The sequence below is a fragment of the Bufo bufo genome, chromosome 6 (genome assembly GCF_905171765.1).
Source record: "Bufo bufo chromosome 6, aBufBuf1.1, whole genome shotgun sequence".
NCBI classification, from domain to species: Eukaryota; Metazoa; Chordata; class Amphibia; order Anura; family Bufonidae; genus Bufo; species Bufo bufo.
In genome coordinates this window covers 50,961,846-51,033,934 of record NC_053394.1, presented here as the reverse complement: position 1 = coordinate 51,033,934, position 72,089 = coordinate 50,961,846, and the positions used below count along the sequence as shown (strand labels likewise).

At 46.4% G+C, this 72,089-nt stretch overlaps 1 protein-coding gene across 1 annotated transcript; it reads left to right on the top strand.

The window, feature by feature from the left end:
• Positions 1-31,706: 31,706 nt before the first annotated feature.
• Positions 31,707-57,200, top strand: LOC121006108 (phospholysine phosphohistidine inorganic pyrophosphate phosphatase). Its single transcript, XM_040439034.1, has 7 exons — positions 31,707-31,876; positions 47,719-47,906; positions 48,134-48,287; positions 50,718-50,781; positions 50,859-50,951; positions 56,818-56,909; positions 56,998-57,200. Exons 1-7 carry the CDS (start codon positions 31,758-31,760, stop codon positions 57,098-57,100), a joined length of 813 nt encoding a protein of 270 aa, XP_040294968.1. The 5' UTR covers positions 31,707-31,757; the 3' UTR covers positions 57,101-57,200.
• The last annotated feature ends 14,889 nt before the right edge of the window (positions 57,201-72,089 follow it).

Below are 72,089 nucleotides of genomic sequence, written 5' to 3'. Positions count from 1 at the left end.
AAGCTCCTGCTAGGGGGATTTCCCACACAGGCTGTGTGTGAGGCTGGCTGTGATTCGTCAAAACTCCTGCCCAGCAACAATAGTTTAACTCTATGCTTTATGTTGTTTCTGCTGTGTCATTGAGCTTACCTCACATTCATATAATGAATCTTAAAAGCATACTATCTTTTCTGTTTTATGACATCCAAACATGAAGTCACTGTAAATAACTCTGCTTTTGTCTTTAACACACAAACATAGGAACTGTATTAAGGTTATTGGCAGTTCTAGCTGTATAAACATATAAGTTATGTTAGCAACCTAGGACAGGTCTTAACTGGCCAGCTACAAGCCATATTGCATATTGCTCACCTGAAATGGCGAACCCTACAGTGCTGTTAAGAAGTCCCACCTGTGGTTCTTCAGCATGTTTCCGAAGACTGGATTAAACGTTTAACCATGTTCTTCCGGAAGAATGGTGGGCACCGCGAACACGAAACGTAAAACACTTTAGGAAACTTCTAAACAAGTAATGATAAGTGAAAACTGACATTTCCAGTGTGTTTTTGAGTATATTCTAGCCAAGGCAGATATATCACATGACACCCTTCCTATTGGAACAACCTGAGCTAAATTCAATATGGCGGATTTCAAAATGGTGGGCAGAAACGTTTCTTCCACCAAATAATACAGACTCCCTCCCAATTAACCCCTTAATTACCTGACAATTTTACATTTTTGAATTTTTTTACTTCCAGCCTTCCTAAAGCTATAACTGTTTTTAATATTCCTTTCACATGGCTGTATGAGGGCTTGTTTTTTGCAGGACAAGTTGTACTTTTTAATGGCACCATTTACGGTTGCATACAATGTAGTGGGAAGCAGCAAAATAATTCCAAATGGTGTGGAATAAAAAAAAACAAAAAACATTTTTACAGCGTTTCCTAGGAAGCTCTCTTACATTTAGAAACGGCGGTGGATATGCCGAAGTTATATAGAGTCCGGCGCCTCTACATAACTTCGGCGGATCCACCATCAGCTTTTAAAACGCCGGTCTTAATAAATGTGCCACTAAGTTCCTATGGAGCCCTGTCACAGGCAGACTCTCCATAGGAACTAATGTGCTGCAGCCCCTTGTCACCCAGGAGGACAGAGGCTGCCGCACACTGCATGGGGTTTATCTGATCCTCACTAGGGGAAGCCAGTGCACGACCGGGAGCATGCGCATTTTACCACAGCATCTGAGGGTTTAAATGTACCGTGCTGCCCATAATTATTCATACCCCAGGCAAATTTTGACTTAAAGAGGACCTTTCACTAGAATAAAACATCTAAACTAACTATACAGACATGGAGAGCGGCGCCCAGGGATCTTCCTGCACTTACTGTTATACCTGGGCGCCGCTCCGTTCTCCCGTTATAGCCTCTGGTATTTTCATAGTTAGGCTCCACCCAGGGGAACCTGCCGGCGTCTCATTCTCCCATGCTGTAGCGCTGGCCAATCGCAGCGCTCAGCTCATAGCCTGAGAGGCTTTTTTTTCTCTCAGGCTATGAGCTGAGCGCTGCAATTGGCCAGCGCTACAGCATGGGAGAAGGAGACCCCAGCAGGTTCCCCTGGGTGGAGCCTAACTATGAAGATACCGGAGGCTATAACGGGAGAACGGAGCGGCGCCCGGGGATAACAGTAAGTGCAGAGAGATCCCTGGGCGCCGCTCTCCATGTCTGTATAGTTAGTTTAGATGTTTTATTCTAGTGAAAGGTCCTCTTTAAAGTTACTTTTATTCAACCAGCAAGTAATTTTTTGACGGGAAATGACATCGGTGTCTCCCAAAAGATAATAAGACGATGTACAAGAGGCATTATTGTGGAAAAAAACATTTCTCAGCTTTTATTTACATTTGAGCAAAAAGTGTCCAGCCCAAAATTATTCATACACTTCTCAATAATCAATAGAAAAGCCTTTATTGGCTATTACAGCAATCAAACGCTTCCTATAATTGCAGACCAGCTTTTTGTAGGTCTCCACAGGTATTTTTGCCCATTCATCTGTAGCAATGAGCTCCAAATCTTTCAGGTAGGAGGGTCTTCTTGCCATGACCCTGATCTTTAGCTCCCTCCACAGATTCTCAATTGGATTCAAGTCTGGACTCTGTCTGGGCTGCTCCAAAACTTTAATGTTGCTGTCCGCTAACCATTTCTTCACCACTTTTGCTGGGTGTTTTAGGTCATTGTCATGATGAAATGTCCACTGGTGCCCAAGGCCAATTTTCTCTGCAGACTGCCTGATGTTGTCGTTGAGAATGTACTGTTCATTTCTCATGGTGCCGTTTACTGTGATTAGGTTCCCTGGTCCATTGGCTGAAAAACACCCCCAAAGCATTAGGTTCCCACCACAATGTTTGACAGTGTGGATGGTGTTCTTTGGGTTGAAGGCTTCTCCTTTTTTACGACAAATAAAGGAAACATCATTGTTACCAAACAATTCAATTTTTGTTTCATCTGACCATAACACAGAAGACCAGAAGTCTTCTTCTTTGTCCAGATGAGCTTTTGCAAATGCCAAGCGAGCTTTTGTGTGCCTTATCTGGAGAAGTGGCGTCCTCCTTGGTCTGCATTGTGCAGTGTCCGTTGGATTGTGTGCCTTGAGATATTGCCACCAGCAGAGCCCAGATTCACCAGGATGGCCTTGGTGGTGATCCTTGGATTCTCTTTCATCTCTCTAACTATCCTCCTGGCCAGCACAGGTGTCACTTTTGGCTTCCGACCACGTCCTCTGAGATTTTCCACAGTGCAGAACATCTTGTATTTTTTGCTCAAATGTAAATAAAAGCTGAGAAATGTTTTTTTTTTCCACAATAATGACTCTTGTACATCGTCTTATTATCTTTTGGGAGACACCTATGTCATTTCCCATCAAAAATTACTTGCTGGTTGAATAAAAGTAACTTTAAGTAAAAATTTGCCAGGGGTATGAATAATTATGGGCAGCACTGTATGTAATTGACGTTATCGTCAAATCCATACATTATCCAACCCCGCCACTCGACTGAGACTGCCCTTACCAAAGTCACCAATGACCTACTAACAGCCAAAACCAAAAAACATTACTCAGTCCTCCTTCTCCTTGACCTGTCCATCTCATAGAGTCCCATGGCTTTCAGTATCACTCTTATGCTGACGAAACACAAATCTACCTCTCTGGTCCAGACATCACCACTTTATTATCCAGAATCCCACAATGTCTATCTGCTATATCATCCTTCTTCTCCTCTCGCTTTCTAAAACTTAACATGGATAAAACAGAATTCATCATCTTTCCCCTATCTTGCTCAACTTCCCCAACAGACCTATCCATCACGATCAATGGCTGCACACTCTCCCCGGTCAACCAAGTCCACTGCCTTGGAGTGATCTTGGATTCTGCCCTCTCCTTCCGAACCCTTTCCACCTCCAACTCAAAAACATCTCCCGCATCCGCGCTTCCCTCAACTTTGAGTCTGTGAAAATGCTTGTACATGCCCTCATCATCTCTCGCCTAGACTACTGCAACACTCTCCTCTGTGGCCTTCTATCTAGCACTCTCGCACTTCTCCAATCTATCCTCAACTCTGCTTCCCGACTAATCTCTCACCCTGTTACTCCTCTGCCTCTCCCCTCTGCCAATCCCTTCACTGACTCTCCATTGCCCAGCAAATTCACTTCAAAGTACTAACAAATACATACAAGGCCGTCCACAACCTGTCCGCTCCCTACATCTCTGAGCTACTTTCCCGATACATCCCCACACGCACTCTCCGATCCTCACAAGACCTCCTTCTCTACTCTTATCACCTCTTCCCACAATCGCCTCCAAGATTTCTCCCGCGCACCCCCCACACTCTGGATCTCGCTACCCCAACATATCAGACTCTCACCGACAGTGGAATCCTTCAAAAGAAAAAAGAAAACCCACCTCTTCAGACAAGCCTACAACCAGTGACCCTGCTGCCTCTATACAGCCATGACCAGCTTCACCCGCACCTACTGTGTCCTTCTCCCATACCATGTAGATTGTAAGCCCTCACGGGCAGGGCCCTCTCTCCTTCTGTACCAGTTTGTAACTCGTCTTGTTTATGCTTAGTGCGAATGTCTGTATTATGTATTTATACCCCTTATCATATATACAGCGCTATGGAATGAATGGCGCTTGAATAATAAATAATAATAATAATTATTATCCCTGGGTGCCTGTTGTTTAAAACAGCAGGCAGCCTGTAGCTATGGCGCTCGCGAGCAGGCACCATATTTAAAGTCTCGACTGCCGATGTATATAGTCGTACAGCGGTCGGGAACAGGTTAATACTTTCAAACAATGGAAGTCAATTTTCTACAAATTTACACCAGTTAGGCCTCATGCACACGAACGTATTTTGTTTCCTTGTCCGTTCCATTTTTTTTTGCTGATAGGATGCGGACCCATTCATTTTAATGGGTCCGAAAAAAATGCGGACAGCACACCCTGTGCTGTCCGCTTTAGTATGTCCGTTCCGTAGCCCCGCAAAAAAAATAGTGCATGTCCTTTTTTTTTCTAGTTTGCGGACAAGGATAGGCATTATTACAATGGATCCGCAAAAATAACGGATGCCATACGGACATCATCCGTTTGGATAAGGTCTTGTGCATGAGGCCTTAGAAGTGTGTCCAGACTTTTGCCTCACCTTGTAGTCAGGGTCCCACCAGAGGAAATTATTCTCAGGGCTCAACCGTCGTATCCTCAATAAAGTCTAATAGGTTTTCATTCGAACAAATAGACCATAGTGGCAAGTGATTGGCTTCAAAAGCAGCTCCAAATTATTATATTTTCCTGGACCTTTGGGGCCCATAATGTTATCAGCGCCTGGGCCCATCGGGGGATCCTCTGGTGCTCTGGTGGGTCAGTCTAACGTTGCCTGTAGTATTATGAAAATAATAATTTTTAAAACAGCGATAATATCAATTTTAAAAACAAAATAGGGCTACATGCACATGGCTCCGTGTCCGTGCTGCGGACCGCAAATTGCGGAGCGCAATGCATGGGCACAGACTGTGGGGCAGCCACATGCGGATCGCGGACCCATTCACTTGAAAAAGTAGTGCATTCGCTACTTTTCTGCAGTGCGGAGGCAAGGCCAGAAACACCACGGAAGCACTCCATATTGCTTCCGTGGGGTTCCGATCCGCATCTCCGTGATTGCGGACCCATTTAAGTGAATGGGTCCACGATCCGTGATGCGGAATGCACACGGCCGGTGCCCGTGTATTGCGGACCTGCTGTATGCGGGCCGCAATACGGCCACGGGGGGCACACGGTCGTGTGCATGTAGCCTAATAATGTCGAAGGATTGTCAGAGCTTCTCAATCAAGGTAGAACCAGGGGGCATAAAACGTTACCACAATGTCCCGTTATCTCAGCAGCCCTCCATATCCTCCTTTTGTGTTAGCAGGATGTGATCTTTTAAAATATTTTGAAAAATATATTATTATTCTCTGATTATTTCCTGATCCTTTGTGTATATAACGTGTTTTCGGTTGTTATCGGCTCTTTTATATATTGCTATTTGCATGTTTTTACTATTTATATAGTGCAACAATTTCCATACCGTTACATGGCAAGCATACAAACCAAAACAATACATAGTTGCTAACAGTCCGGAATTTCCAGGAACTGTCCCTAATTTTCACAGACAGTCCTGGCAAACTTGGTGTGTCCTGGGCCAAAAATGGTGGAGTTTATTGGTGGGGTGTAAGTCATGCCCATAAGTAGGCAGTTCCAGGAGGGTTTGGGCATTGCCGGTGAGGGATTACATGTCCCAAATTTACCAACTACAAAGTTGTTAAAAGAGTTGGCCCATTAAGAGAAATTATCCCCTATGCACAGAATAAGTGATGAGCGGCTGATCATTGGGGGTCCAACTGCTTGGGCCCCTGTCGATCAGGAGCTTCCCATTTGAATGGAGCGGCAGACACGTATGCATGACCGGATCAAAGGCAAATGGGCGGCACTGTGCTCCGGTAGGGGTCCAGGTGCACGGTCAGTAGGTAGATTCCCCAGATACTTGTAGTAAGAAGACCAGCACTCCGTAATTCCAATAATGAGAAGGATTTTCTTTATTCGTCACCCATATGTGACGCGCGTTTCGACACTACTCTGTGTCTTTGTCAAAGTACAGGTGATAAGAGCTGTTATCACCTGTACTTTGACAAAGACACAGAGTAGTGTCGAAACGCGCGTCACATATGGGTGACGAATAAAGAAAATCCTTCTCATTATTGGAATTACGGAGTGCTGGTCTTCTTACTACACGTATGCATGACCATCAGTCTGTTGAACTCTAAATGGAGCTGCAGTGTGCATGCTTGACCACCACTCCTTCCAAACAGGGGAGAAAGGGCCCCCATTCTCGTGATTGGTGGAACCAAAGCAGTTGGACCTCCACCTATCAGACACTTATCCCTATCCTGTAGATAGTGAATAAGTTGTACCCTGGGAGCATTTTGGGCAGACCCCCAGGTTGATCGCAGGTCACGTGGCCGCTGCAGCCAATGACTGGCTTGCAGCGGTGACATGTTTTCTCAAGTGTGTCACATGACCCAGTGACATAATGCATGGGGGACACGTAAATGCTGTGGCCAGTCATTGGTTGCAGTGGTCATGTGACTAACCGGATGTTGACATGGGGGGACTGGAAATCTGGAGTGGCGGCAGGACAGCGAAGGAGCCAGAGCCCAGTAGCAGGGATCAGGTAAGTACGCTTCCTCCCACAGGTCTGGCCTCGCTGGGGGTCTACCCTAAAGGCCCCCAGTGCTGAACAACTCCTTTAAGTATGATATTGATGAGTCCACCATATAACAGCCACCAACAGCACCCAACAGATCCCTCTGACTTATAATCTAGTCTATTAGGATCCGCCATGGTGCATGCCAGGCTATTCTTCTTGCCAAATATGATGGAGCTTCTAATGAAAGTGTGAACAGACCCTAAAAAATACAAAAAACAGTATTGTGCAGACATAAAAAAATAACCTTTACAAGATTAGATTAGGTCAGTGTTGGTGACTCTACTAGACACGGCTTCTGTCGGAAGACGGTAAGTGTCCCCGTGTGCTGTATAATGAAATGTGATAGATCTCCTGAGCTCTTCCCTCAGGAAGAAGAAGGAGCGGTGAGATGCTCGCCCTTCATTCTGCATGCTTGGGTGAGATGGCCGTCTGGACACATTTGAGCTTGGAAGTTTATGGACTTGAAAGTTAATGCCCCACAATCTGCTGCCTGCGGGTGACATTGTCGTCTGCCTAAAGGAGAATGTTTCCTGTGCTTCTTCCTGACTAAACAAGGAGAGATTTTATTCAGTATTAAGACGTTTTAAGGGATATTATAAACAAAGATGGAGGAGATTTAGTAAGAATTTATTTATAATGAGTGTTTATGAGCTGTCAGGAATTCAGAGATAAGGGCTACAGATCAAGACATCAGAGCACCAACCAGGCTGCTTACTGTGAAACTGAAAGTAAGATACTTTGCAGCTAGGCTGAAATTTAAAGGAAATCGGTCACCAGATACATCATTATGAATCCGATTCCAACATACATGCAAGACCGCCTAGCGGTCTCCATCTCTGTATAGCATGTGCGGCGAATGAGCTGCAGCAAGACTTCAGGGCCAGACGTAAGTGCGTTTTCGCTGCCTGGAAATGCCAGTGGTGGAGACACGGTAGGGAAAGGAAAGAAGGGAAGCCTTAAGTACAATGAGGTGCAACGGAACCGCCCTTGTTGCATCCAGCGACTAATTAGTATAAAATGAAAATGCTGATTTCTACATAATGGGGCCAATATTGAAATATGACCAAGACAATTACAAAGTACTGATGAGCACACATCTCGCATGTAAGTTGGATTTATAATGTTGTATTTGGTGACAGACTCCTTTTAAAAAAAACTATAAAAATTATTCTTTTTTGTCCAAAACGAGTAAAAAACAATCTTAAAAAAAAATTGCGCCTGAAGGTGTTCATAGCCTTTAAAGCTCTCCATGTCCATAGGTATAAAGATGGTGGCAGTCACAGGGTTTAACTACATGACCAGGGTCACTGCAAAAAAAGACATCTGCAGCTAAAGCTACTTCATCCAAAAGTAATCCAGAGGGAGAAGATTAGAAGGTCCAGAATCTACAAGGCTGTGCATTGGAGTCACACAGTAATGTATTGTGCTCGTTTATGGCAAAAATAGACTTTGCTGCTGTGAGAGGGGACAATGCTAACGCACCCTTCCGCTCTCTGAGATGGTTTGACCAACTGTAACTTAATTCTGCACTGCTCAGTCCAGGAATTACAGAAACATCTACGAAGAACCTCATTTCCAGCCTAAGGATCTGCAGAGGGACTTTAGAAAGATAGAGAGAAGGAGCACCACAACCCCCATTATTGCTAATGTCCATACATTGTTATTGGGGAGGAACCGCATTGTGATTTGTTTGGACCTGTGCCTTGATACTGCTGGATGTACTACTACTCCTATCGTGCACTTTAGTAAATAAAGACTTATTTACTTACTATGATTGACCTGATTATTGACTCCCCCCCCCCCCCCGCATACGTTGGCCACTGCGCATTACAACATATTACAAACTTTAATGCAAGAAAGAAAACGTAGCTTTTAAAGGACTATTGCAGCTTTTAGATACTGATGACCTATCCTCCAGATAGATCATCAAACTCAGATAAATGGTGGGTACAACACCCAGCAACCCCACTGATCACCTGTTTTCAGCTGCCGCCAGCACTGGACGCTAAATAATGGATGGAGTCGGAAACAGAAGGCGCCATGTACTGTGTAGTGGCCATGCTGGGGTACTGCAGCTCAGCACCCATTCACCGGCTGGTGTACCCATTCAGGCTAGGGCTACACGGTGACACTGGTAGCGCCACAGCTGTCACAGCCAGGATCGCAGAGTTAAGGTGATCCCATACAAATGAATGGGATCGCCTTGGCAGTCGCAAGAAAACCCAACCGTGTTGAATTTCTTGCAACTGCGGCGGCAATCCCATTAATCTCTATGGAATCACCATAACTCTGCGGCGGCAATCCCATTAATCTCTATGGAATCACCTCTACTAGCTGCGACCAGTGTAGCCTTAGCCTTAGCAACAGAGCTTCAATAGATACTTTTATCATTTAATGTACAACCTTGCACACAAGTTTTAGGCTTTAATATTAATAAATGTATATTTACAAATGTCAACATTTTCAGAATTAATTTTGAAAATAAAAATCAAGTCCAACAACCTCTTAAATATGTAATAGTCTTCTTCTCGCTTACTGCTCTGTGGCCCTGAAATGGCTCGTCTCCTAGGCTAACACCATTTATGATGCAACTCTACTGTATCTCCATGAAAGCTGAAAAAGATCGTCCTTCTCACACGACAAGAGAGCAAATTACTTATCAAGTCTGATGGAAGATATGGGTCGATCGTCAATACAAATATATTTCAGTGTCTCTTAGAGGTATGATAGAAGCAGTCCATTCACTTGGCAGCCCCAAAGTATGAAACTAGAACTTCCAACATGACCACTAAGGCACAGCGGTTGGCAGTTGTAGCATCAGAAGAGCTTTAGGATCCACTTGGAAGAAGAGGACGATGGTTGGGTGGGCTTATACCTTATACTTCTGGTATCATCAGCGGGCAGGGCCATAGAAAGATGCCATGCGACCGAATTTACAAGCTGGGGGAAATGGGCATGCTAGCGTAAGTGGTAGACTGGTAGAGGAAGGAGAGAAGAAAAGTCTTGGGAATGGAGGCAAATGGTGACTTGTACTGGGATTGATGTGAGGAAGCTGTGCTGGGCAGGGTAGGATGAGAATGAGGGGATAAACTGTTGCCAGGACTCCTTGGACAAGTGCCACATCCTCTCCCTTCTGAAATTCCTGGTGGTTGCTGCTTTCTTCCACTTAGTTCTCCTGTTCTGGAACCAGATCTTGACTTGGGTCTCCGTTAGGTGAAGAGTCAATGCCAGACTCAACCTCTCGCACACTGACAAGTAGCGGTCTACTGCGGGGAAGCGACTCTCCAAAGCCACCAGCTGTTCATAGCTGAATGCAGTACGGGCCCGCCGGGGCTTAGGACTGGCCACAGGAGGTCTGAGGTCTCTCTGAGCCTCGCAACCTTCTGACTTTTCTTCTTCTGATTCCTTGTTCCTGTGTGCAGATGTTCCAGCTTCCATCTCTTGGTCGAGGTATAAGATCTTCAGAGGAGTCCACATCTGTGATTTCATAGAAAAGGGGACAATCATAAGTACATAAAAGTGAAACTTACAGGAGCACAAAGGTGAAGAATTATGCAAAAATGTGATAAGTTGTATCTGCAATTTTAAACATATGACATGTAGAACAGTGTAACGTATAGGCACTCATCCAAAACCTATTTTGCTCCGTGTATACCATTCCATCTGTAACCTGTGGCTGGTAAAGTCCCAGCATGTTTTAAAGCCATGAGGAGACACCCAGGTCACAAGACAGAAAGGAGACCCCTGCCATAGCAAACCATTTGATGCATATTCACAGGTGCACCGCCTCCTGGCAATATCCTAAGTTCTCCAACTCTGAGAACTCGCCCCCAAAGTGAATTCAATTGCATCTACTGATATGTAATAGCCATCAGTAGGTTCACATCCCCATTCTTAGAAAAATGGGGGGGGGAAAAACTACAATAAAAAAAAACTGTCATTCTGCTGAACGGGGGAAAAAAACACAGCATGCTGCACCATTTTATCCAGCATTTGTGACACAATCTGTAATGGATGCAAATATTAATGGGACTGTCTCACTTCATCAAATGCCAGAGAAAGTTATCAGAGAAAGTTAATGCAAGGCACGTACTAATGTATTGTGATTGTCCATATTGCTTCCTTTGCTGGCTGGATTCATTTTGCTATCACATTATACACTGCTCGTTTCCAGATACAAAATGGTTCATAAAAGCTGACAGTGTATCTGTTTTTAATGGCCCTTTTTTTCCGCTGTTGTGTGAATTTAGCCTTAGGTTGTATAAGGCCATGTTCACACTGTCAGTGTTTGATCAGTAGAAGGTGGCTGGGACGGGAGCTGCTGGCTATATGCATGCTCCCACTGTCCCGGCCACCAGAGAGGTCGGTGCCTTATAATGTGCAAGCACGACCACCGCTGCTGGATTGCAGAATGGTCATAACTGCTGGAAACGAGCAGTGTATAATGTGACGGAAAAATGAATCCAGCCAGCAAAGGAAGCAATATGGACATTCACAGTACATTAGTACATGGCTTGTATTCAGTGGCGTAACTAGAGTTCTATGGGCCCCAGGTCAAACTTTGGATTGGGGCCCCCCACCCCCATTACCCCGCCCCCTTTTACCTTTTTGCCCTCTCTCAATGTATATATTTCATTTTTTGCCCCCTATATATTTCATTTTGCCCCCTGAGTAATGAATGATTTTCTGCCAGACTTCCAGTGCCCGGCCCTGCCCTCATATGACCCCCCTTTCTGAATCCAGGGTTGGGTAGTTAATTATATGCCGCCACTTCCAGGTGCCCCCTCTCCCCCCAGTATGAAGCTGGTGTAGACAAACATAAAAAAATATATACTTACCTACTCTGTTCCGCTCCGTCCCATGCTCTCTGCGGCACCGCGGCACACCATCCTGTGATCCCGGGAGACCCGTGACCTCAGCGATGGGTCTCGCACTGTCACAGAATGAATTGACAGTGTTTGTGAGTCTCGTGGCGCAGCACCGGGCGGAGAGGGTATAGGCGGGCTCAGGACGGTATGGGCTTTGTGGGGGATGTGCGCAGTAGCGCAGCCAGCAAATTAAGTAGGCCCAGATGGTGACTGGCCATTAAAAGCACTTACGGGGCTGCGGGCCCCTCTCCTGCCGGGCCCGGTTGCACCCTCTGTGACCGCGATCATCACGACCCTGCTTGTATTAACTTTCTCTACTTGATAAATACTATTTGCTGAAGTGAGACATCCCCTTTAAGACTATAACTAAAATCCAGGTATTAAGTAGTGCAGTACCTAATTACAACACTAGGTGGCCACAGTACTCATGTACACAGTACTCTCATGTTGGTCTGGGAGTGTATCAGGCTCTGTTCAGTGAAAAACGGATAGTTTTGCGCACAAGTAGAATCAGTTTTGTCTGTGACCGTGTTCAGTGTTTCAGTTTTTTCCACACAAATGCATTTTTCGCACACGTGAAGAAAAACAGAAGAATTACAATCTACATCTCCTAGCAACCATCAGTAAAAACATATTGCATCTAGATGTCTACCGTTTCTCACGCAAGCCCCATTCGCTTCTATGGAGCCAGGGCTGCGAAAAAGCACAATACAGAAGGGTGCTGTGATTGTTTCCTGAACGCAGAGATGATCAGTGATAAACGAGGCCTATGTGCACAGACCCACTGAAATGAACGGGTCAGGATTCAGTCTGGATGCTGTGCGTTCACTACATTTATGTATACATGTTTCCCCCAGAGGTAAGCGGCGCCAAAGCTACCTGGCAGTCAAACAGTTAAAGCGGTTATCCGAATTCTAAAAGAGCCCCTCCGTGAATAGCGGGCGTAAAAAAATAGGACCTATTGCCCTATTTTTAGCCGTTTTCACAGCCAGACCGACCCCCATCGAAATCAATGGGCCGGTTTTTAATGGCCGTTTAGACAGTGCACCCATCTATCAGCCATTAGAACGGATGCAAAAGGGCTGTTGCAAACGGAACTGGTCTGTCGCAACCAGAAAATGGATGCAAAATGGCCATAAAAAACAGACAGCATATCCATTTTTAGCGGCCATTTTTATCTGTCAGTATTTGATCCGTATTTTACATCAGTATTTGTAGGGGCTCATGCACACAAACATATTTTTTTACCCGTGTCCACAGTTCTGCAAAAAAATAGAACATGTCCTTTTATTGGCCGCATTATGTTCAAGGATAAGACTGTTTGACTAGGGGGCGGCCATTTCGTTCTGAAAAATGCGGAATGCATACGGGCGGTATCCGTGTTTTGCGTATCCGCAATTTGTGAACCGCAAAACATCCAACGGTTAGGTGCATGAGCCCTAGGACAGATTCTTCTGGTTTTGGACCCACTCCTGGTTTTGGCTTACAAAGGGCTCAAGCACACGGCCGTTCCGTGCATTGGGGACCGCAATTTGTGGTCCCCAATGCACTGGCAACATACATGCAGATTCCGCAGACGGATCCAGACCCATTCAACTTGAATGGGTCCGTGATCCGTCCGCACCGCAAACAAATAGAAAATGTATCTGTTCTGCACCGGACCTTCCGGATTGTGGACCCATTCAAGTGAATGAGTTCACGTCCGTGATGCGGGGTGAACATGGCTGGGCAACGGTCGTGTGCATGAGCCCAAATACTGATGAAAAACACTGACCAAATACTGACAGTGACCTCAGGCTGAATTCCCATGCAGCAGATTGGTTGCAGAGACTGTCCCATTCATCTGCATGGGGCTTGCAGAAACAACCCCAGGCACATGTATTCCAGTGCAGAACTTTCCGCAACAAATCTGCCGCTTGTGAATTTACCCTAACTAGGCCTCATGCACACGTTGTGTGTTTTGCAGTATGCAAATTTCCGATCCGCAAAACACAGATGGCGTTCGTGTGCGTTCCGCAATTTGCGGAACGGCACAGACAGCCATTAGTATAACTGCCTATTCTTGTCCGTAAAAAATGGACAAGAATAGGACAGGTTATATTTTTTTGCGGACCACAGAACGGAGCAGCGGATACGGAAAGCACACGAAGTGCTGTCCGCATCTTTTGCGGCCCCATTGAAGTGAATGGGTCCGCATCCAAGCCGGATGCGGACCAAAACAACGGTCGTGTGCATGAGGCCTTAGGCAGAGTTCTGCACCAGAGCTGTGCCACGGGTTAGCGGGCAGGTTTAAGAGACTGGGGAAGATGGGGGCGGCCCGCTGTGGCTGTTGCCTGAGGGCCCACGTTAACCTACAGGTGACCTTGCATGGGTCTATGAAAACTTTATTTTTCTACTTCAGATTTTATTTCAAGTTTGACCTCATTCAACACCTGATTTTCAGACGATCCAAAGACCAAGTTCTACCAAAATCCCTACGAAAACATGGAATGGCATGCTGTGACTTGTAGTTCCACACCGTCACATGTGCATCTCCCTATATACAGTGCACACCTATTGGACGAGTGACCTGTGGCTCTGACATGTAGTAGACAGGGCGAGCACAGAGTGGCGGGTTTTATTAGCCAGGCTCATGAAGATGGAATTGCCGGCGTCCGTGCCCTGACGAAGTGACCGTCCAGTCATTAGATCGATAGTTGTCATCTCTCTAATACGGGGTCTTCTCATCAGACAGGAAGCCTGCGCTCAGAGATAGGCAGCCACCAGTAATGGGATATTGATCACTGCCAGGGACAAGCAGTCTTACAGCTAAACCTACTTGCCCCTGCTTCCCGTAGGGGCCAGAGCAATTACTGGGGCCCCACCTCTGAGTCTCAGCATGTCTTAATAATCTCCTTTTTACCCTATGCCTAGTGACGTCACCCCGGTGCAGGGGTTATTAGGGTGCTGTAGGTAACCTGATAACTGTTGCGCCAATTCTTAGCAAATAGTACATAGTGGACTAGACGTACAGGGTCCTGCATGCTTCCTATAGGCAGTATTTGGGATGCAACTTGTCCAGATGTTACCTCCTCATAAGTGCAAAACCCATTTAGCGTATCTTCACACCACGCTCGGACATAAAACAGGTATCCAAACACACCCTCTTCTATAAACGAGTCCATTACATTGACGTACAACAGGCTACACTAAGGCCCCTTTTTACACGAGCGAGTTTTCCACGCGGGTGCGATGCGTGACGTGAACGCATTGCACCCGCACTGAATCCTGACCCATTCATTTCAATGTGTCTGTGTACATGAGCGGTGATTTTCACGCATCACTTGTGCGTTGCGTGAAAATCGCAGCAAGTTCTATATTCTGCGTTTTTCACGCAGCCCTGGCCCCATAGAAGTGAATGGGGCTTCAGTGAAAAACGCATCGCATCCGCAAGCAGTACGTTTTTCACTGATGGTTGCTAAGAGATGTTGTTTGTAAACCTTCTGTTTTTTTATCACGCGCGTGAAAAACACATCAAAACGCATCGCACCCGCGCGGAAAAAACTGAGCAACTGAACGCAATCGCAGACATAACTGACTGAACTTGCTTGGGAAATGGTGCGAGTTTCCCTGAACGCATCTGGACCTAATCCGTCACGCTCGTGTGAAAGGGGCCTTAGATACATCCTGTCCATAGTGCCCACATAAATACACCTATAGATCAGGATTTATAGCCTACGAGTGCCAGCTCCTATTGATAGGGCAGAAGTTTGCAGACACAAGTCTTGACCTCAATAACCCAATCTTCTGATATTCAAATACTCATGGTTAAACCACATAATATCAAAGAGGTTCTGCAGCGATTGGAATGATTTTCCATAGTGAATCAGGTGAGTAAAACTGCTCTAAACAAAAAAAATTAACAACTAGTGACCAAAAATAATTTTGAAACAAAAATGTGAAACATTTTCTGACCACCTTCTCACGGATCAGACAGTCCCAATGATCACATTGTCCCATCACTGCTTGAAAATGCAGTGGTCAATTTGGCAACCTTTGCCTCTCCAGTTATCAAGAAACTGAAAGCAGAGGATGCTGAGACTTATAGTCCCCAAATGTTTTGAGCCTCTGGTCGTCTATTTCTTTAAAAACAAAAACAAAAATATATACATGTTTTAACTTATTAAGAAGAAAGTTATTTTTTGAAGATGGAACCTGAGAAGATCATCTTCTTCTCTAGCTTACAAAGTATACCAAATCTCACCTGTATCTTCTTCCCCCGTCTTACTCTCCTCAGAACTCTCACTTGGTTTCTTGTCCTTGGCTTGACTTAAGATGTCCACAATGGAGAAAGGCGTATGGAGATGTTTCGGAGCAGAGTTCATTTTTTCGTCCCCACTGTCACAATTTAACATTCCCATAATGTTCCTGATGATATCTGATGTGTCCTACAGGCAGAAACCAGAAAATCTCCCAACAAGCCTTCGTGCCTTGTGGATGGATGAGACAGTTCTCCTTCATCAGAATGAGCCAGGACAGGGGTAAGAGTCCGAGCAGCCCCTCAGTGTCTCCTCTGTGTGATGACTACCCTTTATGTGAGGTATGAGCCTCTGGCTTAGTGGGCATCCCATGGAGGAGGAGAAAAGCAGCCAGAAGAAACAGAGGGGAGGAGAAGACACTAAACTGGAATGACAACAAGCAACAAGACGAGGGGAGGAGAAGTCTATTTATCTTTGGTACCCAGTTCATTTATTTGTCCTCGGCGTCCTACCATTGTGCTCTTTCATAGCCAGAATTACCGCGCACTTACACTACTCCATCCTGTAATTCTGCTCTTTCATCTCCCATCTGCCCATCATCTCAATCATCTATTTAATTCCTCATCCATTTGGCCTCACGCTTCAAATTAGTATTGGTTGGTTAGTTATAATGTGAATTTCAAGGTAAAGATTAAAACAGACATTAACGGATCATTGTTCTCCGGTTACAGATTGATGTGGGTTTTAAATAATTCACAAAGAAAACAAAACAGGAGAGTAATCGCGGTCACATCGCGTAGAGACGAGATCTTCATCAGGCTTTACACTGAGGGAAACGGATGATGCTGTATGTAGCCAGTGGTGGACATGTTTTTGGAAATGTTTCTTTTCAGAATAATTGGAAACATTTTATCCATTTCACAAACGAGGTAAGGCTACTTTCACGCTTGCGTTGTTGTTTCCGGTATTGAGATCCGGCAGAGGATCTCAATGCCGAAACAAATAACTTTTCCGTTTAGTCCGTTCTGTCTGCATTCCGTTTTATAACCGGACACAAAGCCGCTGCAAGCTGCGGTTTTGTGTCCGGTCATAAAGACGGAAAAAAATGGATCCGTCACTGAAAACAATGTAAGTTGATCTGGTTTTTTTTTGGGGCCGGATCCATCACCCATTGACTTTCAATGTATTAGTGACCGATCCGTTTTTTTTAGGTTTTGATTTCACACAACCGCATCCTAACGGAACGAATGCATCCTGATGTGCAAAAGCAAAACGGATCCGTATAATTCGGTATTAGATCGTCTGCCGGATCTCAATACCGGAATTGACAACACAAGTGTTAAAGTTGCCTAAATTGTCATGCTGCTACTTGAAGCTTGTACTTTTTTATCCTTTGCTAGATATGTGCAAATAAACTAGTCAACTTTAAAGGGGTTTTTCAGGATTTAAAGGGGTATTTCCATCTCCATTGATTGCACATCGCTAGGAGAGGCCATCAACATCAGATCGGTGTGCGTCCCACCTCTGAGACCTGCCCTTATCTCCAGAACGGGGCCCCTAAAGTGAAGGAGAATGCACCGCCCATGCGTGGCTTGCTCTCCATTAACTGCTATGGGACTTCTGAAAATAGCCAAACAAGCTCTCTCGGCTAATTTTCGGAAGTGCCATAGTGGCGAATGGAGAGCAAGCATGGCCTCCATTTGCCGCTATGGGACTACCAGAAACTGCGAAGCCAGCGCTCAGGTATTTTCAGAACTTCCGTGGCTGCCTTCTACCAAAGTGGTCTCCACATCGGCTCATGGGTTGTGTTTGGCATTGCAGTTCAGTTCCATTGAAAGAAATAGGAACGAGCTGCAGTACCACACACAGCTTGTGGAAAGATGTGCACTTTTTTTGATAGGGGGGGACCCCTTTAAAAGCTATAAATACTTCAGGCAGTTTTTTAAATTGCATTTTACTTATTTTGGGCTAAAAATCATTGTCTCAATTGCTCTTGCTAAAAATTTTCAACAGTTTCTGTTCTACAGCCTTCCCTTTCAGTGACTCTGCAGATAGCTTGCCTTCTCTTTTGCAGAGACTTCATCAGGCAACTGAGGGCTGTATGTTTAGCCCTTATCTCTGAACTCCTGACAGCTCTTAAAAGGAGTCTGTCACCTACTTCAGGCTACTTTTACATCTGCACTTCGTATTCCGGTTTTGAGAATGAAATTTTAAGATATATGCAAATGACTTGCAAGTGCCCAGGGGTGTTCCTCACTGATGCAAGTGCCCATGCCCTCCGGAAACTGCCGTTGATCTCTGCTCCTATGTTTCCCTGTAAGCCAGCCCAGGGCCCTTACATGACTGACTCTGCTCATTTCACTCCCAGGCCCAGGCCTATGCCATACACCGCCCACCGTGGGCAGCTGCATCCGTGACCTGACTGCATGGCATGAATGGGCCCAGCAGTGAAGCGAGCTGGCGCGGTATTTCAGAGAGTCAGGCACCGCACACATTACAGTATCCAACTTGCAGTCCGTAGATCCGCAAAATAGGGATGTGGTCCATGTGCTGTCCTAATTTTATTTGCGGACCCATTGTTTTCAATGGGACCTTGTCAACATTTTGCGGGCATAGGTTTTGTGGTACGGACATATGTATACGGAAAGCATACGGATCTGTGCGCTTTCTGCACCGGTATGTCCGTTCCGCAAAGGGATAGAACATGTCCTATACTTGTCCTCAAAATGCATTGACTTTATTGGATCCACAAAACAAGCAGATGCAACATGGACCGCGTCTGTTTTTTGCGGCTCCGAGATTTGAGAACCGCAAAACGGAGGCGGTCGTCTGCGTGGTGCCTAAATCATGTAAGCAAAATACGTGGTACTATCCAGAACACTTTCCAAAGATCAGCTTCCTGAAAGACTACGAAGAACGCGGATTTACATCTAATATGACTCCATCGCTTCTCCCTTTCTCCGTTTTCATTACCATTTCTTATTTCATATTTCCTTCTGTCTTTATCGTCATCATCATTAATATTCTGTCCCTGTGCAGCCTTTAAATTGCTTTGATCCAGGGTGTGTATCACCCCCGACCTGTCCTGATGACTAGAGCAAGCTGAAATCAATACTCTCAGCGTGTGGCTTGGCCTGATAAGGCAGCGCTGCGCGGTTTGGCCTTCAAAGGTGCGGCCGGTTGGATGCATTATTACACACGGACATCAGCACCCAGAAACTGGCATCGCCGAGCCGGTACCTACATGAAGAATAATAATCAGCTTTCCAAAGCCTGGACTGTAAGTCAATTAAAAGCCACCTGATGTGGATATATGGTCACCTATCGTATTACATCCTTGCACCGCCTGCATAGCCAAAAGGTGGAGGCGTCTTATTTCTAGGATATTTTAAGTGAAAAATACATGTTAAAGTAGATGTTTAAAGGGAATTTTTTTATCGCTCCATTTTACTCATTTTTGTTTTATTACCATGAATAATGTAAAAAAACAAACAAAATCACCCATCATATAGTACATGAGAATCTCTTTCTATCAAACTAGGGGACGTGCACTTTCTCAGGGGGCATGTCCTTTCTGGTGGCAGTTGAAGGATGGAACTGAGCATGTGCTTCCATCCCAGGACAGAGAAATTAGAAAAAGAGCAAACAGCAGGTGGCGCTATACAGATAGATGTCATTGAATAACTCGGTAGCCATCATAAATTTTTAATTCCATGCAATTACAAAAGTATTCGGATCCAGGTGCTGGTTTGAAAAATGTAGAATGTTTTTCATGAGACAACCCCTTTTAACATTTTCAGCAGTTTTTGTCTTATCTGCGGACTGTCACTTTCTGTTGTACATTGAGTCCCGTCCCGTCGTTCTTGTATTAGTCTGGAATATGGTCATCAAAGAATAAATGGTTCTATATTATCCTGCTTGAAGGCTTTAGGGTAAGGCCACAAGTAGCAGCTGCACTGCAGCCGAAATTCACAAAGTCGCGCAATTCTACCTAGAAAAACGCACAGGCGTAACTGAGCACTGCTCACGTCAAACCACGTGCTGTCGTGGTTTTCGGCCACTGCACGGACATAATGCAGGCGTCTAATGTGACTGCAGCAGTCTATAATAGCACAGTCTGGATGACCCCATATGATGTATAAAGCTGGACACAGACATGAGATACTTATCTGCAGATCCAGATTGTTTTAGTAGCCTCTGCTGTCAGTCCCGTGTGCACTGCCACCACAGACATTGGACTGTCAGCAGATCTCGTCACATTCCCTAATTAAGCTGGATCTACTAATGTCTATGGCCGGAGTAAGGGTAGGTTCACATCACGTTTTTCCCATCCTTTTAGAGTATACAAAAAAACGTATGCCTCAGACTGATGCCATACAGTGGCATCCGTTCACCTCAGAGTTCCATTGTAAAAAAAAAACAAAAAACGTACACATTTTTTTACCGGACTGTGCAGGATACAAGAACGTGGTGGGCTGCATTTTTGTATCCTTTTTTTTTGTTGTTAACGTATACGTCAACCGGAGGCATAAAACGTGATGTGAACCCACCCTAAGATGCCTATACACATGGGATTTTGATCAGACACAATGCAAACGATTCCACCAGAAGTAATACAGGCTAGACCGATTAAAGTTGACACCCTGGGGCCCATGGAGAAGTGGCAAATGATCGCCCCCATTCGGCCGATCGTGCCATATATTTCTACTCTCAGCTAACTGCAGCAACCATGGGGGAGATGTCGGCCAGGGGGTCCCTTTAAGATGTTATGAGATTTTGTCGTGACGCCAGTTGCATTTCAGCAACGAGGGACTATAATCTCCCTTTAGGTGTTGTGGCGGTGCACGTGTCACGGTGCTCCTACCTGGATATCCTGGAACGACAGGCGCAGTCGTCCGCAGCAGTGCAACTAAGGTGAATAGTTGATGAAGGGATAGTGAAAGAAATGGAGTCCAGACTTGCATTAACATTGGAAACAGCTTTACTTGAATAAACTTGCATCAGAGGAACAATCTTCCAAATTTTATCTTGGTTACCAGCAGGCTGTGGCTTAGGTTCTGGCAGGCAAACACATTCAGCCCTGCTACATCTGTCATTTTCTCTAGCTCTGCTGTGCTTATAGGATTAAATAGAAACTTTTCCTTTCTGCTGAACTTTGCTTTCTGTAGTCTGACTCTGTCTTTATCTTGTTCTGGATCTCTATCTTTCGCTTTGTCTTTATCCAGGGAACCTTTCCTCCTGGCTTCTGAAGCTCTTAACTTTTCTCTCTCTGGTTCCAGCAGAGCTGACGATGCTCTGCTGGCCTTGGCAAGGCCCGTCCAACAGGGACGAGGGCCTGCTGCACACCTCTTCCCTTGCAGGGGGTAGACTAGACTCCTTCTGCAGGGCTGGTCCAGCAGGGATGAGGGCCTGCTGCCTTCCCCTTAGAGGGGCTAGGTTAGACTGCCTTTCACTAACTAAACTCCTCCCTCTCTAGAGAGGGCTAGAATGGACAGAAGGTTCCATTCCAGGGAAACTAGCTCTGCCAAGTTTGCCGCCATCTGCTGGTGAACCGGACACATTACAGTTTAACATAACATTTGCATAGAATTGCAAGACACATTGTGCAGGATCTGGAAATCAATACATAAGATGACATTGGGTCTAGGGCTGCAGTAAACGATTCTTTTAGTAATCGAGTATTCTATCGATTATTTTTTACGAGTAATCGAGTAATCTAATAAGAAAAAATGAATTAATAGACTCATAAGACCCCCTGCCATTAGTCCCCACCACCCTTCGTTCCCCACTGTGCGATCAGCCCGAGTGCATCAGTTCCCCCCAGTGCCATCAGCTCCGTTCTCCCCAGTGCCATCAGCTCCACTATCCCCCAGTGCCATCAGCTTTCCCCCGTGCCATCAGGTCCGTTCCCCCAGTGCCATTAGCTCGACCCCACCCCAGTGCCATTAGCTCTTCCCCACCCCAGTGCCATCAGCTCCACTCCCCCAGTGCCATCAGCTCTCCCCCACCCCAGTGCCATCAGCTCTCCCCCACCCCAGTGCCATTAGCTCTCCCCCACCCCAGTGCCATTAGCTCTTCCCCACCCCAGTGCCATTAGCTCTTCCCCACCCTAGTGCCATCAGCTCCACTTCCCCAGTGCCATCAGCTTTCCCCCACCTAGTGCCTTTAGCTCTCCCCCACCCCAGTGCCATCTGCTCTCCCTCACTCCAGTGCCAAGGTTGCCTCTTGGACTGGGAGCTACTCTAAATTTGGCGCGGCACTTCCTGGCGACCTCCGGCGTCACAGCTCCGCACCAGCAGGCGGCGGGATCCAGCCGCCAAACAGCACCCCTGCTAGAGTAGGTCCCACTCCAAGAGGCAACCCTGGCTTATGCCTTTTGATCAAATTATTGCGCTGAGAAGCGATGTTAATTTTGCTGAGAAGCAGTTATAGATCAAAGCTAAGCTTGTGGATGTGCGATCTAATTCTCTTTTTTCTTTTTTGAATCATGTATTACATAACCATATAAATCACAGAAAAAAATGCACCAAACGGATATGCCACTGACTATACTAGCTAGTCATACAAGCAGATATTAAAAGCTGAGACTTTTGCCAATATATTCCTGTCAGGAACACATCGGAGGCCATCATGCACCACGTCACGGTCTCTCATCATGGCAAAGGGTCCTACCACTACGCTAATGGTGCATGATGGGCTCCGATGTGTTTCTGACAGCTTTTAATATCTGCTTGTATGACTAGCCAGTATAGTCAGTGGCATATCCGTTTGGTGCATTTTTTTCTGTGATTTATATGATTATATTTTTATCCGCACAATGCTCCGTTTTGTGTAGGATGCCTTTGTGGTGCATGTGGACCGCGCTGGCGTCCTCCATTGTACGTATTTTTTGCTGGGGATGGTCGTTTGCTGCGGTCCACATGTGGTGGGACTGCTCCCCCAATGAGAAACACGCTACAGTGTTTGGGGTTTGAGCAGTTCCCCCATATTTGCCACTATATTTCTGTGATTTTAATACATAACCATGCATAACATTTTTGTGCATGAAATCAGATGTGTATGGCTAGCTTAAGGCTCCATTCAGACGTCCGTAGCGTGTTTTGCGGATCCACAGATCTGCAAAACACGGACAGCGGCAATGTGCGTTCCGCATTTTGTGGACCGCACATTGCCAGCACTAATAGAATATGCCTATTCTTGTCCGCAATTGCGGACAAGAATAGGACATGTTCTATTTTTTTTTATCGGGAACGGAATTGCGGACCCAGAAGTGCGGGTCTGCAATTCCGTATCCGGGCAGCACATCGTGCTGCCCCATAGAAATGAATGGGTCCGCAATTCCGTTCCGCAAAATGCGGAACGAAATTGCGGACGTGTGAATGGACCCTAAGGGGTTGTCTCATCTGGGGCTTTCAAAGCCAGATAGATGCATGTCCCACCTCTGGAACCAGGGGCGGATTAGTCATAGACTCTGTCTACTGGAAACATTTCACTGTGGTCCGATGCCCAGGCCCTCCTCTCTACCGCTGGCCGGGTACATAATGAGCTCTTAGTGGTAATTAAAGAGGTTGTCCGGGCTTTTTAATATTAATGACCTATCCTCAGGATAGGTCATCAATATCAGATTGGCGGGGGTCTGACTCCCAGCACCCCCGCCGATCAGCTGTATGAGGAGACAGCGTGCGCAGTGCGCTGCTGCTGTCCCATAGACATACAGCAGCGGACAGGAAGACAGAGGGGAGATGGCAGTTGCGCACTGCACGCGCCGTCTCCCCGTACAGTTGATCGGAAGCCGAATTTCCTCACGCTTCGTGTTAACGAATCACATTTTTTCCTAAAATGGCTGCTGCACGTGTGAGGACATGGAGAAAGGAACCCTGGGAAGGCGGAATCACCCATAATGCCATGCATGCAGCCAATCATCAGCCAGTCAGCCCTGTGATGTCACAGGCCTATAAACAGCGTCAGCATCTTAGATTCTGCCATTTACCAGTGTACTTAGTGCAGGGAGAGACGTCTGCAGGCGCTAGGGACAGTGATAAGAAAGACTTGATTGTGGTGGAAAAGCGATTTATGAGTGCAGGGAAAGGATAGGGAGGAATCGTTCCACGGCATTTATGTAGAACAGGGTTCAGTAGGGGAGGTTAAAGCCTGGGTAATAGGAACAATCCTATTACACCTTGCTATACTGACTGGGGATCTAAATTGCTATTATACAGCTCTGTAAGTGCTGTTTGATACAGCCATTAACAGGGTTTATTACAAGGAAATATGTCTACAGTACGTCTTATTTGCCCTTGTGCAGTGCAGTTATATGTTGTAAAGCCCTTTTTGCCGTGTATTAGTGGCAAAAGAAAAATATATTTGCCGTTCAGCATTGCACTTACAGTTGTGTTCAAAATTATTCAACCCCCACTGAAATTGAGTGTTTTGGCCAGTTTGACATTGATTTTGATCATTTCAGTCATCTTGTTTACAATTAAATCAAAGAGGCACTTGTAAGTCAGACAAATATAACGTAATATAATATATATTAATGCTAATATAGCATTTATAATGAAATAACCACAAATGTCTTTTCTGTGCTCACATCATTATCAGTTTTATTCAACCCCCAAGTGACATTCAATCTTAGTACTTCGTACAACATCCTTTTCCAGTTATAACAGCTTTCAAACGTGAAGCAAAGCTTGACACAAGTGTCTTGCAGCGATCTACGGGTATCTTCACCCATTCTTCATGGGCAAAAGCCTCCAGTTCAGTCACATTCTTAGGCTTGCGCGCTGCAACTGCTTTCTTTAAGTCCCACCAGAGGTTCTCAATCGGATTTAAGTCTGGTGACTGCGATGGCCACTTCAAAATGTTCCAGCCTTTAATCTGCAACCATGTTCTAGTGGACTTGGAGGTATGCTTGGGATCATTGTCCTGTTGAAAGGTCCAACGTCTCCCAAGCCTCAGGTTTGTGACGGACTGCATCACATTTTCATCCAATATCTCCTGGTACTGAAGAGAATTCATGGTACCTTGCACATGCTGAAGCTTCCCTGTATCTGTAGAAGCAAAACAGCCCCAAAGCATGATTGACCCCCCGCCATGCTTCACAGTAGGCAAGGTGTTCTTTTCTTCATAGGCCTTGTTCTTCCTCCTCCAAACATAGCGTTGATGAAACAGTTCTAATTTTGTTTCATCAGTCCACAGAACACTATCCCAAAACTTTTGTGGTTTGTCCACATGACTTTTGGCATACTGCAGTCGACTCTTCTTATTCTTTGGAGACAGCAAGGGGGTGCACCTGGGAGTTCTGGCATGGAGGCCTTCATTACGCAGTGTGCGCCTTATTGTCTGAGCTGAAACTTCAGTACCCACATCTGACAAATCTTTTTTCAGTTCCTCAGCAGTCACACGGGGACTTTTCTCCACTTTGCGCTTCAGGTAGCATCTTCTTTCTGCCACGACCAGGTAGCGTTTCAACAGTGCCCTTTGCCTTGAATTTGCGAATGATGCTTCCTATGGTGTCTCTTGGTATGTTTAACATCTTTGCAATCTTCTTATAGCCATTGCCCTTCCTGTGAAGAGAAATCACCTCTTCTCTTGTCTTCCTGGACCATTCTCTTGACTTCACCATGTTTGTAAACACACCAGTAAATGTCTAGAAGGAGCTGAGTATCACAGTCCCTTTAAATCTGCCTAATTGGTGCTTATTATGCTTGATTGCTGCTCCTTGACATCCACAGGTGTTTTCAATACCTTATCGAAAACACTTGAATGAACCTCTGTTCTTAAGAGTGGTAGTCTTTAAGGGGTTGAATAATTGTGTCAATGAAGATATCACAAAAAAAAAACATTTAATACTGTATTACAAAAACAATTGATGTCATTTTAGTTGGATTTGGTTCTTTAAAAAGTCCTTGTAAGATTTCATTTTGAACACAATTACAAATGTACACTAAATTCCCTAAAACCCTTTACAGCATTGGGGGTTGAATAATTTTGAACACAACTGTATCTGTTGAAAAGCCTTTTGTGTTGTGTAAAAGTTAAGAAAAATTAGGGTCTAATTGCCGTTCAGCGGTGCAGTGATATATTCTAAAGCCCTGTTTGCTGTGTATTAGTGGCAAAATAAAAAAATATTTGATCTAACAGTATGTCAGACAGAGGCCTAAATGTTTCTGGCACAGGCAGAGGTCGCAGCAGAATAAGGGGTCGTGGCAGCAGGAGTCGCAGCGAGAGGCCTGAGCTCTCGGTGTCATCTAGCGGTCTTGACCAGCAACCCAGCGGTTCTTGAATGGTTGACTCGGTCATCCACTTCGTCCCAAGTGACATCAGACACCTCCAGCCAAGAGTCGGTGGGTTCCTCTGACATGATGCTTAGTTGGCATGGCCCATGAGCAGGCCCTGTGCCCTAACCTGTCCTCAACCTTCCTCTGTCATTTTCAGTTCACTGACCGCAAGAAGTATTATATGCTGTAGGCTCGGCTCCACTTTTCAGCGAGGAAGCGAGGGTGGCAGCAGTGGGAGGTCGGTAACCAAACGTGCCCGGGGTAGATCACCCACTTCGAGGGAGCCTACCTGCCCGGTAAGTAGCGGTGCAGGGGTTCAGGGAGGCAGCGGCGGTAGCAGTCAGTCAGTAGTGTTGGAGGTAAAATCACTTACTTGGCGATGTGGCAGGTTCTTTTTTAAGCCGCCAGAGGAGGTGAACGTGGTGTGAGGAATTAGCTCTATCTCCAGGGTCTCAGTCACAATATTCCAGCTGACAACGGTGTTGAATGTCCAAAGAGTGCATTTATTTTGATGCCAGCACCAGCAAACACGGTACAAAATGAAAACCTTTCCGTTTCTATCTATAGAGAGCGCTGTTCACACATGGAACATAAATGCGGCTTTCTCCAGCCATACAGTCCAGCAGCTTCCGGGCTGTGACCCTTTAACACGTTCTGGGAGATTGTGGCCCAGCAGTCCTCCCGACTCTGGCCTCGTGACCCTTGTTCCCAGGCATCCCTCAAAGTTCCGACTAGCCCTGTGGCCCCTCAGCCTTACCCTGCTGAAACCACACTGGCAGAGCCTCACCAGGCCTCTGTCTGTACATTCCCCACTAACTGACACCCTGGGAGAATCTTTATCCCAGTCTGATTATCGCAGACCTCACCTGCGATCCTCTCTGGTCCAAGGGAACACCTGTGCTGGAAGGGTGTGGATTGGCAGATCCCACTTCCAATCCTATCTGCCAATCCAACTAAAATCTGTCCCAGACTACACTAACAAGAACCTTGTCTCAGTAACCTACATGCTGATGAGACTATTACCTCCCATATTTTAGCTATCCCATCCAGCTGAGGTATCTGAGTAGGATATACACCTCTTCCCGCACTGTTCACTTTATCACACTTATCACAGTGGCAATATGTAGAATCTGAGGGCAGAATGTGAAGCGTGGCCAGGGTGCCAATGTTGACACCAAGGCCCTGTATCAACATATGCTGCGTCACCATAAAGTGGCCTGGGAGAACCGTGGCTCCGATGAGGTGGTCCAGCCTGCAGCAGCAACCGCTGCATCACCCAGTGGCACGCACCCAGTTTCAAGCAGTCAAGGCTCCACCACCTCAGCCGAAGGGAGCTGTCTGTCCTTCCCATCAATTGCTGGTCCTGATGCTCCTGCTCCTCCTCGTCAGTCATTCCATCAGCAATTGATCACTGAAGCGATTGCCAAGAGACAACAGTATGCGTGCACTAATCCAACGGCGCAGAAGCTGAACGTGCTCTTGTCCAAGTTGCTGGTGCTGCAGTCCCTCCCTTTCCAAGTGGTGGACAATTCACAGAGCCCCTCCAGCATACCACATGTGCAGAGCACCTTGTTTGCCTAGGCGAACGGAGTCACACAGGGGAGGAACTGCTGCATGTCTTTCAGCAAGAAATTGAATCCTGGCTTTCTCAGCAACAACTGAAAATAGGAACCATGGTGACCGTCAACAGGAAGAACATTGTGTCGGCGCTGCATCAAGGAGGGCTGAGCCATGCGCCCTGCATGGCACACGTGTTCAATCTGGTTGTCAAATGGTTCCTGAAGTCTGCCACCCATCTGCAAGACATCCTAAAAATGGCCAACTTTGCATGCACTTCAGCCACTCGTACACCGCAAAGCACACCCTCTTTGAGCTGCAGCAGCAGAACGGCGTCCCCCAACATAGGCTGATATGCGACGTTTCCACCCTCCATATGTTGGACTGACTATACGAACAGAGAAAGGCCATCAACGATTTCCTGATGATCCAGGAGGACAAGAGTACTCCCCTGTGTAACTTCGATGTCAGCCAGTGGCAGCTCATGCGTGACACCTGCTGTTTGCTCATGCCCTTTGAGGAGCCCACGTTATTTGTCAGTCGCCAGGACTACGGGATGAACAACGTCATTCCACTGCTTCATGTCCTGGAACAGATGTAAATCTGTCTGGTCAGGGGACTGGAGACGTGGCGCCTAGATCTCAAGGCCACATGAGCCCTGTGGGGGCTGAACTGGAGGGGGAGGCGGACATTGGAGCACAAGCAATGTGTAGCGAAATGGGTGGTTTTATACAGAGGTGACAGGAGAGGAGGAGCAGGAGCAGCCAGAAGAGTTACAGGACGATGAGGAAGACGAGACAGAGGATCAGGACACACTGTGGCAGTATGCAGTGGAGATGGAGGCAGGGAGTCCCTCCGAGTCACTTGCGCAAATAGCCCGCTGCATGCTCACTTGCTTGGGTAGTGACAGCTGAATTGTCACTATTCGGCAGAGGGATGACTTCTGGCTCTCCACCTTGTTGGACCCTTGCTAGCGGTCCAAAATGGGGGCCTTTTTTATACTCGCTGAGAGGGAGGATAAACTAAACTACTATAGAGACATCCTACGTAGTCAGTTGGCCGCTGCCTATCTGCGCCATCGTCCATCTTCTCGCAGGTCTGACCGGGGGGGTCCTCTGCACTCACATTCCACTGCCATGGTTGCTGGGAAGAGGTAGGGTGGTAAGAGCAGTATCAGCTCGATCAGCAGCAGCCGGAGTCTAGAGTCGCTGATGAGCAGCTTTCTTCACCCACCTAGTGAAGAGACTACTCACCAGCAGCTAGACGTAGAGCAGAACCTGAACCACCTTGCCACACTGTGGCCTCCTGATGCTGCCGCCACCTCCATACTCTGTCAATGTGCCGCTCTGTGGCCTCCTGATGCTGCCTCCACCTCCACACTGTCATTTTGCCACTCTGTGGCCTCCTTCTGATGCTGCCGCCACCAACAGACTCTGTCATTGTGCCGCTCTGTGGTCTCCTCATGCTGCTTCCACCTCACCACTATGTCATAGGGCCACTCTGTGGACTTCTCCTTCTGTTCCCACCCTCTCCACTATTTAGCCTTTTCGGCCTGGCTGACATCCTCATTTATTTGACCTTTCTTCTGATCTGTCAGAAGGAAGGAAAAATGAGATGCACAACGGATCCTGTCTGTGTAGCAGCTGTAAGGCCTGTATGGTCGCATCAGAATTGGCTTATGATTTGGTAGCTAAAAGCAGTAGTGGGTACAAAACACAGAAGACATGCAAAGATTCCGTTCACGTGTCATCTCTGTTTTGGATCCACTCCAGTTTTTTTGGCTTTAGCAATACTGATGGATTACTGACCAAATGCTGACTGAGTGAAGGCGGATGCTCCACAGACAGGATCCGTTTTTTGTGATTTATTGTTCTGACGGATCAGAGGATGGGCAAAATAATCAGTGACGTCAACACAAACTTACTGCTGACACCCTCTCCACTCTGTCTGGGGGCTCTACTTGTATAAGCGTTTAATAGAACAGGTTCTGTAGACATCTATGTGGAATCAGCTGATGACGGTGTAAAAGGAGTGCGCTTCTTCTTGGCGCTAACATCGACCTGTAAGGCCTCCTGCACACAACTGTATTTTTTTTCCGTTCCCACTCCGTTTTTTTGCGCTCCGTTTCCGGTCCGTATGCGGAATCATTCACTTCAATGGGTCCGCAAAAACAACGGAAGGTACTCCGTATGCATTCCGTTCAAAGATAGAACATGTCCTATTATTGCCCGCAAATCACGTTCCGTGGCTCCATTCAAGTCAATGGTTCCGCAAAAAAAAAAGAATGCATACAGAATGCATCCGTATGTCTTCCGTATCCGTTCCATTTTTGCGGAACCATCTACTGAAAATTTTATGCCTATCCCAAATTTTTTTATGTATTTACTGTTTAAACATTAGGGTCCATTCACACGTCCGCAATTCTGTTCCGGATTTTGCGGAACGGAATTGCGGATCCATTCATTTTTATGGGGCCACACTACGTGCTGTCCGGATCCGCATTTCCGGATACGCACTTCCTGGTCCGGAATTCCGTTCTTTGCAGACAAAATTAGGCGTTTTCTATTATAGTGCCGGCGATGTGTGGTCCGCAAAATGAGGAACGCATATTGCTGGTGTCCGTGTTTTGCGGATCCGCAAAACACATACGGATGTGTGAATGGACCCTTATTGTATGCTTCCGTTTCCGATCTGCAAAAAACGGATCACAAACGGAAAAACGGATTGGAAACACTACTGAAACAAAAAAACTGATCCGTTTAAAACGGACCGCTAAACCATACGGTCGTGTGCAGGAGGCCTAAGGCTGAGTTCACACTTGAGTTATTTGGTCAGTTTTGGCCCCGTGACTGCCCTAATAAGTGAAGTGTGCGGTGATTCTAAGAGCGACGCCTGTCATCTGCATGTCATACTGACTCACAGTATTATTTCACTACCACAGCAGACTCCCTATGCGTGTTTCTGCAAGGCACAGTGTTCTACACCACTATAAAGGCTCTCTGCAGCCAGGAAATAGAAGTTTTTTTTAACGTAATTCGCCACGAATATATTCGGATCGAACCAAATTTTTCCCCAAAAAATTGGCGAACCGGCGAATGGTCTCACCTCCTGATGCCCCTGCTCCTAATCAGAGACATCTATTCTCAGTGGACACTTTGGCTCTTGAGATCGTAAGGGGTCCCAGCTGCCGGACCCCCAGCGATCAGACACCTATGTATGTCCACCTCCTGCCCTAGATACTATTAGGCTAGGTCTACACGACGACATTTGTCGCGCGACATTTTGTTGCACCAATGTCGCGCGACAATTTTTATAATGGCAGTCTATGGTGTCGCACTGCAACATGCGACATGCTGCGACTGCGACGCAACAGTCGCAGAAAATCCATCGAGATGGATTTTTCTGCGACTGTTGCGTCGCAGTCGCAGCATGTCGCATGTTGCAGTGCGACACCATAGACTGCCATTATAAAAATTGTCGCGCGACATTGGTGCAACAAAATGTCGCGCGACAAACGTTGCGCCCTATTTGTCGCGCGACAAATGTCGTCGTGTAGACCTAGCCTTAGGGGAACATCAGCCTCTTGCCCTAGAGCAGGGATCAGCAACCTTCGGCACTCCAGCTGTTGTGAAACTACAATTCCCAGCATGCTCCATTCATTTCTATGAGAGTTCTGAGAAGAGCAGAGCAAGTATGCATGCTGGGAGTTGTAGTTTCACAACACCTGGAGTGCCGGAGGTTGCCTATCCCTGCCCTAGACAGTAGTGATCCTAATAATTCCTTGTATGGACAGTTCTGGGGATGGGTTGTATCTATTTCTGAGTTGCAGATTTTTTTTTTTTTACTAATTTTACCTTTTGTTCTTATGCCTTCATAAATATTTCACAAAAAAAACCAACATTATAAATATTACTTATGTATTAAAAAAAAAAAAAAAGTTATTCTTCTCCAGAACTACACATCCCATGCTGCCCCGCTCCTGCCTACGTCATAGGTAGGCGTGGTCCGTCCTGCTACTTCTTTCTGGAGCAGCTGGTCATGGCTTCCTGGGCCGACGGGGTGCGGGCAGTGCTGCTGGACGTCTGCGGTGTCCTGTATGACAGCGGGGGCTCGGCAGGCGGCGCCGCCATTCCCGGCTCCATAGAGGCCGTCAACAGGTGCGGTACCGGGAGCTAGACGAGCGGGGCGTGGTTGGGAAGTGACCGGGCGGGGCTTGGGTCATGAGAAGAGGCGTGGCTTTCAGTCCTGGGCTCTGTGTGATGTAACGATCAAGTTGATGCAATGTGGTTGTTACGATCTGGTGGATTGCATGGACATACATGTAGATCCATAGCAGTAGAAGCAATTTGTGATACCTCATAGAAGAGAGTGAGGATGTGTGGTCTCCTAGTACTGTGATTGCAGGGCCCCCCATGATCACTAGAATAAGGGCCCCTTGTGGCCATATGTGCCACATTCAGAGTCTACAGGACTAAGGGCTCATGCACACCACTGTGGCTTTTGTCCGGATCGGTTGCGGACCCGTTCCCTTCAATGGGGCCACAGATGCGGAGTGCTGTCCGCATCTGTAAGTCCGTTATGCGGCTGCGCAAAAAAGATGGAACAGGCCCTTTTCTTGTCCATTTTGCGGACAAGGATGGGACATTTGTGACGGAGTGCAAAAAAATGGCGGTAGGCTCTTGTCTGATATCCATGTTTTGCGGATCTGCGAACCACAAAAATGGCAGCGGCTGTAGTGTGGACATGCCCTAATGGAAATACCTGAGCATAATACGGTTTCCACGGATCGTATGGTGTCAATACGTGGCACATAGCGGTACACGGGTCCTGTATTCTGGATCCGTACCCCGTAAATCCGTAATACATCGCTGGGCATGAGACGTAAAGGAGCCCACACGCCATCGGTAGCCGTCTGCCAACCGCCATCTCTCCTGACTCCCCTGTACACATGCATGCTCACTGCCAGCAGTGCAGAGTACAGTCACTTTTTGCAGATGAGCATGTCTGCGTTGCAGATGCTTTCAGTGAAAACTTTCGCCAGTTGGTTTTGTTTGCGATCGCGTTTAGTTCCGTTTTTATCGCGGGGGTGCAATGCGATTTATTGCGTTTTGCACGTGCGTCAGAAAAAACTATGTTTACAAACAATATCTCTTAGCAACCATCTATGAATATCGCATCCGCAAGAAAGTGCGATTTTCACGCAGCCCCATTCACTTCTATGGAGCCAGCGTTGCGGGAAAATCGCAGAATATAGAACACGCTGCGATTTTCACATAATTCAGAAATGATGCGTGAAAAAAAAAAAAAAAAAGCTCATGTGCACAGACCCATTAAAAAAGAATGGGTCAGGATTCAGTGCGAGTGCTATGCGTTCACGTCACGTTTTCGTCACATGGTAATGGATCATGTGATGAGCGCAGTGATGTCATCAAAGGTCCTATTCCTGCACACAGCAAAGATGAAGACAGAAGAGAAGCCGGGCTGCGCGAACAAGTGGATTAAGGCGAGTTCAATTATTATTATTTTTAACCCCTCCAGCGCTATTGTACTATGCATTCTGTATTCAGAATGCTATTATTTTCCCTTTATAACCATGTTATAAGGGAAAATAATAAAGATCGGGTCTCCATCCCGATCGTCTCCTAGCAACCGTGCGTGAAAATCGCACCGCATCCGCACTTGCTTGCGGATGCTTTCGATTTTCACGCAACCCCATTCACTACTATGGGGCCTGCGTTGCGTGAAAAACGCACAAAATAGAGCATGCTGCAATTTTCACGCAACGCACAAGTGATGTGTGAAAATCACCGCTCATGTGCACAGCCCCATAGAAATGAATGGGTCCGGATTCAGTGCGGGTGCAATGCGTTCAACTCGCGCATTGCACCCGCGCGGAAAACTCGCCCGTGTGAAAGGGGCCTTATAGTGTAATTTCACCTGTTCCTCCTGAGCAGGGGAGCACCCAGGAATTTTGTCTAGGGGGGGTTCCGGGGAGAAAAGAATGTGGCACGTCCATTTTTTTATAAGCCCCTCCTAAAAAGGCAACTCCCAACAAACACTGTACAGCTGAAATTATATTGTTGAGGGTGAAGGTAAGAGACTTACCCTCATCCTACATAGACGCACTGTACTCAATACTCAGGGCCCCGACATAAAGCTCCTGTACTCACACTGCCCCCCACGTAGCTCCGTGGCAGGAGCTGTTGCAGTTTGACTTCCTCCCTTTTAGTCCTAAAGGCGCCAAAAGAGGAGTGGAGGAGGAGGAGCTGTGCAAAGGTGTGTATGTCCGGGTGGAGGCCCGGCTCTACACATCATACGGAGAGGGGAGGGCCGGCTCTACACATCATACGGAGAGGGGAGGGCCGGCTCTACACATCATACGGAGAGGGGAGGGTCGGCTCTACACATCATACGGAGAGGGGAGGGTCGGCTCTACACATCATACGGAGAGGGGAGGCCCGGCTCTACACATCATACGGAGAGGGGAGGGCCGGCTCTACACATCATACGGAGAGGGGAGGGCCGGCTCTACACATCATACGGAGAGGGGAGGGCCGGCTCTACACATCATACGGAGAGGGGAGGGCCGGCTCTACACATCATACGGAGAGGGGAGGGCCGGCTCTACACATCATACGGAGAGGGGAGGGCCGGCTCTACACATCATACGCAGAGGGGAGGCCCGGCTCTACACATCATACGGAGAGGGGAGGGCCGGCTCTACACATCATACGCAGAGGGGAGGGCCGGCTCTACACATCATACGGAGAGGGGAGGGCCGGCTCTACACATCATACGGAGAGGGGAGGGCCGGCTCTACACATCATACGGAGAGGGGAGGGCCGGCTCTACACATCATACGGAGAGGGGAGGGCCGGCTCTACACATCATACGGAGAGGGGAGGGCCGGCCCTGGCTGCACTGCCTGCTTCACATTATACAATAGACAACAGCAGCCATCTCTCGTCTCTGCAGAGATTGACAAACAGACATTAGTTTCCCACTTTTTTATCATCTTCACATCTTCTGAGCACCCTTTCCTGCCACCCCCAATACTGTGCCCACTGTGTTCCCCAATACTATACTGCAGAAACAGTCCCCCTGAAAATACTAGTACCACACCCCCTTCAACAATTATTGGCACACAGTGCTCTAAAAAATAACTGTGCCCAGTAAATAGTGTCCTGGACACTAATAGTATAAACATAATGTCCCCCAAAAACATTAAAAAATAATTGTCCTAAGCTGATACTGTGCCAGGGTGCCCACCAAAGTAACAGTGCTACCCAAAATCCCACCAATAGAAATAATTCTCTCCCAGAGCACACTTAGTAGTAATAATGCCCCTATAGTGCCCATACTAGTAATCATGTTCCCCATAGCCCCCCAGTAGTAGTAAAGCTCACCATAATACCCCCTAGTAGTACTAATTCTCCCTATAATATGACAGTACATGAAATACCCCCGCTTAGTGACCTCAGTTGAGCTAATGTCCCCATAATGTATGCCAGTACAAAGTACCCCTATATAGTGCCCCAGTAAATGCCCCCATAGCGCTCCTCTCCCCCTTCCCCATAGTGCCCCCCATAATGTGCCAGCATAAAATAACCCATCTTAGTGCCCCCAGCACATGCCTCCATTGTGCTCCTCTCCCCTTCCCCATAGTGCCCCACATAATATGCCAGTAAAAAATCCCCCCTCTTAGTGCCACCAGATGCCCCCATAATATGTCAGTAAAAAAATGCCCCTTCTTAGTGCCCCCCATAATATGCCATAATGTGCCAGTAAAAAATCCCCTCTTAGTGCCACCAGATGCCCCCATAATATGCCAGTAAAAAATTACTCTTCTTAGTGCCACCAGATGCCCCTATAGTGCTTCTCTCCCCCATAGTGCCAGTAAATAATGCCCCTATAGTGCCACCAGATGCCCCTATAGTGCTGCTCTCCCCTTTAGTGCCTCACATAATGTGCCAGTAAAAAAAAGCCCCTATAGAGCCACCTGATGCCCCATAGTGCTCCACTCCCCTATAGTGCCACCTGATGCCCCATAGTGTTGCTCTCCTCTATAGTGCCTTCCATTTTTGCACTTTTGTTTTTTGGTGTGTTCTTTGGAAAATGAAAGGATAAATTTGATTGGTTGCTATGGGCAACTAAACCAGTTTTCCTTTACACTATTTTTGATAAATCTCCCCCATAGTTTGTAAAAAAAAAAAAAAAAAACTGTTAGGGCTCATGCACACAAACGTATTTTCTTTCTGTATCCATTTTTTTTTGCGGACAGTATACGGAACCATTCATTTCAATGGGTCAGCAAAAAAAAGGGGAATTTACTCGGTGTGTATAGATCGCTTTACGGACAAGGATAAGACTGTTCTATTAGGGGCCAGCTGTTCCGTTCCGTAAAATACGGAATGCACACGGACGCCATCCGTGTTTTTTGCAGACAGCAAAATACATACAGTCGTGTGCATGAGCCCTCATTTTAACATTTGCCTGCGAGTACCCTTAGAGCTGGTTCACACCTGAGCGTTTTACAGCGCGTACAAACGCGCTGTAAAACGCCCTACGCCCCAAGAAGTACAGGAGCTTCTTTGGGGCGTAGTGTCGCGCGTTCCCGTACATAGACTTCCGGGAACGCGCGACAATGGGCGTTTGCTTGTTTGCCGGCCGCGTAAGTAAACGCCCGAAATAATCGCGCATACAGAGCGCTCGTTCAGTACGCTTAGGTGTGGACCCAGCGTTAGGGCGAGTTCACACCGCAGATTTGGACAATGTCAAAATCCCCCTTTTATTCCGTTGCAGAACCCACAGCGGATTCTGCTGCATGGTGCCCTTCCCCCGTATGGCAGCACATTACAGGATTATTCTCCAGTAGAATTTATGGAGGATGCCACAATTTCTTTTTTTCTTTCAGATTCTTTATAAATCTGTGAGACAAAAAAAAATCCCTCTGTATGCGGTCCGAAACATACCGTACATAGGTACAGTATGAGTCCATAGACTTCTGTGGGAGCCGTATAGCGGCCATGCGCATGAGGTCCTAGTCCTCCATGGGGGGTAGCCCTTGTGTACCTCATTGTGTGGGTTGCATCTACGTAGTGACAAGTATACTGAATGGATGTTTTCATTGGGAAGTGTGCCCGATCAATGGAGGACAGAAGGAGATGACACTCTTATGTGAGCTCAACAAGGCCCCTGCTCGCATATGAATAGCAGGCTGGTGGACATTTACAGCGTATTCTTCGAGATTTGCACACAACTTCTGCCTGAAGGGCCTGCCATAAAATCCTGAAAGTGACAGGAGAAGTGAGCAGCTGCCGGCGGGCGTCCATGAGGTGTCCCACCAGGCACGAGGAGACACTGGCTCCGCAGAGAGTACTGATATACCTGCCATAAAGTGATCCTGCTCCATAGGAGGCCTGGAATTTATAGACCGTGATGTTTGCCTGTAAAATGTTTAGGCCTCGTTTACATTTCTGTGTCTGTTTGACGTCCATGGAAAATCTGTCCGTGTTTCATCCATGAAGCTGTCTGTGAGGATCCATGTTTGGTCAGTGGTTAAACATGGACCCTTAGACTTCAATGGGCGTGTTTGGGCCGCATCAGCTTGTCTCCGTGATTTTTTACATTGACCCACGGTGAATGAAGAACCACTGATGTGCGAACAAACACATGAAAATCAGTGGATACGTGTGCTGTCCGTGGAAAACGGAAATGTGAGCGAGTCGTAACGGGCGTTTTCATTTCAGTCTCGCAATATAATGACGCCTTGTTGTAAAGGGGTAGAAGGAGCTGTAGACGCGTAAAGGGTAAAGAAACAAACAAGCGGTCAGTGTAAATGTATTGCATTTGTAGAGTTTGATTTATATACACTGCTCAAAAAAATAAAGGGAACACTTAAACAACACAATGTAACTCCAAGTCAATCACACTTCTGTGAAATCAAACTGCCACTTAGGAAGCAACACTGAGTGACAATCAATTTCACATGCTGTTGTGCAAATGGGATAGACAACAGGTGGAAATTATAGGCAATTAGCAAGACACCCCCAATAAAGGAGTGGTTCTGCAGGTGGTAACCACAGACCACTTCTCAGTTCCTATGCTTCCTGGCTGATGTTTTGGTCACTTTTGAATGCTGGCGGTGCTTTCACTCTAGTGGTAGCATGAGACGGAGTCTACAACCCACACAAGTGGCTCAGGTAATGCAGCTTATCCAGGATGGCACATCAATGCGAGCTGTGGCAAGAAGGTTTGCTGTGTCTGTCAGCGTAGTGTCCAGAGCATGGAGGTGCTACCAGGAGACAGGCCAGTACATCAGGAGACGTGGAGGAGGCCGTAGGAGGGCAACAACCCAGCAGCAGGACCGCTACCTCCGCCTTTGTGCAAGGAGGAACAGGAGGAGCTCTGCCAGAGCCCTGCAAAATGACCTCCAGCAGGCCACAAATGTGCATGTGTCTGCTCAAACGGTCAGAAACAGACTCCATGAGGGTGATATGAGGGCCCGACATCCACAGGTGGGGGTTGTGCTTACAGCCCAACACCGTGCAGGACGTTTGGCATTTGCCAGAAAACATCAAGTTGGCAAATTAGTCACTGGCGCCCTGTGCTCTTCACAGATGAAAGCAGGTTCACACTGAGCACATGTGACAGACGTGACAGAGTCTGGAGACGCCGTGGAGAACGTTCTGCTGCCTGCAACATCCTCCAGCATGACCGGTTTGGCATTGGGTCAGTAATGGTGTGGGGTGGCATTTCTTTGGAGGGCCGCACAGCCTCAATGTGCTCGCCAGAGGTAGCCTGACTGCCATTAGGTACAGAGATGAGATCGTCAGACCCCTTGTGAGACCATATGCTGGTGCTGTTGGCCCTGGGTTCCTCCTAATGCAAGACAATGCTAGACCTCATGTGGCTGGAGTGTGTCAGCAGTTCCTGCAAGACGAAGGCATTGATGCTATGGACTGGCCCGCCCGTTCCCCAGACCTGAATCCAATTGAGCACATCTGGGACATCACGTCTCGCTCTATCCACCAACGTCACGTTGCACCAGACTGTCCAGGAGTTAGCAGATGCTTTAGTCCAGGTCTGGGAGAAGATCCCTCAGGAGACCGTCTGCCACCTCATCAGGAGCATGCACAGGCGTTGTAGGGAGGTCATACAGGCACGTGGAGGACACACACACTACTGAGCCTCATTTTGACTTGTTTTAAGGACATTACATCAAAGTTGGATCAGCCTGTAGTGTGTTTTTCCACTTTAATTTTGAGGGTGACTCCAAATCCAGACCTCCATGGGTTAAAAAAATTAGATTTCCATATTTTTTGTGTGATTTTGTTGTCAGCACATTCAACTATGTAAAGAACAAAGTATTTCAGAAGAATATTTAATTAATTCAGTTCTAGGATGTGTTATTTTTGTGTTCCCTTTATTTTTTTGAGCAGTGTATTTATTTTTTGCTTCAGCAACATGCAATGTTCCTGGTTTGGAATCATAAAAAATGTTCTATTTCCACATTGGAATCTTTTTTTCACTTTGCCGCAATTTTCTGTTACTACTCCTAGAGAAGTTCCTTTTAAGGGCATCTGTCAGCAGTTTTGTACCTCTGAAACTGGCTGACCTCTCTGCAACTGCTGCACCCTCTTCACTTTGACAGGACCAGGCGGGGTAGATGTCTTCGCACCTGTCCCTGTCAATCAAAGTGCAGAGGACGCTTCAGTGGCAGAGAGAGAAGAGCCTCCAGGTGTGATGGTAACGCCCCCGTTGCTCCTAGAGGCTCATTTGCATATATATATATATATATATATATATATATATATATATAAAAACATCATTTTTCTCAGCAGTGCGGACACATATGAACATGGGACCAACACAGATGCCTTCAGCTGCCAAGTGCACATGGAACAGGTCAGCCAGTGTCATAGGTACAAAACTGCTGACAGGTGCCCTTTAAAGAGGATTTCTGGGAGCAGTATATTGATGGACTATCCTCAGTATAGGTCATCAATATCCGATCAGTGGAGGTCCGATTTGACATTTCTGGCTCCCCATGCAAAGTTAAGTCTGATGTACCCCTGCTTAGCCCCACTCTCAGCTTAGCAATACAACCTGGGCACTTCTGCTACTGCTTTACAGCTCAGAAGGCCCCCCCCCCTCCCCCACTGGGCCCCTATGCAGCTGAACCGGCTGCACTGGTGATATGTCCGCCCCTGGTTTAGAAGTTTTCATTTGCTTTTTTCAGCCATCTGGGGCCCCCTTATCTCTGGGGCCTCAAGCATTTGCTTGGTTTGCATGGTGGCAAAGTCTGCCGATGCATGCCAGCCTGGTGCTTGCCAAACGGGCACTCTATTGGCATATGTCAGATGAATAGATATATCCAACATTTGTGCTAGTAGCTTTCCCCGCTCATACACCGAATGTAGGGCCTAACTGAAGGGTCTCCGATTTCATATAGAAATCCATAACATGTTTCATTGGAAGCCATTTTTGCAGAGGTATCGGGTCAAAATCTGCGCTGAAAAAAATCTGCATCGTGTGCACGAGAATTAGAAATTCTCATAGAATACAATGTACATGACCTACGGTGCGGATTTTCCGCATGCAAATCCCTTAGGGTAAATGCACACGGTCAGGATTGTGTGCGGATTTGGGTCATGTACATTTTAGTCTATGAGAATTTCAAATTCTCATACACACGATGCGGATTTCTTCTGTGCGGATTTTAAAATCCGCAGCATGTCAATTTATTTTATTTTTCCTGTCCAGATTTTCTCCATTCACTTCAATGGGGAGGGAAAATCCGCATGTAAATCTGCACCAATTGATGTGGATTGACCGCACGGATTTCAGTGCGAATTGTCCGCATATACCGTAAATCCTGAACATGCGAATTTAGCCTTACAGTTCACATAGGATTGTGTCCACCTCTCAGCTGAGCTCAATGTCATGTGCACAGAATGGCAGTCACAACGATATCGCCGTTTGTTCGTGAATTCAGCCAACAAAATATACTGGGGGAGATTTATCAAAACTGATGTCAAGGAAAACCGACCTCGATATTTACCGAAATAAGCATCTCAAGAAGGTAACAAACCGTCACCTGCCAGGAATGTAGTTTTCGGGTTCCTCTACCCCATATCTATTACTTACCCCAATAAACAGGATGGTTACTGATGAGTCCATTGTTTCCATGTTATAAGGGAACAGATGCCCAGATCCTGCCGGCAGCCGATTAATGATTAAATAGCGCATCGGCATGGACGCAGGTAATTGTTTCCCCAACACAGATGTTTGCTGGAAGTCGTAAAAGATCAGAAGAGGCGATTGTGTGCTGGAATTAGGATGACATTAACCTCCTGCCATTCAGTGGGTTACACCGCTTGTAATGAGCAGGAAGGCGGCCTGGAGGTAAAGAGCGCCGGCTCGGAGCTACCCGAGTGTGCGCCGCTCCTCAACACCCTCCATTTGTGCTAAATTCTCCCAAGTGAGTTTGGATTTCTGAGAAAAAGAGAGGTTTTTAGGACATGCGTACTAATGCAAATCTTACATCTTGACTTGAGGGATTTTTCGTAAGTCTTGAAAGTTTTACCTAGAAGTAAGAATATTTTTTGGGTTGTTCACCCCTGCTAACTTTTTCTTCAGATCCCCTAGCGTGGGCGGACCGCGGTGGTCATCATACTTATACTCCATCATTGCCCCTCTGGCTCCGCAGGTTCCAAGTCCCCCCCTTCCCTCCTCAATCATCATCTGTTTTGAAGCAGTGACATGACCTCCACAGCCAATGACTGGCCGCAGTGTTGACGTGTCACCCATGCAGTACGTGACCCAGTCACAGCAATGGAGCTTGGCAGCTGAAGGCATCGGTGTTTGTCCCATGTACATATGTGCCCGCATTGCTGAGAAAAGTGATGTTTAAATATATGCAAATGAGCCTCTAGGAGCAATGGGGGCGTTACCATTACACCTAGAGACTCAGCTCTTTCTGCAACTTCCGCGCCCTCTGCACTTTGACAGGACCTGGCATGATGACTTTTTCATTGCCTGTTCCTGTCAAAGTGAAGAGGGCGCGGAAGTGACTATTTTGTTGTACATATGTTTTTGTGCCGTGCCAGGGAATGACGGGGGCACACTGCAAAGGTTCAGTTTACTCCCCAGTTAAAGGGGTTGTCTGCTTTATTTATATTGATGACCTATCCTCAGGATAGGCCATCACTATCAGATAGGCGTCGGTCCGACCCTCGGCACCCCCTGCCGATCAGCTTTTTAAAGAGAAGGCCGCACTCCGTATGAGCGCTGCTTTACCTGCTCCTCGTCGCAAGCGCTGTGGTGAGCAGCAGTGATGGCCAGTTCGCAGTGTTCGCCGACGAACACATTCGATCTGCCATCTTTATTCCCAAGTCCGGCGATGCAGAGGTAAGTCCTTACCTGTGCCTGTACCGTGAGCCGCTGTGAAACACATGCGGTCACCGGGAGCAGGCAGTTCCGAGAACAGCCACTGGGGGCCTTCATCGGGCTCTTCTCAGAACTGCCTGCTCCCGGTGACCGCATGTGTTTCAGAGCGGCTCGCGGCGCAGGCACAGATAAGGACTTACCTCTGCATCGCCGGACTTGGGAATAAAGATGGCAGATCGCATGTGTTCGTTGGCGAACACTGCGAACTGGCCATCACTGGTGAGCAGTGTAATTACACCTTAACGGTCCCATAGAAGTGAATGTGACTGCTCATTGCTGCAGTGGCGACGGCGAGCAGGTAAACAACGAAGAGGAGGCAGCGCTCGCACGGAGCTTGGCCTTCTCTTCAAACCGGGGTGCCGGGTGTCGGCCGCTGCCGGAGGATAAGTCATCAATATAAATAAAGCAGAAAACCCCTTTAGGGCTCATGCACACCAGCCGTTTACGGTCCACAATACGGGCATTGAGCGCTTAAAGGGGTATTTCCATCACAGACAATGAGGATATGCTCCCATTGTCTGATGGGTACGGGTCCCACCTCTGGGATCCGCACCTACACCGAGAACAGAGCGGCGAGAGTGGTGGCTGGCCGGGCACCGCCAAGCGCTCTCCCCATACAAGTGAATGGGAGCGCACTGCGCTTGTGCGGCCACGGCTCCCATTCATTGCTATGGTGCCGATAGAAATAGCCGAGCGCTGGCCCCATAGAAATGAATGGGGGGCGGCTGCACATGCGCAGTGCGCCCTCCGCCACCTTCCCCGCTCCGTTCTCGGTGTAGGTGCGGATCCCAGAGGTGGGACCTGCACCTATCAGACAATGGGGGCTTATCCTAGCGATTGGCCCCCATTGTCTGTGATGTGAAAACCTCTTTAATGTGAATTTTGTTTCTTGAATCAAAGGGTCACTTTAAGAACATCGTCCTACCCCTGTCAGTAGGACATTGGCCATTGATCCCACAGTTATGTCTAGTTCTTCCTGACTAATCTGAGCTTTTAATAATCCCTCGACTCGTGTGGTTGACGTTTTGAGATAAATGCACTTAAAGGGTTTCTACCACCTCATTTTGACCTAATTAGCTCTCAGACATTAGCGATCTGCTAGTGTCTGCTCTACCTAACAATGCTATTCTCAGACCTGTGTGTGGATCCGTTTCACTAAAAAACTAACTTTTATTAATATGCTAATGAGCCTCTAGGTGCTATGGGGGCGCCTTTTCAGCCCCTAGAGGCTCGGTCTACTCACATTGTATGCCGCCCCGCTCGTCCCTCCAGCCCGTCCATCTCCTCTTGAATGCCATCCTCCATCTGAGCCAGCGGACGAATTCTCGCGCCTGCGCCGTGCGCGTCTGTATTCGGCACAGTGAATGTCTGACCGCTGCCTGCACATACATCTCGGTCATCGGCGCAGGCGCAGTGGAGATGTCTGTGCAGTGAGCGGTCAGACATTCACTGCGCCTGCGCAGAATACAGACGCGCAGGCGCGAGAATTCGTCCACTGGCTCAGATGGAGGATGGCATTCAAGAGGAGATGGGCGGGCTGGAGGGACGAGCGGGGCGGCATACAATGTGAGTAGACCGAGCCTCTAGGTGCTGAAAAGTCGCCCCCATAGCACCTAGAGGCTCATTAGCATATCAATAAAAGTTAGTTTTTTAGTGAAACGGATCCACACACAGGTCTGAGAATAGCATGGTTAGGTAGATCAGACACCAGCAGATCGCTAATGTCTGAGAGCTAATTAGGTCAAAATGAGGTGGTAGAAACCCTTTAAACCACGGGCAAGGTTCGGTCGTCACCATCTTCTAGTTGTCCCAGAGATCATGGTTAGGTCTCAGAACCTATACATTGATGCACTTCCATCTCTTTTCTCCAATGATTATGAGGTCACTAGATGGGTCTTGCATGTTCTGATGATGTCACTATATAGTTTTTCAGAAGCATTGTTGAAGTAAATGACGACATGTAGTAGACTGTCAGTTAAAATGTGGTGTTCAGGTGCTCATCTATGAGACCGTGACTGCCAAGTGTATGGAGATGTCTTCTTCTGCATATTCCAGGGTGGGTGGGCACTCATTGGGGGTGTTCACCGTGACAAGAGAGAACAGATGCTGCCTCGCTCCCTTCCTCCTGTCACCCTCTGCTCACTGTTCTGAGAAGGTCGCATAGTCATTTATTAGGGATAATTGGTCCCTCGTATGCTTTGCTCACCTGCATCATTACCCTCTAAGTGTGCCGCACTTCGCTGCTACATTAGTAACGTGCGCTGGGACCTCGTTATCTCTTTATCCAAATGGCCTCATTTAAAACGAGAAAAGCTCATGTTATGAAGGGCAATTACACATTAAGTGTTATGTGTTATTTTCATCTGTCTGATGGCCACAGACAAGCCATAGAGATGCGTTTAACCTCGAGCTGCCGAGGCATCGGGTGCCACAAGGGCTAAACTTCTGCAGTCGCTTCCAGGTTCTGCACTGGTGCAGCGTACACTTGCCCTCGCCACTGACATTGTCCCCATAACTTTCCCATTATTATAATATTTCCAGTCAAGATCAAGTACGTCGAATGGGGTTTTTATGGTTTTACATGGTCCGACGGGTGAATAAATAGTATTGTAATTATATCTGGGTTATTCATTATTGTGTAGAGCTCCTACTGTATTGCACTGAGCACAGGAGTGTCCTGTAGCCATAGTGCATTTATACCCATCTTTAGTCTATGAGCCTTCATTAAAGGGGTCTTCCGAGATTCCTCAGGATAGGTCACCAATATCAGATCGGCGGGGGTCCGACTCTCTCTGCACTGCCGTTTGAAGAGGCTGCGGTGCTCTGCTGAGTGACGCTGCCTCTTCCTGGGCCAGTGATGTCATGTTCATCGGTCACGTGGCCTAGGCACAGCTCAATCCCATTCAAGTGAATGGACCTGAGCTGTAATACCAAGCACAGCCACTATGGAATGTACGGCGCTGTGCCTGGTGAGGTGACAGGAGGCCGTGGCGCTCAACAGAGCACTGTGGCCTCCTCAAACAGTTGATCAGCGGGGGGTCCAGTGTTGGATGCGTGCCAATCTGATATCAAAAGCTCAGAAAACAACATTTAATCCAGTTTTTGGGAAATTATCATATAATGGGTGAAGCTAGAAAAGAACTTAAAGGACATCTGTCAGCAGTTTTGTACCTATGACGCTGGCTGACCTGTTACATGTGCACTTGGCAGCTGAAGGCGTCTGTGTTGGTCCCATGTTCATATGTGTCCGCATTGCTGAGAAAACTGGTGTTTTTAATATATGAAAAACAGTTCTGGTTTGTGATGGCTCACCTGGTAGTTGTATATGGAGTAGGTGCCCCAACCAATATAGACTCACCTAGTCTATAAGACAGAAAACAGATATAAAATATATGATGGTTGTCCACAACTCATTAGGAAGAATTCAACACTTACGAGCGTAGGTTCCTATAGTCTTAGGAATGTATGGGATAGAAGTATATGAGGTGGATAAATAGTTGTCCAGAAAGTATCAGATTTCAACGACAGGGACCAGAAAATATGATTGGATCCCTATAGTGGATATCCCAGGTATTCTTTGTGGAACACTTGATCAGTACCATTTGGGGTATATGTATCAATCTGTATATGATACAATTCATCCAACAGTTATTACAGGATTACATAAAAACTCTAAAATTACTCCTATATATATTATTAATACTTGACATTGACGTCCATAAACACTAAATATTGTGCAAAAATGTGCAGAAGATTTATGCAAAAAAATAATTAATTAAAGTTCATCCCACAGATAGTGCAGCAATCTCGGACCACAATAGGTGTAAAAATAAAATATGGGAAAAAGACTAGTGAAAAATATATATAAACTATAATCCATCCAATAAACAATTCATCCGTATTAGAACAGCCACAGTTAAAGTCGTATCAAATAAAAACTGTAGTAAACTGTAAGGATAAAAAGAAAAATTGGGATACATCCAACGGAATAGTCTATCCACAGCAGGACCGTGACATCTATTGGTAGAGATTGCTGCAATATATTTCCAGTTGTGCAACAATGTATCACTTTCAGGTGGAGTAATATGTTGCAATAGTAAGTGGCAGTAATGAACAATATATGGAGCGGTCCTTTAGTTGGCTTGTTTTATATAATGTAGTAGATACAGATTACTCACAAGTTTATACAAGAATTGGGATGTATCCAGAAAATGGTTAATCCACAGTAAGACTACTGCAACTCCTAATAGAAATAGCTATATATGTTTCCAATGTTGCAACAACGTAACAGCATGTCGCTTTCCAGATGAAATAATATGTTGCAATATGTAGGACAATATGTAGAAAAAGGCTTATGGCAGACTAGATCAATGTAGTGGTCGATCTAGGTTACTCACGATTAGATGTTTCAGATTAGTGAGGAAGTTTAAAGTCACAGGAGGTATTTTTCTCTCTTTACAATGGATGTATGCCTCAGGTTCACAATATGGGCATCGCTATGCTTGAGACGACCTGCTGATAAACTTCACTCTGTTATGTATAACAGGCTGATCATGTCGGCGTCTGTAGCCGCGGCGTCCCACGTGCTTGCAGAGGTCACGGACAAAGTGCTCCTGTGTGCCGACGTCTCCTCGTGTTTGGAGGTAGCTGCAGAGTCCAAATGCTAGCCGGGATTGTGAGATTGCAGTTAATCTCAAAGACCATATAAAAAGAGCGCTCTTTAAAAATATATAAAAACAGAAATATAAATCCGGCTGATGTATGGTGTCTGACTGGGGGTCCTCTCTCACCATACGCGTTTCGGAGACCACTGAGGAAGGAGACTGAGAGACGTCGGCTCACACAAGCACTTTGTCCGTGACCTCTGCAAGCACGTGGGACGCCGCGGCTACAGACACCGACATGATCAGCCTGTTATACATAACAGAGTGAAGTTTATCAGCAGGTCGTCTCAAGCATAGCGATGCCCATATTGTGAACCTGAGGCATACATCCATTGTAAAGAGAGAAAAATACCTCCTGTGACTTTATAAGATAAACTTCCTCACTAATCTGAAACATCTAATCGTGAGTAACCTAGATCGACCACTACATTGATCTAGTCTGCCATAAGCCTTTTTCTACATATTGTCCTACATATTGCAACATATTATTTCATCTGGAAAGCGACATGCTGTTACGTTGTTGCAACATTAGAAACATATATAGCTATTTCTATTAAGAGTTGCAGTAGTCTTACTGTGGATTAACCATTTTCTGGATACATCCCAATTCTTGTTTTACATTACAGTAAAAAATATGACGACTTATCAAATACACCAAAATCTTTTAGGGATGACCACCTAAAATTTCAGAGAAAAAATGGTCTTCTAGAAGGCTGGTCATCTCAGGGAGAAAGGTCAACATACATGAGATATAAAGGAATTGAGAACTCCATCACCAAAACATCTGCTCTAGATCAAGACTGGTCTTCTCAAAGAGGTTTGGCTGTTATGTGCTTTTACTGAATTGGATTTCATCAACCTAAGTTCCTGATCTTCTTTACCAGGATCCGGCAAGATGGTTTGAAGTTGCGATTCTGCACAAATGAGTCTCAGGCCACGAGGGCTCAGTTTGTCCGTAAACTGCAGAAGTTTGGCTTCAACATATCAGAAGACGAAGTAACGGCTCCGGGCCCCGCTGCAAGAAAACTGATGCAGGAACAGGGATTGCGCCCTCACTTACTGGTCCATGATGGTGGGTGGAGAGTGCGCCATATCAGGACTGCACAGTGATAAATAGCTCAGTAAACGCAGACGTGTGCCGCTCCTTATTATATTATCTATATTGCATGTGGTATCTTTATTTGTTGGTCTACCAGGCCGGTGGAAAATCATGACGAACCCTGACGCGTTCTCGGTAATGGAATAGTTTACCTGAACAGATCAGAGAATGATGCCTACATGTCTATCCCCTTCCTCCAGATCTGCTCCCTGAATTTGACTCCATTGATAAATCCGAACCCAACTGTGTTGTGATTGGAGACGCTGCCGAAAACTTCTCCTACCAGAACGTCAACCGAGCCTTTCAAGTGTTACTTGGCCTGGAGAAACCCGTGCTCATATCTTTAGGGAAAGGGTGAGAGCTTCAGATTTTATGTGCCCTTAGCCTTCTCTATGTTCCCTCCTTTTCTGCGTTAAAGGGGTTGTCCCATGAAGAACTCGTATTCTCTATTCACAGAATAGGGGTTAGGGGTCCGACCACTGGTGCTCCCACCAATCACGAGCATGAGGGTCCCATGTTCTCTCGTTTGAAATGGAGCAGCGGTCACACGTCTGCTACCACTCCATTCACCTTTTTTTAGCACTGCTGGAGTTAGTATGGGCCCCCCTCCCCCACCGTGAGCTCCGACAACTTATGTTTTTATGAAATCATTGTACTTGATGACATATTTTGCAAAGGATCTCTGTTAATACTGATGCACAGTGCAAGAAATGCATCAATGTCTTCCCCTGTGCAGCATGTAACACCCTGCTGATGAATCTGGCATAGATTAAAAATGGCAGGTTGAAACTTTTTGAATTATTTTTTATTATCAAGTCGGCAAATATACCCAACTTCATGTACATAGTGCAGTCTGAATGTACTATTTCCAGTGCATTGACAGATAACTGACATAACTATTGATAAAGCCTCATTCACACGTCTGTGTTCAAATCCGTGAAAAGGTGGTCAGTCATGTCTCTGTAAAGGATCTGTGTTGGGTCCGTGTGTCCGTTTTTTTGCTGTCCGTGTGTCATCCGTGTTTTACTGACACTGAACAAAATAATTGAAAAATAATTTTCAATGCATCTCTTCCTAATGATCTGTGAAATACGGATTGCATCCGTGTTGCATCCATGGTTTTCACGGACCCATAGACTTTAATGGACGTGATGGATACGTGAACATGGACAAAATAGAGCATGCTTCCGTGCTAAAAGCACTGACCCATGGACCGTGCTAAAATCACTGATGTCTGAATACACACATTAAAATAAATGGGGGCGTGTGCTGTCCATGGAGAACACTGACGTGTGAATGAGGCTTAAATCCCCCCTATACACTTGCACACTCGGCAAAGTGTGTTGTCAAATGCGGGATGATACTAAGCTTCTGACGGCGGTTTATCCCTCTTGAGAACCAAAGGATTGGGTTTGAAATTGAACATGCTCAATCCTTTGTTTTTCCTTCATGCCTTTACATAGCAGATTACAAAACTGACTGCCCGCGGCTACCCCTAGACACTTAAGCCTCTTTCACACGGGCGTTGCTGGAAAATGTGCGGGTGCGTTCCGGGAACACCCGCGATTTTTTTCCGCGTGAGTGCAAAACATTGTAATGCGTTTTGCACTCGCGTGAGAAAAATCACGCGTGTTTGGTACCCAAACCTGAAATTCTAGAAGTTCGGGCTTGGGATCGGTGTTCTGTAAATAGTATTATTTTCCCTTATAACATGGTTATAAGGGAAAATAATAGCATTCTGAATACAGAATGCATACTAAAATGGCGCTGGAGGGGTTAAAAATAAAATAAAAATTTTTTAACTCACCTTAGTCCACTTGTTCGCGGCCTGGCATCTCCTTCTGTCTTCATCTGATCTCTGTGCAGCAACAGGACCTGTGGTGACGTCATTCCGGTCATCACATGGTACGTCACATGATCTTTTACCATGGTGATTCACCATGGTAAAAGATCATGTGACGTACCATGTGATGACCGGAGTGACGTCATCAAAGGTCCTTGACCTATAATTAATGCTCACCACAGGTCCTATTCAGTAAAGGGGACAGAAGGAGATGCCGACATCGCGATCAAGTGGATTAAGGTGAGTTAAATGATTTTTTGATTTTTTTTTTTAACCCCTCCAGCGCTGTTTTACTTTGCATTCTGTATTCAGAATGCTATTATTTTCCCTTATAACCATGTTATAAGGGAAAATAATAATGATCGGGTCTCCATCCCGATCGTCTCCTAGCAACCATGCGTGAAAATCGCACCGCATCCGCACTTGCTTGGGGATGCTTGCGATTTTCACGCAACCCCATTCATTTCTATGGGGCTTGCGTTACGTGAAAAACGCACAAAGAGGAGCATGCTGCGATTTTCACGCAACGCACAAGTGATGCGTGAAAATCACCGCTCATGTGAACAGCCCCATAGAAATGAATGGGTCAGGATTCCGTGCGGATGCAATGCGTTCACCTCCCGCAACGCATCCGCGTGGAAAACTCGCTCGTGTGAAAGGGGCCTAACAGTATACAGTTATCATTGAACTCAAAGGAAATGGCCCCATCATTCCTGTATTTGGCCCCCCCAGTTATTTGACCAGCACTCCATTTAAACTCCTGTTTGCTGTGGGGGTGCACCCGGGGGGCTGGGGTATCATGGTGCCCCATTCTAACAATTGGTGTGCACTCCATTATGACAAAATCTAAGCACAGACCCTCATATCTGCCTTTGATTTGTATGTGGTCCTCTATCGGCACAGGTTTCCTATATTATATAATAAATGTTTTTTATTCCCAGACGCTATTATAAGGAAACTGACGGCTTGAAGTTAGACGTGGGGGCCTACATGAAAGCTCTGGAGGTAAGCGTGCCTTTTGTGTTGTCCGCACACACCAGAGATTATTGCACTTGAGTAATTCTCCCACTTTTGTGTTTCAGTACGCCTGCGATATCACAGCGGAGGTTGTGGGAAAGCCATCCAAGAACTTCTTTATGTCTGCACTGGCAGAGATGGGAGTGCAACCACATGAGGTAGTATATGGCGGCATTGTGTAGTGCTCATGCCCATGTAGTAGTAGTATGTGCCCTATATTCAGCCCACGTGGATGACCTTCTGTCCCTCAGCATAACCTCCTTACAAACTTGGGTAAAAAATGGCTGTCTACAAGAGACTGGTTGGAGAGGTTATGCCAGACCAAAGGTGGAAGGAAATTTTAAAGGCTATGTACACCCCTGGGGGCAATGTTTTTTTTTTTATTATTATTGCATTGTACTTCTTTTAAGTTGAAAATCATTTTTTCAATTGGTCTTTATTAACCACCTCAGCTCCCCTAGCTTAAACCCCCTTAATGACCAGAACACTTTTTACAATTCTGCACTACACTACTTTCACGGTTTATTGCTCGGTCCTACAACTTACCACCCAAATGAATTTTACCTCCTTTTCTTCTCACTAATAGAGCTTTCATTTGGTGATATTTCACCTGTCATGTTTCCTGAGGTTCTACAATGCCCAGACAGTAGAAACACCCCACAAATGACCCCATTTCGGAAAGTAGACACCCTAAGGTATTCGCTGATGGGCATAGTGAGTTCATAGAAGTTTTTTTATTTTTTGTCACAAGTTAGCGGAAAATGATGATTTTTTATTTTTTTCTTACAAAGTCTCATATTCCACTAACTTGTGACAAAAAATAAAAACTTCCATGAACTCACTATGCCCATCACGAAATACCTTGGGGTGTCTTCTTTCCAAAATGGGGTCACTTGTCGGGTATTTATACTGCCCTGGCATTTTAGGGGACCTAAAGCGTGAGAAGAAGTCTGGGATCCAAATGCCTAAAAAATGCCCTGTGAAATCCTAAAGGTGCTCTTTAGAATTTGGGCACCTAGGCTGCAAAAAAGTGTCACACATGTGGTATCGCCGTACTCAGAAGAAGTAGGGCAATGTGTTTTGGGGTGTATTTTTACATATACCCATGCTGGGTGAGAGAAATATCTCTCTAAAAGTCAACTTTTCCCATTTTTTTTTATACAAAGTTGTCATTTTAGAGAGATATTTCTCTCACCCAGCATGGGTATATGTAAAAAGACACCCCAAAACACATTGCCCAACTTCTCCTGAGTACGGCGATACCACATGTGTGACACTTTTTTGCAGCTTAGGTGCGCAAAGGGGCCCAAATTCTAAAGAGTACCTTTAGGATTTCACAGGGCATTTTTAGGCATTTGCATTCCAGACTTCTTCTCACGCTTTAGGGCCCCTAAAATGCCAGGGCAGTATAACTACCCCACAAGTGACCCCATTTTGGAAAGAAGACACCCCAAGGTATTCCGTGAGGGGCATGGCGAGTTCCTAGAATATTTTGTTTTTTGGCACAAGTTAGCGGAAAATGATTTTATTTTTTTATTTTTCTTACAAAGTCTCATATTCCACTAACTTGTGACAAAAAATAAAATTTTACATGAACTCACCATACCCCTCACGGAATACCTTGGGGTGTCTTCTTTCCAAAATGGGGTCACTTGTGGGGTATTTATACTGCCCTGGCATTTTAGGGGCCCTAAAGCGTGAGAAGAAGTCTGGAATCCAAATGCGTAAAAAATGCCCTGTGAAATCGTAAAGATTCTCATTGGAATTTGGGCCCCTTTGCGCACCTAGGCTGCAAAAAAGTGTCACACATGTGGTATTGCCGTACTCAGGAGAAGTAGGGCAATGTGTTTTGGGGTGTATTTTTGCATATACCCATGCTGGGTGAGATAAATATCTCTGTAAAAGACAACTTTTCCCATTTTTTTTTTTTTATACAAAGTTGTCATTTTACTGAGATATTTCTCTCACCCAGCATGGGTATATGTAAAAAGACACCCCAAAACACATTGCCCTACTTCTCCTGAGGACGCCGATACCACATATGACACTTTCTTGCATCCTAGGTGCGCAAAGGGGCCCAAATTCCAACGAGTACCTTTTTGGGAGGGCATTTTTAGGCATTTGCATTCCAGACTTCTTCTCATGCTTTAGGGCCCCTAAAATGCCAGGGCAGTATAAATACCCCACAAGTGACCCAATTTTGGAAAGACACCCCAAGGTATTCCGTGAGGGGCATGGCGAGTTCATAGAAGGTTTTTTTTTTTTTTTGGCATAAGTTAGCGGAAATTTTTTATTTAATTTTTTTCCTCACAAAGTCTCCCTTTCCACTAACTTGTGACAAAAAGTTCAATCTTTCATGGACTCAATATGCCCCTCAAAGAATACCTTGGGGTGTCTACTTTCCGAAATGGGGTCATTTGTGGGGTGTGTTTACTGTTCTGGCATTTTGGGCGGGGCTAAATTGTGAGCAACCCTGTAAAGCCTAAAGGTACTCGTTGGACTTTCGTCCCCTTTACGCACCTAGGCTGCAAAAAAGTGTCACACATGTGGTATCGCCGTACTCAGGAGAAGTAGGGCAATGTGTTTTGGGGTGTCTGTTTACATATACCTATGCTGGGTGAGAGAAATATCTCAGTAAATTGACAACTTTGTATAATTTTTTTTTTAAAGTTGTAATTTACAGAGATATTCCTCACACACAGTATGGGTATATGTAAAAATACACCCCAAAACACATTGCCCTACTTCTCCTGAGTACGGCGATACCACATGTGTGACACTTTTTTGCAGCCTAGGTGCGCAAAGGGGCCCAAATTCCAATGAGAATCTTTACGATTTCACAGGGCATTTTTTACTCATTTGGATTCCAAACTACTTCTCACTCTTTAGGTCCCCTAAAATGCCAGGGCAGTATAAATACCCGACAAGTGACCCCATTTTGGAAAGAAGACACCCCAAGGTATTCCGTGAGGGGCATGGCGAGTTCCTAGAATATTTTGTTTTTTGGCACAAGTTAGCGGAAAATGATTTATTTATTTCTTCTCTTACAAAGTCTCATATTTCACTAATTTGTGACAAAAAATAAAATTTTGCATGAACTCGCCATGCCCCTCACGAAATATCTTGGGGTGTCTTCTTTCTAAAATGGGGTCACATGTGTGGGTATTTATACTGCCCTGGTATTTTAGGGGCCCTAAAGCGTAAGAAGAAGTCTGGAATATAAATGTCAAAAAAATGTTACGCATTTGGATTCCGTGAGGGCTATGGTGAGTTCATGTGAGATTTTATTTTTTGTCACAAGTTAGTGGAATATGAGACTTTGTAAGAAAAAAAAATAAAAATAAAAATTTCCGCTAACTTGTACCAAAAAAAAAAATCTTCTATGAACTCGCCATGCCCCTCAAAAGTGATCCTTTTTATAGCGCTGCAGCGATTTTACTGTGTTTTTGCAGTGATCAGAAAAAAAAATATTCTGTCACTGCGGTGGGGCGGACTGAACGCAAGTGTGCGCACAAGATCAGGCCTGATCGAGCGAACACTGCGTTTTTTGTAGAGCCTATAGATTATAGAACATGTCCTATTCTTGTCCGCAATTGCGGACAAGAAAAGGCATTTTCTATATAATTCTGGGAATGTGCGGATCCGCAAAATGCGGAAAGCACATTGCCGTTGTCCGTGTTTTGCGGAATCCGTGGATCCGCAAAACACATACGGACGTCTGAATGGAGCCTTACAGGGGGGTGATCAATGACAGGGGGGTGATCAGGGAGTCTAATATGGGGTGATCAGGGGTTAATAAGTGACGGGGGGGGGTGTAGTGTAGTGATGTTTGGTGCTACTTACAGAGCTGCCTGTGTCCTCTGGTGGTCGATCCAAGCAAAAGGGACCACCAGAGGACCAGGTAGCAGGTATATTAGACGCTGTTAACAAAACAGCGTCTAATATACCTTTTTGGGGTTAAAACACATCTATAGCCTGCCAGCGAATGATCGCCGCTGGCAGGCTGTAGGTGTACTCGTTTACCTCCCGATCCTGTGAGCGAGCGCTCCTGTGTGCGCACGTTCACAGGAAGTCTCGCGAGAGGACGCATCGGCGCATCCAGGAGGAATAACAGGGCTGCCGCCAGGACGCAATCCTGCATTCGGCGGTCCTGAGGTGGTTAAAAATATGGAATCCTTTTTTGTGTACAGAGCTGAGATGCTCTAGTAGCAGCCTGTGGATTTTCCCCTCACCCATGACGGCACCCAGTGAGACTCAGGACCTCCCATCAGGACAGGAAACTTGAGAAGATAAAAAGGACACACCTCCACCCAACACCAGTTCAGGTTTCCTGTCCTCCGGATGGGAGTTCCTGAGAGAAATACCTAAAGTTTTAGACTTCTTGCAGGCAGATTTAGACAAGGGACTCAAAGCCTCCACCCTAAAAGTACAGGTATCGGCCTTGAGCTATTTTTTCGACTATCAGTTAGCAATGCATCCTTGGGTCAAACGTTTTCTTTCTGCCGCGGCCAGAATCCATCCTTCTGTAAGGCCTCTTTCCCCCCCATGGGATCTAAACAGGGTCTTGACAGCCCTAACCGATAAGCCATTTGAGCCCTTGTTAGAGATCCTAATTGACATCCTGTCCATTAAAATGGCTTTTCTACTGGCAATCACCTCTGCTAGGAGGGTCTCGGAGATCCAGGCCTTCTCTGCACATCCACCGTATACTGTCATCCAGGACAATCAAGTAGTAATTAGGCCCCTGCCTTCCTTCCTTCCCAAAGTTGTCTCGGATTTTCACAGGAGCCAGGACATTGTGTTGCCTTCCTTTTTTCCTAACCCCTCCAATAGCAGGGAAAAAAGTTTTCATTGCTTGGACGTTAAAAGATGCTTGTTAGTTTACCTTGATGTTACGTCTTCATGGAGGAAAGACGAGAACCTTCTTGTCCAGTTTTTAGGTGGGAATAGGGGTAAAAAAGCATCCTGCGGGGTTATTGCCAGATGGGTGAAGAAGGCCATAACAAAGGCTTACATCTCCTTGGGTCTTTCCCCTCCTTCTGGGTTCGGGGCCCATTCTACTCGGGCAGTGTCTACTTCATGGGCTGAAAGAGCTGACGTGTCCTTAGCTCAGATTTGTAGGACAGCTACATGGAGTTCCCCACATACCTTTCTCAAACATTATAGGTTACAGCTCCATTCTGACGCCTCATTTGGGGAGAAGGTCCTTCAGGCTGTGCCCCCCCCCCCTAGACTCTACTTATAGTCTATCTCGCACTGGGTGCCGTCATGGGTGAGGGGAAAACTACATTGCTTACCGGTAATCGTTTTTCTCGATACCCATGACGGCACCCGATAGTTCCCTCCCCATATACAGATACATATACAGATACATTTATATAAATATATATAGGGTATCAGTCAGGTCTATATGAAGTAATATAGATTTAAAAAAAAAAAAAAAAAAGAAGAGGGTCTTTAATCCCTTATCACTTCTCTCCGGAGAACAATTTATTTCTTCCACTGGTGTTGGGTGGAGGTGTCCTTTTTATCTTCTCAGGTTTCCTGTCCTGATGGGAGGTCCTGAGTCGCACTGGGTGCCGTCATGGGTATCGAGAAAAACGATTACCGGTAAGCAATGTAGTTTTCTCTCTTTTCCGTCAGACCAGGAACTGACAGGCTCCTTATCTCTGCTCTTTGAGCTTATAAACACCCACTATAGCTCAGCTCTTATCTTAAATAGTTAACCCTTTGTGACAAAACAGATCAATATTTTTAATAAAGGCCAATTGAAAAAATGATTTTTTGCAAAAAATGAGTAAAATGCAATCACAAACAAAAATTGCCTCCAAATGTGTACATAGCCTTTAAGGATTTCTGTGGGTCCTCCCTTATGTAGTAGATACTATACAAAGTGTGCCATATATTTCTATATCCCTTCAGTGGTCTCCAACTTGTGACTCTCCAGCTGTTGTATAACTCCAACACGTAGCATGCCCCAGTTGGAGACCACCGCGTTAAACTGTATACTGAATTGCATTGCAGGCCGTAATGGTTGGAGATGACGTGGTTAATGATATCGGAGGGGCACAAAGCTGTGGCATTCGAGGCGTGCTCGTCAGAACAGGGAAATACAGGTAAGCCAACGACAACTATGTCTTAGCTCTGCTGTGACATACACACGGACATCTGCATAAAATATCCTAAAAACGTCTTCTCTTCCAGGCCTAGTGATGAAAGCCATCCCCAAGTGACTGCTGATGGATATGTGGATAACTTGGCCCACGCTGTCGATAACCTCCTGGCCTCTAGGACAACTGGACAGTGACCCCACTGTGTTCTTTAAAGGGGTTTTCTAGGATTACTATGTCTTTTAATAAATATGCTCATGTGTTTGCTTACCTTAAATACATCTATCCCATGCTTTTTATTTTTTTTAATTTTATTTGGGCTCTCCTGAACCGTATCCACCAATCACTCTGGTTGTTTCCACACTGTATGTAGCACTTCCTATTGCTGGATCCAACCAAACCCATGATGCACTTCTCCTTTCTCCACCACACCTCCAGCACTGTCCCTTTATAATGTCCAGCTAGTTTATAACTCCTCCCACCCAGCTGTTAACATAGACACACCCATACAAATGCCCCGCCCATGGACATAAAATTACAGAAAGTAAGAAAGAGCTGCATGGACACGGTCATGTGACCACAGCCCAGAACAGGAGATAGGAGCAATAAAGGTAAAATAAATACATTACAGAATAACAGCTACCATCATAAATCATCATTTTAAAGGTTGTTGATGCAATCCGAAAACCCCCTTTAATGCCTCCTCCCCTCGCGACTAAAACTGTATTTTTCGCCCCATAATACGCACAAAAGTGCGAGGAAAATGCCCCTGCGTCTTATGGGGCGAATACTATTATGGAAGCGCTCATTAGTACTGGAGGACCAGTAAGCGGTGAAGGCTCTGTACTCACCGCTTCCAGGTCCTGTGCTGTGGCTGCGCACAGCGTGAGGGCTCTCTGTGACCTCACACTGTGCGCTTCGCGTCACAGCACAGCCGACGGAGGAGGAGAGGTAAGTGGAATATATTTTTTTGGTGATCTGAGGCTGGGGCTGCTGCAATGAGAATGGGGCTGCTGCAATAAGGCTAGGGCTACTGCAATGAGGCTGGGGTCTGATATATGGTTGGGGGCTGGTCTGAGGCATGTGGGGCTGATATGAGGTATGGGGGTCTCATCTGAGGTCTCAATGGGGGTCATTCACATCGGGGTCTGATCTGAGGTCTGATTGAGGGTCTTAATAACATTGGGGGTCTGATCTGATATCTAATGAAAAATATTTTTCCATATCATCACCATGATGGCCACAAGGAGATTAACCCCTGACCTCTGTTGGGGCAGGAACAGAGAAAGGTTAAAAGGGCCCCCCCCCCCTCCCCTCCACCATCACCAGTGTTTCCTGTCCCTACAGAGGCCAGCAATATAGGATAAGCAGCACTCCAGGTCCCAATTTGGGGATAATGTACCAATAAAAGAAAAATGATGAATAAGTGGTGCCCGCTGATGGAGATCCTCGCTAGGAGTCCCGTCAAAAAGCAATATATAGAAATCCACAGCACTCATCAGTTAGATGAAAAAAATCTGGTTACTTTATTTGTGCCAGCAGCATATAGACAGCGATGTTTCGACCATCTCTGGTCTTTCTCAAGCTTGAGAAAGACCAGAGATGGTCGAAACGTCGCTGTCTATATGCTGCTGGTACAAATAAAGTAACCAGATTTTTTCATCTAACTGATGAGTGCTGTGGATTTCTATATATTCCTACAGAGGCCAGGGCAGAGAAAGGTCTCCCTGCAGTCGCAGGGAGATGAAGAGGAACGTGGATCTCCCGGTGAGGAGAATGGTGCATCAGCACTTATCTTGGAACCACTGGGATATGCGGTCCTCCCCTGCTCGCCCGCGGTCTCGTACTAACGCTGGGCAGGGGAGAAGCGGGAGAGCTGGCTCTGGTTAATTTGGGGCCTGCTCCCAAGGTGGCGTCCGCCTCCTGGCCCATCATGGCTCAAGCAGGTTGCGCACCAGCGCATTAGAGCTTGTGTATTTCGTCACTTCCGGTGCGTCCAGGAAGTGACATGGGAGGCGGGCGACGCGCGGCAAGGCTCTCTATACAAATGCCGATCGGCAGAGTGAGTAGCCGTGTGTTTGACTGATCTGAGGTCTGGTTCACCACGTCAGTCCCGGAACCACCATCGCCCAGAGAGCTCGATGCTCCTACTCAGCCTCCCGTAAGTTCCCTGCGGGGATTACTTTTGTTTAAGCACTCTTTGGGATTCACTACTTAGGGGCCTTCTATTGGGCACTGTGGCGTCCTCCCTTGCAGTTATATTTACCCTTCTAAATTTTTTTGGTCTGTTCTCGCCTCATAGGTTACCAAAGAGGCTCAGAAGAAACCAAAAAAACTGCCTAAATGCATTTCGTGTTTTAAAAAGTTACCGGATGGGTACTCTAAAAATATCTGCAAGCAGTGCATTTCCAATATTTTCCAGGAGGAACAGGTTTCTCTAACGGATGAGGTCTGCTCTATGATTAAGGAGGAAGTTAGAGCTTCTCTATCCCAGAGGTCGGAGTCTGACCTTGAACCCTTGCCACCAAAAAGACAAAAAATATCTCCTGTATCCTCTTCGGAAATCTAACATCAAACCCTTGGGCCCAGGAAATAGTCAGTGCGTGCTACAAAATAGAATTTTTTTCAGTTCCCCCAAAAAGATTTTAAGTATCAAATCTGGGATCAGGAAAAGTTCAACGTGCCATTTGGGAAAACATCAAAGTCCTCATACATCTTGGAATTGTAAGTCAAGTCCCTATCTCAGAACAGGGTCAGGGATTCTATTCCAGCCTCTTTCTAGTAAAAAAAGAATGAGGGGTCGTTTCGGATGATTATAAACTTAAAATTCCTAAACAAATACATAACCTACAGGAAATTCAGAATGGAATCCCTAAGGTCCCTGATTCCCTTGATAAAGAAGAACGCATGGAAGTGTACAGTGGACTTAAAAGATGCGTATTACCACATCCCAATCCACCGCAACTCTCAGAAGTTTTTAAGATATGCCGTAAAAGACCAGCTCGGCAGCATCGGCCACTTCCAATTTACTGCTCTTCCGTTTGGGATTTCCTCGGCTCCCAGAATATTCACCAAACTAATGATCGAAATGGTGGCATGCTTAAGACACAAGAATCTGAATGTAATCCCCTATTTAGACGATTTTTTTTTACTAGTGGGAGATACAGCACATCAAGTGCTTATGGACAGACACCTTTCTAGATACCCTGAAAGAACTGGGTTTGGATCAATCCCCAAAAATCTTGCCTTAATCCAGCAACCAGAGTTCGATTCCTGGGAGTCATATTAGACTCTGGGTCTCAAATGACCTTCCTACCCACAGACAAGCTTCAATCTCTGAAGGGGAAATTCAAGTCCTTCCAGCAAAAGAAAATCTGCTCCCTGAGAGAAGCCATGAGACTACTGGGTACTCTAACGGCATGCATCCCATCTGTAATGTGGAGCCAGCTGCACTTCCTTCTTATGCAGTCTTGGATCTTGGACATCTGGGACAGACAACAGAAGTCTCTGGACTTCAGAGTTCACATCCCAAGCCGGGTAAAGTCATCTTTAAACTGGTGGATGACGGACAACAATTTCTCTCGGGGAGTGTCCTCGAGGAAATCGCCTCATATACAGATCAAGACCAATGCCAGTCAGTCAAGCTGGGGGACTCCTATTACCAGGGTTAATGGCCTCTTTCGGTAAGCAGCCAATCATCAAACTTCAGGGAGCTAAGTGCGGTATGGCAGGCAGCAGAGGAGTCCCTCCAAGACCAACACCTTAGGATATTGTCAGACAACACAACGACTGTAGCCTACCTCTCACACCAGGGAGGAACAAAGTCAAAAAAACTCCTATCGATTTCAAACAAAATATTTCACTGGGGAGAGGAAAATGTGGGATCCATATCAGCAACTTACCTCAAGGAGGCGGATTATCTCAGTCGTCATACGGTGGACTAGACAGAATGGTCCCTGAATCGGGAAGTCTTCCAGATGATAGTAGTCAGATGGGGACTCCAGACATAGATCTTTTTGCGTCAAAGGACAACAAAAAAGTAAACGGATTTTGTTCTCTGGATCCCAGGGGCAATCCCTGGATAGTAGATGCCTTCGCCACAAAATGGAACTGGAATCTATGTTACGCTTTTCCCCCAATACCAATGATCCCCAGAGTAATTCAGAAAATCCTGGAGGAAAATCCAACCATCATCCTTATAACTCCATTCTGGCCAAAAAGGAGTTGGTTCTCCTCCCTCAAGAGTCTCTCAGCCTCCAGTGCTTGGCCTCTCCCTCTCTGGAAAGACCTTCTACATCAAGGTCCCATCCTTCATCCCAACCCAGAATTTCTGAAATTAACTGCTTGGATCCTGAGGCCGAAGTACTGAGGCATCAGGGTCTTTTGGAAAAGGTCATTTCTACTCTTAAGGCAAGTAGAAAGAAAGTAACATCAGCCATATATTTAAAGATCTAGAAGAGGTTCTGTTCTTGGTCGGGTGAATCTTCTCCAAATTTAGCTAGACCGAAGATTCAGCAAATCTTAGACATTCTCCAGCAGGGTCAAAAATTGTGCCTTAGACCATCTACTCTTAAGGTGCAAGTGTCAGTTGCTTCTTTGATACGGACTTGGCAACCCATAGATGGATCAGAAGATTCATGAGAGCGGCAGCAAGATTACAACCTACTCTAAGATCCCGTGTACCTCCTTGGAACCTCAATACCGTTCTAAAAGGCTTAACTATGAGTCCATTCGAGCCACTAGAAGACTGTCAGCTGAAATTCCTATTCTTTAAAACAGCCTTTTTGATTGCTATCACATCTGCAACGCGACTGGGGGAGATTCAAGCTATCTCAATTAGGGAACCTTACCTTAAAGTTTTGGAGGATAGGATAGTGCTCAGGTTAGACCCAGGTTTTCTGCCCAAAGTGGTATCCAGAATTCACAGATACCAAGAGATCATCCTTCCATCCTTTTGCAACAATCCGAAAAATAGTGGGAAGGAGGTCTTTCACACTTTAGACGTCAGACATACTGTTCTGAGATACTTGGAAATCAAAAATGGCTTCAGATTATCAGATAATCTTCTAGTTCAATTTTCAGGAACAAAGGAAGGGGGTTGTCCAAATCTTCCATCGCTAGATGGATTAAGTGCACAATTTCCCATTGCTATGCCTTTCAGGGTTTCCCCTGTCCAGCTAAATTGAAAGCCCACTCGACTAGAGCCATGTCCTCCTCTCAAGCTGAGAGAGCTGAGGCTTCCTTGGTTGATATTTGCAGGGCCGCTATCTGGTCAAATGTACATACCTTTGTAAAGCATTACCGTTTAGATTTTTCTCATTCTGCGGATCTGTCTTTCGGATGTAAGGTCCTTCAGGCAGTTGCCCCCCCTTAATATTGTAATTTTGAATATCTCCTTGTGGCCGTCAGGGTGACGATATGGAAAATCGAATTAGACTTACTGGTAATTCGGTTTCCATGAGATCCGTTATTCCCTCCCTTCTTATATTCTATTATTGTTGTCGGGGGTATTATATAATACCCGATAATTATATATTTTGTCCTTTAGTTTTCCTCCTTTTTTTTTTCACTCTAATTTTGGAAAGCACTGGTGATGGGGGGGACTTTAAACCTTTCTCTGTTCCTGCCCCTACAGAGGTCAGGGGTTAATCTCCTTGTGGCCGTCATGGTGATCTCATGGAATCCGATTTATTTATTTTTTTCCTCTTATTATCCTCCTCTAAAACTTAGGTGCGTCTTATGGGCCGGTGTGTCTTATAGGGCGAAAAATCTGGTAATTATTTTTTGTTAGCAACATTTTTTTTTAAAAACATTCACTATACCACCCATGCGGCACTGCAAAGAAGAAAAGACACTTTTAATTTTTTTGATTTTACACAATTAATTTATACTACAGTACACAAAAAACCAAAAAAAAAAAACCACTAAGGGTACTTTCACACTTGCGGCAGAGGATTCCGGCAGGCAGTTCCGTCGCCGGAACTGTCTGCCGGATCCGTCAAAACATATGCAAACTGATGGCATTTGTCAGACTGATCAGGATCCTGATTCATATGACAAATGCATTGAAATGCATCCGGAAAAACGGATCCGGGTTTTTTTTTTACATTTTTTGCGGTCTGAGCATGCACAGACCGCAATCTGGATACATTTTGCTGGAACACTCGGGGCTGGATCCGGCATTAATGCATGTCAATGGGAAAAGTGTTCCGGAATTTTGGACAGAGATAAAACCGCAGCATGCTGCAGTCCTGAAAAGGCAAAAAGACTGAACTGAAGACATCCTGAACGGATTGCTCTTCATTCAGAATGCATTAGGATAAAACTGATCAGTTCTTTTCCGGTATAGAGCGCCTAGGACGGAACTCTATGCCGGAAAAGAATAACGCTACTGTGAAAGTACCCTAAGAAAACTGCACTTCATGAATGGGAAATCTTAGTGCAGTGAAATATTGCGACCACAAATCTACAGCCTTCCTGCTATCACATCGCCGTCATACGTGCCATGTCATAAGTCATGTCATTTACAAAAATAAATAATACTGTATAATAATCATCATTATTTCTAAAATGAGAAGGTGAATGGGATAGACGGCTCTACTGTTCAAGCAAATGTTAGAGGTGCAAGAGCTGCTAAATCTGACTCGCCCAGTCAGAATAGTGGAAATTGAGAAGTAAAGAGGTAAGCAGGCACACTCTTATATGGGTAAATTTAATCTGGTTTATTGATAAAATATAGGATGTAGATAAAAAATGCTGGTTGAGATGTAGTCGTAAAATAGGAGATGAGTAGGATCGATAGTCCAAAATGAGAGTCAATAAAAATGTCCCTTGGAGTAAAAAATGAAAATAGAAATAAAAAATAAAATAGCCACTATGGTAAAAATGGTAGATAAATACAGTGGTTGATGCGCCTTATTGTGAATGATGCGCCTATTTGTGGGATAGTCCTTCACAAGACAAGTGAAGATATGCGGTGATAATCTCTGATTCTGTATTATAACAGGAACGGTCTTCCTTGATCTGAGACTTCAGGATGTATGTAAGGAACAGTATATGTAAAGTCTAATAGTTTTATGCTGCACGGTGCTGTGGGAAGAAAAGGTGATCTGTGCCTAAGTGCGGCGTCCCGCGCTGTCTCTGGCTATAGAGATCACTTACCCACCAACCGGCGTTGCTGGGACGGATCCTCCGATGACGATCAGCTGTTCCTGGAAGGATTCGCGGAGTCCAACACGATCTGGCGGTGAAGTCTTTGGCGTTCCTCGTGGCGCCTGGTTCGCGCGTCTGGAGCATGACGCGGGTGGTCATGTGATCGCGATCTTTGCAATACCTTTTCGGAGCGCTCCTTATGGTATAGTTGAGATGATACACCGTAGTTAGTGTTTGACAATCCTCTATAGGCTTTTGCTTAAACGCGTTTCGGGAGACTCTCCCTTCATCAGTAAGACATGATTGTCTTATAACTACGGTGTATCATCTCAACTATACCATAAGGAGCGCTCCGAAAAGGTATTGCAAAGATCGCGATCACATGACCACCCGCGTCATACTCCAGACGCGCGAACCACGCCCCAGGCACCACGAGGAACGCCGAAGACTTCACCGCCAGATCGTGTTGGACTCCGCAAATCCTTCCAGGAACAGCTGATCGTCATCGGAGGATCCGTCCCAGCAACGCCGGTTGGTGGGTAAGTGATCTCTGTAGCCAGAGACAGCGCGGGACGCCGCACTTAGGCATAGATCACCTTTTCTTCCCACAGCACCGTGTAGCATAAAACTATTAGACTTTACATATACTGTTCCTTACATACATCCTGAAGTCTCAGATCAAGGAAGACCGTTCCTGTTATAATACAGAATTGCATGATTTTCCTAACTGATGACGTAAAGTCATGATTTTATTAAAGACACAGAGGCGAGTATTGCTTTCTCTTCCTTTACTGACCAACCAATAGCAGCAAAGAAAACAAAACAAGTAACCATGGTAACAAACCCCTCCCCCATAAGACCAGTATAATAGTCCTGCTTTGCATAGATTCCTCCTCTTTCTTTGGCAGTGACACTCCTCTGTAGATGCTGAATGTCTATCCATTAAACTCCAACAAAGAACTGAACTCGAACGGAATATGAACTCTCCAACTGAAGAACGGAAATGGAGAAGAACCAAAACCGACTGTAGGTGTCAGGTGCAGCTTGCTGGTAATCGGAACTGCTCAGACTATGGATCAAGTACCAATCCTGCAAAATAAATACACAGGTATCCGTAATTTGAAAATACACTAATGATGGAAACAATAGACCCTTCACAGGAAAAAACAGGGAGGGAACAAAACGGGGAGGGACAATACTCGCCTCCGTGTCTTTAATAAAATCATGACTTTACGTCATAAGTTAGGAAAATCATGCAATTTTATTACATGACACGGAGGCTCCTATTGCGAGTTTAAAGCTGACTTACCAAAGAGGAAAAAACGTGAACAGGAGGACGAAAGTAAAATTCGCGAAACATAGAAACTCGAGACCAATCTGCTAGTCTCATAATGTCTTCTAATCTCGCGCCTGCGACTGCCAAGGAGGTCGCAGAAGCACCTCGCGTAGAATGTGCAGTAAAAACCGAAGTGTTCACCCCTGCCAAAGACATAATCCACTTAACCCATCGAGCCAGAGTGATGCTAGTGACAGGAAGAAAGGGACGACGATATGACAGAAAAAGCTGAGGGCGCGTAGCCATGCGATGCGAGGCAGTGCGTGACTCATATTCCCTCAGACAGGCGACTGGGCAGAGGGCCGGAGCATCCGGGAAGCTGGGGTAGGACACGGATTTAATGTTGGTCTTGGTGAGGCGTGTAATATTGAACACCACCCCGACCGGAGTGAAGGAGGGAGCGTCATGGTCCAAGGCTCGGACATCTGAGACTCTCTTACAAGAAATCAAACAGAATAAGGAGACCAACTTGGCCGAAAGCTGTCGCAAAGAAAGGTCCGTGTTAGGCAGCCAAGAGGAGAACAAGGATAATACAGAAGACACATCCCAAGTGGCAGAAAAACGGGGTCTGGGAGGACGAGAAAGACGAGCGCCTTTAAGAAGGCGGCATACCAAAGGGTGTTGACCAGCAGGGCAACCATCAAATCCCTGGTGAGAGGAAGAAATGGCTGAGCGAAAAAACATTGATGGTAAGATATGCTTTACCATCTTCGAAAAGCGAAGTGAGAAAGTGAAGGATCTCCGTCACAGGTGCTGAAACGGGATCCACGTGTATAGCCAGGCACCAATCAGCCCACGATTTCCAGGCTGCCAGATAAGCCCGTCTAGTACCGGGGGCCCATGCGTCCTCTAAGAGGCGTCTAGTAGATTCCAAAACTCCTGCGACGCTCCAGGGTTCCCTGAGATCCTGCAGGCTAGGAGTTGGAGGGTTTCTTCTAAGACGAGAGGATGTTGCAGACCTGACTGGTCTAACAAGAGATCCGGGAAGACTGGAAGGAGGAAGGGGCACTGGGTCAGGCATTCCATCAGCTGAAACCATGACTGGGAGGTCCAAAAAGGAACCACCAGGACTAGTTCGGCCTCTTGTTGGCGGACCTGGGCTAACACTCGGTGAATCAGAGAAAATGGGGGAAAAGCATACATGAGGCGGCCGGACCAGTTCTGTAGAAAGGCGTCGGTGGCCTCCGCATCTGGGCGCCAGCTGAAAAATCTGGGAAGTTGAGTATTCAAACGAGATGCGAATAGATCTATAGAGCAGGGGCCCCATCGGGAAGATATGGATGAGAAGACCGTCGAGTCCAATCACCAATCGCTGGAGTCGGATAGAAAAACGAGAACTCCAGTCCGCGTGCGTATTGTGAAGGCCGGGCAGATACTCCGCAACCATGGTGATCTCCTTGGACAGGCAAAAAGTCCAGAAGTCTCGTGCTAGATGGGATAATGCAGTCGAGTGTGTGCCGCCCATGGCGTAGACATATCGACCTGCGGAAATGTTGTCCATCCGTAATCTGATGCAGGTGCTGGTCAGTCCGTTCGCAAAGCTGCGAATAGCGAAGAATCCTGCGAGAAGCTCCAAGGCGTTGATATGGAATCTGGACTCTTCCTCGGACCAGCGTCCCCCGGTGGTCACTCCGTCGCAATACGCTACCCATCCCAGTAGGCTGGCGTCCGATTCTATTGTGAAGTCTGGACGCGGGCTGAAAATAGCTTTGCCATTCCAAACTTCCAAGTTCCGGATCCACCATGTCAGTTCGTCCCTGGTCTCCTCGTCTAACGTGATCAGGTCTGCGTATGATGCCACCGCGTGAAGGTGAGATATCTTGAGGCGTTGCATGGCACGGTAATGTAGGGGTGCTGGAAAAACTGCCTGGATAGAGGACGAAAGGAGGCCTATGATGCGGGCCAGGTGGCGTAAGGATACTTGTGGAAGGGAAAACGTGTGACTGAGTTCCTTGCGGATGGCCCGGACTTTGGATGACGGAAGGCTGAGGGTTTCCGTCGTTGAATTGATTGTGAAGCCTAAAAACTTCATGGATTGGGAAGGAGTAAGGCAGGACTTCTCCAGGTTGAGGAGAAAACCGAGGTGGGACAATAGGTCCATTGTCCAGGATAAATGTGTGAGTAGGGTAGACCGGTCCTGGGCCATGAGGAGGATATCGTCTAGGTAAACAATCAGACGAATTCCGCGACTGCGGAGGCAGGATACGACAGGCCGCAGTAACTTGGTGAAGACACCAAGGAGCTGAGGAGAGCCCGAAAGGGAGGCAGGTGAACCGCCACATTTTCATGTTCCATTGGAAACAAAGTAGGTTTCTGGATGTCTCGGAAACTGGCACTGTTAAATATGCATCTTTTAGGTCTAGTTTGACCAACCAATCTCCGTGGAGGAGCATGTCTCTGAGGTGGTGGATGCCCTCCATCTTGAAGTGGCGATAACGGACAGAGGCGTTCAGTGCCCGAAGGTTAATCACTGGATGCATCTGGCCTCCTTTTTTGGCCACCAGAAACATGTTGCTGATAATGCAATCGGAGGGGTCTGGGGCCGGTTCTATCGCGCCCTTCAGAAAAAGTTCTGTCAATTCCCTGTGCAAAAGAAGTTGTTTCGGGGCGTGGAGGACAATGGGATGAGGCGGTGGAATGTGGATGAGAGAAACCACCAATTCTATGTGAAACCCTCGTACGGTAGTGAGGATCCATGGGTCGGCAGTGATGGCTGACCATGCGTGGAAAAAGAGACGGAGTCTGCCCCCTACCCAAACAGTTGAAGAAGATAAAGGGTTTGGTAAACTTACCGAATGGGCGTCTGAATACTGAGAATCCTTTGGCACCGCGGGACTGCCATGAAGCACCATGGGTGGGGAAGAAGGCGGGAGGCTGACGGAATTCCTGGTTGGAGGATCTGAATGAAACGGAGCCTCGACCCGAACCACGGGTCTGGAAAGATGATCGGCCGGACAGACGGCCCCTAGCACTGCCGGCCCTGATGGAGACCCGTCCCTGGAAAACCCGTCTTATAGACAATTGGGTTTTATCCAGTGCCGTGAAGGCACCAACAAATCGGGATAAATCTTTAATAAAAGAGTCTCCAAAGAGGAGACCCTGGGCATCTTTGCCCGCCTCAGTTAAGGCCAGATTGGAAAGCTTCGGTTCTATTTTGAACAGAATGGCTTTCCTTCTCTCAATGGAGAGATGTATTTGCATTGCCAGTGAGACACAGAGCACGCTGTGCCCATCCCCGGAGTTCATCTGGATCTACCTGGGTGTTCTGGGTTCTGGCGGATTCCGCCATTTCGAAAATCTTAGTAAGGGGGCCTAGGATATCCAGTAATTTATCCTGGCAGGCCTTTAGTGCTGACTCAAAACCCTTACGGGGGTTCCACCCCGACTTAGCCATAAATTGGATCATCTTGGGATCCACAACAGGTGTGTCACAGACCTTGTTAGGGACAATAGGTCTAGGGCACTCAGCCCTCAGTTTGTTCTTAGCCTCCTTGCTAAGGGCCTGGCGTACCCGGGAATCCAAATATTTGGTAATGTGGTCCGATGGGAGCCACTCCGCGGACCTCGGATGATGGAGCGCATCCGGGTCGAACAGCGGTTCTCCAGAGTGGTCTAGTATAACATCTAGAGATTTCGAAGGGACCTTAGTAGGGTTGGAAAGGTGGTTGGTAGAAACTGACGATGGCCCGTGAGGGTCCACATCAAATAGTTCCAGGACCTCCTGTTCTGAGCCAAAGTCAGGTTCTGACTGCGCCTCCTCTTCAGATCCGAGTTCGGACTCGGACTCTGTATCATATTGCGCTCTGGCGCATTTCCATGGCCTCGCCTTTTCTGCCTGGCGGGCATAGGCTCTCTTGCGCGAATGCAACGCGCTTTCTTGGGTGGCATGAATCACACCAGTCTTAGTGGTTCTGGAGGCTGGAGGATCGGGACAAGACGAAGAAGGAAAAAAGTAGGTCCCGCTTCAGATGTGGAGAAGGAGGAAAATGGAGATGGCGGCCGAAATCGCGCGCGATTTCGGCCGCCGACAAGAGCACCAGGGAGAACGCCGGAGAGAGCGCAGGGGAGAGGGCACAAGACCTGGAGGTAGGAGAAGGCTAAAACTAGCAGGGAGAAGTAAGGGATAAGAGGGGCAGACAGAATCAGGGAAGCGACCCCTGAAAAACGAGTGTTGAATAAAACCAAACCACTCTAGGAAACAAGGAAAAAAGGGGGGGAACCAAGCAAAAAGTATATAAAATATATAATATATATATATATAAAATAAGACAGTATAAATGCTCCCAATCACTACTGAATATGTAGACCACAATGAGTACTTATCTGAGTGTTCAGCAGCAAAGAAAGAGGAGGAATCTATGCAAAGCAGGACTATTATACTGGTCTTATGGGGGAGGGGTTTGTTACCATGGTTACTTGTTTTGTTTTCTTTGCTGCTATTGGTTGGTCAGTAAAGGAAGAGAAAGCAATAGGAGCCTCCGTGTCATGTAATAAAATTGCATGATTTTCCTATTTTATGACGTAAAGTCATGATTTTATTAAAGACACGGAGGCGAGTATTGCATCACTCCTTCTTTACTGAAATTCCACAGCAGCAAAGAATTAACATAAAAAACCAAGGACAACCCCAAATAACCCCTCCGATTAGTCAGTCCATAAATAGGTCCTCCCCTGTCATCTCTTCCTCTTTCTTTGATGTGACTAGCCGATCCGCACTTGAACACTGGACCAAACCTCTTCCAACGGAAAACTCCAACCGGGAACCATGAACCGAGAACCTGGAACCAGAGCTCAACCGGAGCAGCGGCCAACTGGCGCTAAGAACCTCTTGGAACCATCACTAGGTGTATATCAGGAATCAACCTACGGAAAGAAAAACAGGATATTATGAGGTAATTCACAGAATCCGAATTTTATCCAATCATGTGGAAGATAAAAGCGTCAATTATAAATAACATATAATACAATCATCTGGTCATCAGATAAACAAGAAGGGAGAGAAACAGTAGGGTGGGCAATACTCGCCTCCGTGTCTTTAATAAAATCATGACTTTACGTCATAAAATAGGAAAATCATGCAATTTTATAACAAGACACGGAGGCTCGTATTGCAAGTTTAAAGCGACGAAATCACAGCAGAAAAGGCATGCGGAGGTGGCCTGAAATAAAACTCCCTAAATGTTGAAGCTCTAGACCAATCTGCTAATCGTAGAACATCCTCCAGGCGGGCTCCTGCAACGGTCATGGAGGTAGCCGAAGCTCCCCTAACCGAATGAGCTGTGAATACAGACGTATCAACCCCGGCTTGAGATAGAATCCACTTGACCCAACGGGATAAGGTGATACTAGTAACCGGGAGGAACGGTCTGCGGAAGGAAATGAACAATTGCGGGACAGAAGGGTCACGTAATGAAGTCGTGCGGTCTAAGTACTCTTTCAAACATTGTACCGGGCAAAGAGCTTGGTTATCAGGAAAAGCCGGGTAGGATACCGACCGAATATTAGTCTTTGTGCGGCGAGATATGTTAAAGGAGACACCACTTGGGGTGAAAGACAGAGCATCGAAATCCAAGGCTCGCACATCTGAAACCCTTTTGCAGGAAATCAGACATAGCAGGGTGACCAGCTTCGCCGAAAGTTGGCGGAGAGATAAAGATGAATTGAGAGGCCAACCAGAGAAAAATTGAAGGACCAACATAACATCCCAGGAACTTGTGAAACGGGGTCTAGGAGGACGAGATAACCGTGACCCCTTGAGAAGCCGACACACCAAAGGGTGTTGACCCGCCGGGCAGCCCGCAAAACCTTGGTGGCGAGAAGATATGGCTGAACGGAAGAGGTTAATGGACCTATAAGCCTTACCCTCCTCATAAAGAGACGACAAAAACTCGAGCATGTCCTTCACAGGAGCCGAAAAGGGATCCAGACCCCGCCCAACACACCAGTCAGACCAACGTTTCCAGGCTGACTGATAAGCGCGTCGGGTGCCAGGGGCCCACGCGCTCTCCAAGAGGATACGAGTCGTTCCCGATAAGCCTGTGACGTCCCAACGCCCTCGAAACTCTGAACGCGAGGAGAGGGAGAGAGCCGTCTGTCACCAGTGGATGACGTTGGTCCAGAGGTCCGCGAAGGAGATCCGGAAACGATGGAAGAAGACGGGGGTCCTCCACTAGAAGCTCCAGAAGTTGAGGGATCCATGATTGGGCTTGCCAAAAGGGAACTATCAGCACCAAGTCCGCCAGTTGACGACGAACCTGCGATAGCACCAGCAGAATGAGCGCAAATGGAGGGAAGGCGTAAGCCAGTTGACCCGACCAATCCTGTAGTAGGGCGTCCACAGCCTCCGACAGAGGGTCTGGTCTCCAACTGTAGAAGCGCGGGAGCTGGGCGTTCAAACGTGAGGCAAAGAGGTCCATAGAGAGGGGTCCCCAAACCGACATGATGGAGGAGAACACCGCTGGATCTAATCTCCAATCGCTGAAGTCCGATGAGTGACGAGAACTCCAATCCGCGAAAGTATTGCGTAGTCCTGGGATATATTCTGCGATTACCGTGAAGCCTTTGTCCAGGCAAAAGGACCAAAACTCCTTCGCCAGATGGGTTAGGATCGATGAATGGGTGCCCCCCATGGCATTGACATAACGCACGGCTGACACGTTGTCCATCCTGAGCCTGATGCATGCCGAGATTCTGTCGTT

Bases quoted from the DNA above. Each gene is read 5' to 3' on its own strand.
- LOC121006108 (XM_040439034.1), top strand. From the start codon at position 31,758: ATGGCTTCCTGGGCCGACGGGGTGCGGGCAGTGCTGCTGGACGTCTGC. The intron at 48,288-50,717 runs GTGAGAGCTTCA...TTTTATTCCCAG, and splicing joins CTCATATCTTTAGGGAAAGG to ACGCTATTATAAGGAAACTG. The intron at 50,782-50,858 runs GTAAGCGTGCCT...TTTGTGTTTCAG, and splicing joins CCTACATGAAAGCTCTGGAG to TACGCCTGCGATATCACAGC.